The sequence below is a fragment of the Dryobates pubescens genome, chromosome 14, assembly GCF_014839835.1.
Source record: "Dryobates pubescens isolate bDryPub1 chromosome 14, bDryPub1.pri, whole genome shotgun sequence".
NCBI lineage: Eukaryota > Metazoa > Chordata > Aves > Piciformes > Picidae > Dryobates > Dryobates pubescens.
Genome location: NC_071625.1, coordinates 6,308,698 through 6,369,892, shown reverse-complemented (window position 1 = coordinate 6,369,892; position 61,195 = coordinate 6,308,698). Strand labels below are relative to the sequence as shown.

The 61,195-nt window shown below is 41.4% G+C and overlaps 2 protein-coding genes across 2 annotated transcripts; both read left to right on the top strand.

The window, feature by feature from the left end:
* Positions 1–629: 629 nt before the first annotated feature.
* LOC104309197 (carbonic anhydrase 3) lies at positions 630–12,619 on the top strand. Its single transcript, XM_009910487.2, has 7 exons — positions 630–666; positions 738–935; positions 4,229–4,347; positions 6,271–6,363; positions 8,083–8,148; positions 10,556–10,711; positions 12,347–12,619. Exons 1-7 carry the CDS (start codon positions 630–632, stop codon positions 12,464–12,466), a joined length of 789 nt encoding a protein of 262 aa, XP_009908789.2. The 3' UTR covers positions 12,467–12,619.
* Positions 12,620–25,963: 13,344 nt separating this feature from the next.
* Positions 25,964–38,009, top strand: LOC104309207 (carbonic anhydrase 3). Its single transcript, XM_054167313.1, has 7 exons — positions 25,964–26,162; positions 27,028–27,225; positions 33,057–33,175; positions 33,794–33,886; positions 34,800–34,865; positions 35,493–35,648; positions 37,819–38,009. Exons 1-7 carry the CDS (start codon positions 26,117–26,119, stop codon positions 37,936–37,938), a joined length of 798 nt encoding a protein of 265 aa, XP_054023288.1. The 5' UTR covers positions 25,964–26,116; the 3' UTR covers positions 37,939–38,009.
* Positions 38,010–61,195: the final 23,186 nt, after the last annotated feature.

Sequence of the window (61,195 nt, the reverse complement as noted above, 5' to 3'; positions counted from 1 at the left end):
TTGCAGTAGTGATAGCATGGGCCAACAAAGACAAGGGAGACTTGCGGTGAAGCTGGCATTTAAAAGCTTTCAGTATTCAATGCAGGTGTAGGGACAATGCCAACTAACACAATCATACTGATCACTCTCTCCAACATTTGAAAAACAGCTGTTTTCCTGACCAAAATAACCACTGCTAAGTTACCTAACATGAGAAATGCATTTAGTGTAAAGCTCCCTGCACACAGGAGAATTGACCAGAGAACAAGTTGACCAAATAGCCAGGAGTGGTCTCATCTGGGTCTGACAGAAGCTAGCTTTGCATTACAGCATGGGTTTGAAGCCTGTGAGATACCCTTTCAGGCAGATGCAGTGTCTTGTGGAGCTGTTAAGCAGGAATATTTATGAGAGCAGTGAAGTTGGAGCTCTGAAGCCTGTCTGCCCTGGCAACTTGCCCAAAATCACCCTCACAGCCTCCTGCTGCCACCCTCTGCCTGCCCACCTTTCAAGGGAGGACACAAAGCTGCAGCTGTCTATAAAAAGCCCCCCAGGGAAGGAGAGAAGGAGGAGAGGAAGGAGGGAGGGAGGGAGAGGCCACTGCATCAACAAAGCCGGTGTGGAGGGTGAGGGTTGGGGTGTGCAGTGGCACCATGGCTCAGTCCGTGTGGGGCTACGACAGTGACAATGGTGAGTTGGGGCATGGGGCCAGTGGGACAAGGCTGAGACAGGGAGACACTTCTGTGCCTTTTCCCTGACAGGACCTGAGCACTGGCATGAGAACTATCCCTTGGCCAAGGGAGACAAGCAGTCACCCATTGAGATCAACAGCAAAGATGTGCAGCACGACTCTTCTCTTTCCCCTTGGCATGCCAGTTATGATCCCGGAGCAGCAAAATCCATCCTGAACAATGGACGCACCTGCCGGGTCGTCTTCGATGACACCTTTGATCGCTCAGGTTGGTTTTGGCTTGGCTTTTGGGGTTTGTTTGGAACTGAGGTCTGCAAAGCACTGGGACTCCAAATGCATCCTGTTGTAGCTAGCCTATGGAGGCTGTCAGGGAAAAGTCACTTGAGTACATAAAAAACGTCCCTCTTGGAGTTTACTCTGGTGGATCTAACCGTGTTTTGGTCCAGCAGAAGTAGGACAGGGAGGTTGTAGTTGCAGGGACACCCCTGAAATACATATTCAAATGGAAGCTACCTCCTTCAGTATGGACACTGCATCCTCAGTTCTTGTGTCAGAGGAGAGATTGTCATCCAAGGGGGTCTTGGTGTGCACTCTGAGACATTTTATAAACACAAAACTTGTGTGTTTCATCACTTAGAGGGTGTCAGAGCACTGAACCAGGCTGCTCTGAAAGGTTGTGCAGTCTGCATCTCTGGGAGCATTCAAAACCCACTTGCACATGTTCCTGGATGATTTCCTCTCGGTGAACCTGCTCTAGTAGGGGCACTGGAGTATATGATCTTCAGAGATGCCTTCCAACCCCAACCATTCTGTGATTCTGTGTTTCCATAGGCTACCATCTTGATGTGTACATGAAGTCTTAAGAGCTTCCACAGCCTGAAAAAGCTAAGAAAATAGCACTTCATAGCTTCAGGAAATCTATGAAATGGCTTTGCTATTTAATTGAGAACAGTCTCTAAGCCCAAAATCAAATTGTTCACATTATGATTCCACAGCTATATCAGGGCATAGCTCTGAGTTCAGATAGGAAGCAAGAGTCCCAATGAATAATAAATTCACAATACCACATAATATGAATATATCTCAAGAGCATAGATACCTCAAGAGATCTCAAGATCAGTCCTTTATCAAGAAGGAAAGCAATCTAATTGATGGAAAAAAGAGTTAATGTCCATTGTATTTTTCTGCATTGGCTTTGATGGCAATCGTATTGGGATTTTTTTCTTAGTAAACTATACAATTAATGAAATGTATCTGCAGCACACTGAAAGATTACTATCTCCCTTGTTGATCTTGAACTCCTTGTTTCCTTGGACTCCTTTATTTACCATTGCAGTTCCCTGTTGTTGTTGCACATCTTGCAGACAGAATCTAAACTATTTACGACCAGGACTATCTCTTTGTTATGTAGTTGTATGGTGCTTTACTACTTATTACTGCAGGCAAAACATAAACTGCAGTTTTGATATAACAGGGAATTCTTTCCCACAAGCACTGCATAAAAATCAATGTCATGACTCAAAGCATGGGAACTAAATTCATTACGAATCTTTCCACTTAGTGGTTCTGCTTCCTAAAGTCTGAAATGCTTAGACAGAAGCTGCTCAAGAAAGTGTCTGCCCAGGGAACTGAATTGGAGAGAGATCTAGCCAAACAGTGCAACCCTTTGTGCAGCCCTGTTCTGAATCATCTTCCTTCTATTCCCTCTCTACGTCTCCCCTCTCCATCAGATGATGGACATCTGGACACCCAGCATATACATTCACTCCCTGCTGTTGTTACTAACTTTCTGCAGGCTGCTGGATGGTAGTTTAGGGCTCAAGCCTTTCATAGGGAAGTGTCTGATTGAAGTCAAATACAATGCCTAACAGCTCTGTAAAACCATGTGAAAAATGACTTCATAAACATGACCTTCATCTGTGGGCTTCTGTGGTGGCAGCAGCTGAGGATGAGTAGCAGTCACAGAATCCATTTTTACTGGAAAAAAAATATCATGAAGATAGCTTTTTTTATTTTTTTAATCTAATCACATGAAAAATTTTGAATGTTAAAAAGATTTATTTTTATGCTATAGAGATCTGCATATGGTTATGAAGTGCCGTTTCCAAGTGCTTCACAATATCTGAGCTCTGGAAAGGGCCACTTGTAAGAAATGACTCCTAAATGAGTTTCCAGCTCTGATATCAATTTAGCTTGCAGATGTAGGTAGATCACATAAGTTCAGCTTCTGAATGTTTCTGCCTCCAACTGATTCCAGTATGAAATGGCAAGCAAATACTTGTGGGGATTTGGGCCTTAGAACTGATGCCTTATTTTTCCTGCAATGAAAACTGAAACAACAATACTGTTACTACTTCTATTATGTGACAAATATTTTCTTCTACATAAGGCTTACTCAATACTCTGTTGATTTTATTATGATAATTTATTTATGTCTGAATAAACTCAAAAAATAAGAGGAACTGCATACCTAAAACTCAGAAGAGTGCTTTGTTTCTGCCCCCTCCCACCCCTAATGGCTGTGACACCTACCAAACCAAAAGGAGAAACTGCAAAGTTAAACCTCTTACTGTGTGTAGGTATTCCAACACATATGATATCAAGAATTAATCTTAGACCATTGGGCACAAGGGGATTTAAATATTACTTCAACGTTAACTTTGAACTTCAAAGCTATTGGTAGAAGTTCAAACTTGAATGCTATTTAAACAAGGCCTTCTGGCACTGCATTTGTGAACTGCATTATCAGCTTTCTGTGTAAGGAAACACGTCTCATTCCTGCCTTAGGTAATGAATGAAAAATGTATTTGAGAGCTTGCCCTCTAAGCAGTCCCTCTTTAAAGGAATCCCCAAAGTGAAAGAGCAGGTGTGATGTTTTGGAAGTCAGAAATTATATAAACTGTCAGATCAATGCATGGTCAGCATTAGTTGGCAAACATCAGAAATAACAGCTGCTTAATTTGTTTAATTGGTGGCAATGTTGAATGTGGACTATTTAGCTTTGCTTTCTCAAGAACACTTTTCTAACCCATTTGACCTAAACTTTTTCTCTTCCCTCCCTTTCAAGAAAGATTTATTTTTTTTTCCCCAGAAGCAGCAAACCATGCTGTAACCACTGTTCAGTTGTCTGAACTGCAAAAGGTCTGCCAGTCATGGACTAGAGACATGCCTCAAAGCACCTTTAGGTGAATTTCACAGTCCTTTCCTCAACCATTTCACTACAGACCATTTTCTTGACCAGAATTAGCTGGGAATACCTTCCTCCTCTCTCCACATCAGAAACTATAGTGCATCCACTTGACAAAAGAAAAGGGTCATACTCTGCTTCTGGGGTGTGACCCTCTGTTTGACTCACAGCAGCTTCCACAGTGTTCACATCTAACAGGACGTGTCCTGAATGGTAACAGAATTCAGCCCCAGTCTTGGAAATCAGTTGAGTGTTGTGAGCCCCACTGTAACCATCTGGATTTACAAAAGGTGCTCCAGGCTTTTCAAGTAGAGGTGCCCTTTCGGTGAACACGTGTTCTGTAGGCTGCTGGTGATGCAGATTATCCATTGCAGTGCTGAGAGGTGGGCCACTCACTGAAGCCTACCGGCTGCGCCAGCTTCACCTGCACTGGGGTTCTTCTGACGACCATGGCTCTGAGCATGTGATAGATGGGGTGAAATACGCAGCAGAGGTAGGAGCTATTTGAAATAGTAGTAGTCAGTACTAACTGGAATTTGACTTGCTGTGCATCTGAACCGATTAACCATTCCCTGTTTTGCAAGTATTTATGCTTTTGGTTTGTTTGTTTGTTTTTTCCAAAGATCTGACCACAAAACTTGTGACTGTTTGTCAGCATGCTGTAGCAGAAGTTGCATCTGCCAGCAAATGTATCTTTGCATGTATATGCTAACACGGGATTTGTTTCTTCAAACAAGAGATTTTGCTGATATTTTAGAATGGTTTACAAAATATTTGAGAGCAAGCAAGCTGTTATTGCCAAATAGGGAGATCTGCTTTCTGATGAGGTGGTGGGGTTGGGTTTTTTTTTGGCTTTGAGCTAATTCTGGTATAGCTTGAATTGTTTAGTTCCAGAAAGCATTAATAATGAAAAGAAAAATGCACCAAAAGCACACTTGATAAAGTGAAAATCAAAATTAAAACCACCTTAAAACTGATTCAGAGTGGTAAAGAGTGTCTTCCAGCTTCTAAACATATACTTTAAATCTCTACTTATTTTCAGGAATTGTGGTAAACAGACATTTGGAGGTTTTTTTAACCTAAAGTAGTATGTTATTGTTGTCCAAATTTGCTAAAATTAATGTCTGCTTTAGGCCCTGAAGTCTTCTTTGGGTAATAAATGTAAGCGAGTTCACTACCAATCCTAGTGAATTGCTAGCAAATATTTCCTCCTTCCTCTTATCTGAGAATAGGCTCAAAATCTATGCCTATGCCCACAGTGTTTTCCTGCCTCTTACTTGTTCCCCTAAGGTACAGAGCTTACAGAGGCTGTGCCCACCTAGCAGAGGAGAGAATTCAGGCAGATATTGTGTACAAACATTGCAGAGAAAACTGTGGGTGGTGGTTTTGGTCAGGGTTTTTTTTTGCCTCATTCCTTAGCCACAGCCAAACTGGGGTGGTGTTCTACTTTCTGTGGTTACCTAAACAGCTTCCTCAAGCTATTTCTTGGTTAATTCATGCACAGACCTTTTACTTTGCTTTTGCTTGCAGTAGTCAGATATTTACTGACAGAAGAGGAAAGCCTGTCAATCATATGCTGGAATGCAACCAAAGATATATGGCTGCTCCAGCTTTATGCTTGGCAGTGATATCCTTATTCTGAAGAGAAAAGAAACAGAGACAAATGAATTCATTTATAAGCAGGACAAACTATTTCATTGTTATTTTAAATAATGGTCACTGTGCTTATGAGAAAAAGATGTTTAGGATTTGCACTCAAAAATATGCACCAGAATTTTTTGTATGGCATGATGTTCTGGACACTACTTATTTTTGGGTTTCCACACTGTTGGCTGCAACATTTATAGCTATATGCAGGAGCCAAAGATTTTCTGGAAGGAGATGTGAAAACTTGAAATACATCTTGAAAATACAGCACTGCTGAAAGTAGAAATGAGAGAGAAATGTCAGGTTACTATCTCCACTCCTTTCCAGTACAACGTGCTGAGAGCAGGAAGAGGTACAAACCAATTACATAAGTACTACCTACAACCCAGAGTAGATCCTTGAGCTATTATCTGCATAACCTGACAATCTAAAAGTCTGCTTGAGATGAAGTGCATGTCAGGAGGCGCTTTATGCACTGCATGTGTGCACATCATGTGCTTGGGTTAAACTGTTTGTAGTTAAATTGGCTGATTAACTTTTAAACGTATCGTGTGGTAAACTCAATTTTCTTTCTTTCATGCTCCAATTAAATGCAAAGAGATGCATTAGAGAAAGTGTGAGTGTATGGAAGCATGGGAACAGGAATAGGAAACATCTATGCCCCTTCCTTTCTGTGTATTGGAAACTTTCCTTAACATAATGTAAGTCTTGTAAGATTGTGCTCCTGGCAATTTCTTGACTTTTTAACTGAGGTTTCATTGACTTCCAGTTACACATGGTGCACTGGAATCCAAAACATGGCAATTTTGCAGGAGCTTTGAAACAACCTGATGGTGTGGCTGTTGTGGGCATTTTCCTGAAGGTAAGTGGCAAATACCCAGTCTTTATAATTTTCTGTATGTTTCACCTTTCTCTAAGGGCAGGGGGGAAAGCTCTGTTGTTTCTTGCTGCACTGTATTATTTTACAGGAAAACATTCAAAGTGGTGCCCAGACTGATGACACATATGTTGCTGGGCCTTTCAGATATGCGCTAACCTGTTCAGAGCTGACTTCTGACACCGTTTGTGACACTAGTGGCATATATATCATGGGTAGTATTGAAAAAGAGACACACAACTTCAAGCCTGGGACACTAGCTGATTTTTTCCCCCTAGTAGATAGCCAGCTCTTTTTCAGATGACCAGGTCACAGAATCATAGAATGGCTTAGGTCATAAGGGACCTTAGGGATGCATCTTCTCCAGCCTCCCTGATATGGGATGCCTCTCAATTAGACTTGGTGGCTCAAGGTCCTTTGTTTGATAACAGGTATTGTATCTGCCTGTCAGCAAGGTTATGTTGACTGATTACCTTCCTTGAACATTTTCACCTTGAAATAAAGGAGCCTTATAACCCCGTAATACTGTACTGGTATTTTTCAATTGATTTTGAAATGCATTTAACAGAAAGAATGCAATCCCAGTATCAAATCTGCATCTGATCTAGGACACTGTGAAACACTAACAGGCAGACAATCTAAAAGTGATAAATTATGCAGACTTCAGCTATATGGCTGCCATTTCATGTGCAGGTCCTCACTTCAGCTTTAGCACAGCATCAGGAACATCTTTTATTGTTTTATCTAATGAACTGTGTTCATACAAGCAATAGCAAGTCGATGTGGTTAATTTTGCCACCGTGTCCCTGGACAGGCCAAATCCAATGTCATTCTTACTCTGTTATACTGTGAGGCAGCCTGACTTTTTTTGTGTGGTTAAACTGAAGGTCAGCACCTGTCCAGTTTCTCCCATATGACTATGTCTTTCAAATTTTCTTCCTTTGTCATTTCTTTTGGTCTAAAGCTTCATCTTGTAAGACAAGAATTACCAAGTATAGCATTATGTTCCCATTAATCATGCTAAGGTCAGCTAAAAGATCTAAAAAGTAAGCAGTGTCACTGTATCTTCTCTGTTTCCTTCATGCCCCATGGCACAGGAGCCATTGTTTTGCTCTGGGTTTGTCAAGTTCCATGACTGTTTTTTTAGGCTTTTTTATATTGCTAAAGCAGATTGAATTATCTCTTGAAGAACTCAATTTAAAGCATTTTGGAACAAGATATGGCAATAACAGCATGTCTTTACTTCTCTGGGATGCAAAGCCATCACAAAGCTTTTGGAATGGCTGAATATCATGACCAAAAGCAATAAAGTGACCTCATGGCTTGAAGAGGTCATGACATAAACCTCTTTGGCTGCATAAGTGCTGTAGAATGTTTGAAGTGTCTGCAGGAACTCCAGCTCTTCAGACCATCAACACTGCTGAGTGCGCATAGGTCTCACAGTGGTTATGGGTTCCTTCCAAACCAGGAGGAAAGGCTAGGCCCTGGGAGGCACTGATGACACTCCTCAGACAGTGGGAGATACCTTACAGAGTCTGTAAGCCTGTTACTTGAGCCTGCTGTTTCAGAGGTTCTTTCAACACAGAGTTTTGTGTCAGTCTACCTGATGTCCTGAGACAGATGAACCTGTTGAGATGTACTGACTGTCTTTCACATACTGTGGACCATGATGAAAAAACACAGCACTTGTGCTCTGCATTACAGGTTGGAAAAACTCCCAAAGCAGAGATGAAGAGAATTCTTGAAGAAATCGATAACATTAAGACCAAGGTATCAGAACATTTTTTTCTGTTATAAAGTAGTTGAATAGCAGCAGAAGCAGAAACCAAAAGTTCAGATTCACTCCTTTTGCCATCATTCTGATACCCAGTGCTAGCACAGGAGTGATACACTGGGCTGTGGAGCAGGACATTGTCTTTTACTTAAGCAAACATATAGCTATCACTACTACATTCTGATAATAACTGTTCTGTTGTAGAGGATATTGTATCAATCCTTGCAAGCACAATTGATAGTCTTTGTGATACTACTCTGTAAAAATAAGTTAATGGGCAAATATCAAGAAGAAATGAAAAGCCTTTTTAATTTGAGGACAGCAGTGGCCAAAACAAATGCAGAAAGCCAGTAATTTTGTTAGCCTGAAATGAGAAAAAACTAATGGGAATAATGGAGCAAGCTCTCAGTCAGAGTAAGGGAGGCTGAAAACATTGTTAGCTTTAAGATGGAACTGAATTCATTTATAGAGGTGATTACCAGATTCACCAGTTCCAGGTTCTTTCTAGGATACTAGGACAAATAGCACTGCAAACCTATACTAAAGTGCTCTCCAGCTTAATCAATGATCCAAGGACTGAAGTCCATACCTACTGCATAGATATCACTGCAGAAGGGAGTGCTTTGCAAAGAACTGTGATTCTGTGTCTATTGGTATTTAACAATATCATATAACGTAAGCCTAACCTCCAGGTACACTTTAGCAGTTCTTCCTCATGATAAACTTTATGATTCTAATGATGCTAATAGAAAAGTCACATTTTTATTTCACACTGAGCATACCACCAGATTACCAGGACTGAATTTGATGGTTTTAATAAGCATTTTCTCCCAAATTTAGCTGAATTTTTTGCATTTAATTTATGTCTGTATGTAGTGCCATTGGTGTGCAGGGTCTGAGCACAAAAGCTGGTTGCACATCACTCAGAGTCTTTGGCTTTTTTCCCTAACCTTTTCTTTTAGTTCTTTATGCCCAGGGAACTGCATATCTGTTACATTCTATCTGAGACTTCCTAACTGGAGATTTTATGACTTCTAACAGCATACAGATCTTATTCTCTGTAGTAGTTCTGGAAATAGCAACAGCTGAAGAAAAGCAGAGAAAGATAGATGCAAATGCAAACAACCACATTGTGCATTTGATCTTGTATGCCTATTTCCTTTTCTGTCATCACATACATTTTATCAAGATAACTTATTTCTCAGGGAAGATTAATGGGTGGTGACACCGGTACATTTATTGCACATGCAACTACAGTTGCTGTGAGGCATTGCAGGCAGAGGAGTTTCTTGGTCACTGTACTGGAAAAGCACAATTTTTGGGTGAAGTTAATTGCAAACTCATGACAAATTTACAGAACACTTTACTCAGGAAGACATATTTTTGAGTCTATTTCCTTAAGGAAATACTTAAGGTGAAACTTCTTTACTGTGAGGGTGCTGGAACACTGCTCAGAGAAGTTGTGGAGTCTCCTTCTCTGGAGGTTTTCAAAACTCACCTGAATGTGTTCCTGCGTGGCTTGCCCTAAGTGATCCTGCTGTGGCAATGGAGTTTGGACAACCCCTACTGTTCAGTAATGCTGTGATTCTGTGGAGTCTTGATGTTATTCTTTCCACCTATAATTTGTGCAAGGACGTGTGAAAAAAAAATTCATCTCCTCCCATTGCCCTTTGTAGGATAATACTCTGTTACCATCTAAAGAAGATTCTCCATAATAGAAGGAATTAAGAATCATAGATTTCACTTTCCAGAACTGCATTCTAAATACCAGTAGAGAACTGAACTCTCTTGCTTATTCTTGTTGCCCTGAGGGGACAAAGTATTTTGATCACAGCCCTTTGGAGATATTACTCTTGAGTATCCTATTCAGTGGAAAAGAAAAACTTAGCAGGAAATATTGCCTGGTGCCTGCTGTGCTCCCTTGCCTGGTGATAATCACCTTCAGTTCTAAGATATTCAGGATCCAGCAAAAAGATTGAGAGTGTCACCATGACAATACAACTTTGGGAGAGCAGAGATGAAGATTCAAATTCCTTCAGGTAAAAGAGAAGACTGTAATGAATCTGTGACAAATGCCTGGCCAGTGCTCTGTTGGATCAAAAGGATGCCAGGAGCTGCAGTGCCACAGCCTTCAGCTTTTGGCCCAAGTGACACAAAATAAACCAAGATTTTGATAATTCCTGAATAGAAAAATGTAACAATTAATTTTCTTTGGTCTTGAACATTTCCACTTCTAATTATTTTTTTTTAATGTATTAATAGAATCAAAATGTCAGTTGTTATTAACTGCAGGATAAATGCTTGACAGGAAGAAAATGAAGTTGATCTCTTGTGTGAATCTTGATATTTAATAATTTTCTTTACAATAACATAGATACTGATGTTTTCTTTTGTTTCTCTAAGGGCAAAGAGGCTCCATTTCATCACTTTGATCCTTCAATTCTTTTCCCCAAATCTCGAGACTACTGGACCTACCATGGTTCATTCACTACACCGCCCTGTGAGGAGTGCATCACTTGGATTCTCCTGAAGGAGCCAATTGAAGTCAGCTCAGACCAGGTAAACTCCAGCAAGTTCTGCCATCCCTTTACCAGTCTTCAAAAGTGTTTCAGTATGTCAGTGACTTGCAAGCCCTCTGTTGCCTTGAACCTTTTATAAGGGAAATTTTAGTTAAGGATTGTGATAAATTGCCTGCAGAATGGACTGTTGAAATGGACTTTAAAACTTCCCTTGAGAATCAGACTCTTTTCCTAGACACCTCCTGGAAAAGCTTCAGCAGGAAAGAGGATCCTAAAAACCTGTGTAGGCAGAAGTGCCCCCAAGCGACAAAATTCAGCCATCACACCAGCCTCAGTTCCTCTGTGCTTCAGCATTAAGTGGCAAGTGAGACTAACATTTAGCTGATTTCCCAGTTTAAGAAATTGCTGGTCCAGATCTCGACATCCTAAAAACTGTCAGTGAGAAGGATCAAAGCAGCTGAAACCTGCAAACCTGAATGTTGATGCAAATTTATGTACTATCTGTATTCATACAGCTCAAATGTGCATTTACACAGGAAAAAGGTCACAGAGTCAGTCTGGATAAGGAGACCTTCTTTTTAGTTCTTGTATTAAAACTTTTGGATGTTGATACTATTTTCTGCTTCAGTAGTACAAGTCAGTGTGCAGCATTTTTACTGATTTGGCTGTTTTCAGAAGAGATTTGTTTTGTATTTTGACAAAAGGATAACAATTTTAGTTAATTTGGAGAATGAGGGCTAAGTGCTGAATTCATGACTAAAGGTAATAATCCAGCTGGCATACATTCCCCTGCCTTATAGAACAAAATATAAACTTCTGCAGACCAGCAGATAGAAAAATCTATCAGACTACCTTGCACAGGTTGTATTTTCACAAGTGATTGACTACAGTCCAGCCCCAGCAGGGTCATGGCAGGCCTCTGCTCTTTCTTCACATTGTGAGAGTAGGTCAGGAAAAAAATCCCAAAGAAGCTCAGGCAAGGGTCAGATGATGCATTGTTCTGTCGATAAAGAGTGCAAAGATCCACAGAAACATTGATAACTGTTGGGCTCCAGTGATCTCTGCTAATAATGTATCCAAATAGAGTATTGTGTCCAGCTCAGGAGCCCCCAAGGCAAGAAGAACATGGAACTGTTAGAGTGGGTCCAGAGAAGGGCCAGGAAGATGATCAGAGGACTGGAGCACCTCTCCGACAAAGACAGGCTGAGAGTTGGGGCTGTTAAGCCTGAAGAAGAGAAGGCTCTGGGTTACAACAGCTTTCCATTATTTGAAGGGGTCTACAGGAGAGATGGACTTTTCACTGGAGTGACAGGATGGAGGGCTAATAGCTTTGAATTGGAAGAATCTAGATTTAGATTGAATATGAGGAAGAGATTGGTGAGGCAACCCAGAGAAGGCTGCCCAGAGAAGCAGTGCAGGTTCCAAGCTTGGAAGTGTTCAAAGGATGGGGCCCTGAGCAACCCAGTCTAGTAGTTGTCCCTGCCCATGGCAGCGGGGCTGGAACTAGGTGATCTTTAAAGTCCCTTCCAACTCAAACCATTCTGTGATTCCATGAGTCATTTCTACCAGTATGCTTCTCATTGTATAAGAAAACTTCTCTGCTTCAGAGTTTGTTCAGGGTCCACACTGCTTCTGGGAGAATTCACATGGACACTTTAATTTTCCCTCCTTGCAGATGGCGAAGCTCCGCAGCCTTTCCAAGAACGCCGAGAATGAACCTGTGCACCCACTGGTTGATAACTGGCGCCCACCTCAGCCTGTGAAGGGCAGGATAGTGAGAGCCTCATTCAAGTGAAGTTTCAGGACTCACTCTAATGAACCTGAGTGAGAACATCCCTGCATTGCAAATTGTAATTAGTTTTTGCTGTCTGCTGCTTTTCATCTGGATATGTGTTTCTCAGCTTGAAATTCTGAGTGGTGAAACTGAATATGATTTTGAAAGCAGGCAAAGTGTATGCCAATGCTAACCTTAATCAGGAAATGTGAGGTAAAGGTGATTCCTGACCACAAATGCCTTGGCTTTGGCTTCTCTGCCATGTGTTCTTGGGGGGAAAAAAGAGAACAAAGAAAAAAAACCAAGGCTCAGTTGCAATATTTAAAATTAGTTTCAAAGGAAATGTAGAAAAGGCAGAAAAAAATGAATCAGTAGTCCAGGAAAGCAGAAATAACAGTAGATCAATGGTACATGAACAGGAGGTAAAATGCCTGCTCCTAGAGCATCTCTAGTAGTGATCTTCCACAGACTTCCCACCTCCAGTGCCAACTTCCAAAGGATAAGTTCCTCTTTAACATACTAGTTTTTTTCCTTCCCTCCCTTGCTCATAGTTTGCTATCCAAGGTTAGATTCACATTCTGGGGACACAATGAGGCATATTCAGCTTCTGTAGCTGAAGAAGAAAAGACACCTTGCTGTCATTTCAGCATTTGCTGTCTTTGCTGTGTCCTCCTGCTGCCCATTCATTTTTTCCTCTTTCACTGCTGCTGTCACTTCATCTATCCAGCTGTAGAGTGCTGCTGGTATCATGTTGCCTCATATTCAGTATAGCACCTTTAGTACTGATGAGAGGGAAGTGCCTTTCTTCTGCTGCTCTATCTTACCTATGCCTGGCTGGCTTTTAACTTCTGACATTTTTGTCTGCATGATTTCACCTATTAGAGATGGTGTTGCTTATGGACAGGGTCCTTGTGGATGACTTGTGTGTCATTTGTTTTATCCACTACTGAAAAATCCAGGTTAACTCACCTAATTGTTTGCTTATTGTGACTCTGTGTAGGTGGAGACTCATAAGTGGAGCCTGTTTAGCTCTTACTTTCTGTGTAGACACATCAGCTGCACACATGATCTGAGTGAGGAATCACTGGCAGACAGGAACTTATAATCAGCGTAACACAAGCACTACCTAAACAGAACCCACGTGCAGATTATGTGAGTAAAGCAGGGAAGGGATGAATGTGCAACATTGCACAAATTCTACTGCTGTTGCCAGCACAATTCATTGAGAATTCAGGAATTAAACTAAGAGCAGAGTTTGATCTTTTGTTTTCACTGAGAAATGTTCAAAGAATTGCTGAATTCCCATGGAGAATTAATATCTCAGTTTATTAGAAGTGTCTTTTGCTTAGTACAAAGCAGTTTCATCTAAAAAAAACCACAAGATCATGTCATCATAAACTAAAGTTTTGATCAAATGCTGTTTACAAATATTTTGGCAGTGGCTTAACCTTATCAGAAGATCAGCTTTTCATATTACAAGTGCAGCACTTGCAGCAGTAGTGATTTCAAGAGTCCCTTAGAGCTCCTCTAAACTTCTGAATCTGTACATCTTCTCAATACAAAAATGTTTCTACTGGAAGCTCACAAGCAACATTTTTTCTGCTGTACTGTGTCTTACAATTTCTTCTCAGTTGATGATGTTGCTGTTAAGAACATTTCAGAACAAGTAACTGATGCAAGAGTTTGAACCTTTCTACTTTAAAAGCCATTGACTGTGATGTTTTATTCTCTTGTTAATGGGGCAATGATACAAGATGAGTTGCCTGCACTTAACAGCTTTTGTGTCTTCAGAGAACCAATAAATCAACTTCCATAAAAGAAAAGATTTGTGGTTTTATTTCTAATGCTGAGTGGTGATTGCAAGTAACAAGAACCGAGGAGAAAACCTTGCTACTCTTTTCTCCAATGCATATGCTTGTAATAGAAAGGTGGAATCATCTTTTGAGCTGTTGGAGTTTAGTTTATTATGTCATCCTAGTTCCAGGTATTTGATCAAACAGATCCTCAAAAATAGGAGACGTCAGAACAGTGTCACTTGTTCTCTGTTTTCAGGTACAAAAAGAAGTGTTTCTTGCCTGGACACAAACATTCCCTTACATCTCCTCAAAACTCATGCATTCAGGTCTGATCTTGAGTATCACTAAGAGAGATGAATTTTGGATTCTTACAGGAAGCACATAGATCCCTTAGCTGCAGTGTTAGATCATTCCAAAATGTCCTCATTCGTTTATATTTTTTAAATACACAGGCTAAACTTGTTAAAGTGAAATAGTGTCTTAATTACTCACAGAATCAGACACTGAGTAGACTTTATTTGCGTATTTCCCCTGCTGCTTTTGAAAGGCAGAATAGGTGGAAGTTTTAACAGCTACTCATAGAGCAGTTTTGTTTCCAACAGCAAATGTGTGCTTTGTATGTGGGCACAAAAGAAAATAAAGTCCAAAATTTATATTCTTCCATCATGCACTTCATAGAAGCACAGAATGCACTGGGTTGGGGAGGGACTTCTAGAGATCATCTAGTCCAAACCCCCTGCAGTAAGCAGGGACATCCTCAACTACATCAGGTTGCTCAGAGTCCCATCAAGCTACTTGCTGCAATTCCATTCTGTCTTCAAACACAAAAGCACCAACCTCACTGCAAACATGCTTTACACTTTCATTCTTCTCTAGAAGAATAAAGCACACACAGTTCTGTTCCACTTATTTTTTTCTCTTTGATGGAGAGTACCGCTAAGTATTGACCACTGTGGTAACAAACCAAGAATATGTTGTGTGGACTCTAACCACACTGCCTCATCTACAAGAGAGAAAAAGAATATCAATGTGAATGAAGAGCAATTGACAGAAATATTCAGATGAGAATGAATACTATCATTATGTGAGACAGTAAATTAAGGAGAAGAGTAGAGCAAACTTCACCCAGTTCGAAGTTGTGTCTACTTCAGAAAACTTTTGACACAGTAGATTGCAACACTTCTGTGAAGAACTCTGTTTAATAAGCTCTCCCTGGATATGGAATCCTGCCTTTCTAGGGGAAAATCCAACAGGAAGATTGGAAGTTATGATGGCATCAGCTATGCAAAAGTGGTTGCACTACTGAACCATACCTAGATTCCACACAAGCACACACAGAGAATACTGTCTGTTCTGAAAGTCTCACTGACTGTGCCACCAATTCTTTGAGGCATAGTTTCATGCTAATGCATGCTTTTGCAGTTCTGTCATGCCATTGGTAAGCAGAACATGTTGTAGGTCTCAGGAAAAAAATATCCTTTTGGAGAATTTCAGTGGCACACTCTCACTCTTCTACTGTTGCTAGTATCTTGCAAAAGATCTGTCAGAAAGCTTGCTGAAGGACTCAAAAATGCTTCCTGGGGTTAGATCAGCTTGCTGGGCTAGACCAGCAAGACCATGGGTCAGTTCTCTCAGACCTGTATGATGGTGAACACAAAGCTTTACTAGATTTACTTTTTTAATTCTTCCAATTCATCCCAGTATTTTCTTTTTTACTGACAATGCATGCTGCCTTTGTCCCACAGACAATGAAAACATCCTTACTGACAACTGAAGACTGAGAGGGGATTTAATAAATGTTTATAAATATCTGAGGGCTGGGTGTCAAGAGGGAGGGGACAGGCTCTGTTGCACCCTGTGACAGGACAAGGGAGAATGGATATAAACTACAACACAAGAGGTTCCACCTTCCTCACTGTGAAGGTCACAGAACACTGGAACAGGTTCCCAAGAGGGGTTGTGAAGTCTTCTTCTCTGGATACTGTCAAGACCCATCTGGATGCATTCCTGTGCAACCTGTGCTAGATTCTATGGTCCTTGTCTGGCAGGGGGGTTAGACTTGATGATCTCTGGAGGTTCCCTTCCAACCCCTAACATCCTGTGAAGAAGGTCCTTTCTGGGTTTGTAATGTTCATGTTTGTCATGGGTTGAATCTGCAGCTGTTATTGATACCATACTGCAGTCATTGATACCATGCTGCAGTCATGCCAACTTCAAAAAGTACTGTCTGAAGTATTATGGGGCTTGAAGTTCAGACTGTAACATGGGAGGCTTCCTGCTCTGGCTGCCGCTTCTGGGTTCTTGAGTGTTGGCTCTTCTGCAGGGAGTGGCAGTGGGGTAATATGCTGGTTTTCTTTTATGCTGTTTTCCCCGTTTATTTCACTGTGCTGCTTCTGCAAATAGGCTAAGATAAGGTAATCATGCATTGTGCTACTAGATTAATTAGATTATTAGCTAAGGTAATGGTGCATATATGTTATCCTGTTTATGCAGTAAATTCTTTCCTCTTAATCTCAACCCCGAGTTCTTGTGTGTTAATTCTCCCTCGCTTCTGTGTTGGGGGAGCAGGCAGGTTAGCCTTTGCGTTAAACCATTACAATGTCCTAGTCCACGTGGTGGAGCCAGTTCCTCAACATGCACGTTTCTGACACCACTTGCAGCCAGCAGGAAGCCTGAGCTGCTACAGGGCCCAGATCCCTCTAGTACAGCAAGAGCAGTGACTACAATTGAAACAAATGCTGTCTATTCAAGATATTCTTGAGCTGTAGGATCCTGTGTAAAATAAATGTTGATATTAATGGACTGAGATCCATTTCTATCTAAAAGGCTTTTATATTTTGCCTGCATGTTTATTCATACAAAGTTTATGTATAGAAGTGCTTTTGCTTCTACACACTGAGAAAAGTCCAGGTAATTCCATTCCCAAAGAATCCTCCCACAAAGTAAGAGGACCTACAGATTAAAATCTTCCACATATGTGCACCCAATTTGCTGATTTCAGTAGTTCTGAGGCCAGGGCTGCAGGGCACACTGCCCTGCATGCCAGTAATAGCCTAACTAGCTCTTTCAGTCTGCACAGTCCTCTTCTTTCTGCACATGATGGCTCACCCATCCTCTATGATTACGCTAATTTCTCCACTGAATTAAAAGACAAAAAAAATACGCAAACAAACAAAACCAAAGGCATTTCCATGAGAGTTTGTTTCTTCCAGAAAAGACTGATTCTTAAAAACCATTATTTTAATTTAATTGTATTAATTTATCTTTATTTATTTATTTATTTTATTTTTATTTAATTTATTACTTACTTATTTGCATTCTTTATATATTTTTTTTTGTTTTGCTGCAAGCTGCCAGACACTAAGCCTTAATTTAGAGTTCCCCCAGTGTTATGCATTGCCTGTGTAATAAATCTCTGTTAGAGAAAATGGCTGATTAAGGAATAATTTTTCTGGTTGGACATCACTGATTACTGGATGGCATCAGTGTCTGCAGCATACCTAAATTTATAGCTAAGCAAATGCTACTGACCCTTGAATAAGCGGATGAAAGTTGATTTGCTGCCCAAGAGTGTGTAAGACCTATAAATGAAACTCTGATTTCATTGTCTCATCAGGAAAGGTAAGGGATGCAAGTTTAGAAACAATGTTTCCCATGCCTAACCTCTTAGAGCACTTTACTATAACTTCCACCACTGAAAAATTCTGAAAAAGGCATGGAGTTGATGTAATCTAAGTAAAGTTAAGGATATAGAACATGCCTTCTGCCTTTAAAGTAGCAATTGTGCTGGGACTTAGATTAAAGAGAATATGGTACAGTACTAATTAGCAGTGACAATAACTATGTTCTTACACTGGTGTCCAGCATCAGAATATTTAAATGCCACTGTGTGAGAAGTCCCATACAATATTTGACCATTTCCAACCACAGTTCCTATATGTGCTTCCCACACCTTTTAAACCCCCAAATCAGAAAATGTTGTTGTGTAGAGTGACATCTCCTCCTCTTAGGGGCAATGGGGAGTGAAGGTCTAACACAGTGTTATGTATCCAGCCTCAGGTCGTGCTGTGGACATGATTCTTCTTCACGTTTCTCTGTCTATACTTTCTTGGCAAGATCTCCAGAGTAGATCATGTCCCTGGGTAAAAAGTCACAATCAGGGTCCAGCAGGATGCTGATTTTATAACAAACTGTCAGGCAAGCAAGATTCACTGTGTTAATGTGTCTGACAAAGAGTTGCCAAATTTTGTTAGAGCTCTTGATGAGCTCCCTGCAGTAGGCAACAGCCTGGCTGATCTCATGAGTTCTAGATAGACTTTTCCAGATGATCTCTTTCTGCAGAAATGTATATTTCTGGTCTATCTTGCAGTACTGTAGTGATACAAACTACAATCTCACACATAATGCAGTCCTCCACCCACCTAGTAACATACTTCTGGAGTGTGTTTTGGTTGTTCAACCTAGCCTGCTGTGTATTCAGTGAAGCAAGCCTGCTGGCTTTGACCATTAATCATGGGTGATGTCTGTGTGTGTGTATACATGGAGAAGTAAATGTCTTCCAGAGCTTTGAAAGGAATGGAAATGTAGCAAGCAAAACAACGCAGTTGACAGCAATGGCTGGATGGCATTCAGAAAGCATTCAAATGAGCTCCCAATTATGTGTTGTAGATGGGTGGCGTTGCAAAGTGGGTAGACAGGAACACATGCTGAAGGGTTTTGCCCCGCATTCCAGCCCAGACGGCCAACACATTTTGAACATTCACCAAGTGTTTACTGGGGGGATTTTCTTTGAGGTCATCCATGTGTAAAAGCCTTTACCAAAGAACAGGACAAAACTGCCAACACTAATGAAATTTGCATTGTTTTTTGTTTCATGGAGTTTGTTCATGCAGACTTTTAAATGACATAAGCACTGGAGCAGATTATGCCACAGCAGCTCTAAGGTTTTGTAGGTGAGTAGTGATAAAAATATAATAAAGCCTGGCAGAAAGAGATTTTGTAGAGTCCTTTACCTCTTACCCTGTATCAAATTCTGGTCTTTGACAATAGAAACTGTGGAAAAAAATGGGGGTTGTGACATAATAGCAACACAACTCAATATGCTGTCCTTTTTATTTTGGCAGGCGAAGATCTGGCTGTTGATAGGTTTCCATTCATGCCTACCATGTTTTCCATAGCCTGGCACAAATCTCACTGAAGTGGAAGGCATATGACAAACTGGCTTCTTGGCTGCAACATGTCACGCCAAGTATGGCATGCTCAATGAAATGCACTGTGTGAATGTCTTTTGCAAACTGCCAGGCATGCTCTGTGCCATTGCAAAGCAATATGGTGCTTTCTGCAGCTTCTTTTCTGCTGTATTGTTTTCCACAAATTCCTAATCAAAATAGAAGATGCCTTATCGTAATATTTGTATCAGGCACAAAACAAACATTCCAAAGCTGTTCTGTGATGGGTTGCAATGGTTCTTCAGTCAAGCACTGAGGTGAAGCAGAATTGAAGGAGACACATCTCAGCCTGATCTACTGACTGCACAAATCCAGCGTGCTCAGCATCTCCTTGCCTGCCATGTGCTTCAGCCCACCAACTATCTTGCCAGCCCTCCACTGCACTTGCAATACTTATTTAGTGTCTTTCTAGCAGGCTCGAAATTGGACTCCAGAACCAGTGGCACCAGGGAAATTATCACCTCCATCAACCTGCTGGCTACGCTCTTGCTAATCCAGCTCAGTGCATCCCACAGCAAGGGCATGCTGCTGATTCATGCTCCATTTGTTGTCCACCAGGACCTCCATGTCCTTTTATGAAAAGTTGCCTGCTGACCAATCAGCCCCAGCAGGTCCTGGTGCAGGAAGGTTGTTTCTCCCAAGGTGCAGGACTCGGCACTGCCTTTGTTCAATTGCCTAAAGCTCCTGTCATCTCATTTCTCCACCATTCCAGGGTTCCTCTGGATTGCAGACCATGATTTCATCCTTGAACAGGCTGAGGGTATATTTTGTGTCACTGTTCAGGTCATTAAAGTTTTGCCAGTAAACAAGACAAATGAAATTTTATTCCAGGACACTAATAAATACTCTGCTGGAGCAAATCCTGTTCATAGTATCTGAGTAAGTAACTACCGTAATTTAATTTGAATTAACATAATCTCTTAAATTTGACTCTCTCTTTTTGATCCTATACATACAGAATTTCAAAGATAGGGACTCTGTGTACACTGGAGGACTGTGTCAATCCATTACAGCCTTTACTGGATGTATTTAATCACCTCACATTGACACTTTTTCTTCTCCGCTGTCAGACATTGTAAACTGCCTTCCTTTTCTTCTGTTTTGTGGACTCCTGGCAACCAGCCTATCTTATATCATGCCAATAATTCTTGTGCCACAAATCTTTTTCCATCTTTTTCTTCACTGCTGTCCCTTCCTGCTCACTTCCCTTTCTATTTTCTGTCTGCCCCAGGAATTTATGTTAGTCCCCGTTATGCCATACTCAGCTCCCATTCTCCTTATAGCATGGGCTCCATACGTTCCTTGCCCAGGCCATTCTCTCTGTCACACAACGGAGGTTTCATATCACTCTTCTTTCCTTTATTTCCCTTTTTTCTCCTGCTCAATAAATCACTCAGTGGTTTATCAGTAAATGTGCTTAATTGTGAAGATGAATAGGGAAAACATTCCGTTTATAGCTAGGCAGTAAGGTATTAACTGGTGTGACCAGCTGGCTGTTTATTTGATCTGCAGAAAAGTGCAGAAGTATTTAAGCTGCTGGAGTGCTGAGGTGCTACCCGTTCCATACTGATCGCATTACGTCCAGGCAGATAGACAGAGAAATGTCATCAAGATGATGCCATAATGCTCAGCCAACTGGCTTTATGTGATGCTGATCCCAACGCATTTTTGAAATATGCTGCAGTTCTGAGGTTCTGGGCTAGTTTTAGGAAAGCCTGTACTATAAAGTAGCCTCCCTTTTGTCAGCATGACATTTCCATCAGGTTTTTGTTCAGTTGCAGGTTTACTGTGAAACACGCTGCTCTACAAATACCTGAAGCACTGTGGCTGACCAACAGCTCAATAAAAGGCTTTCCTAGTAGCTAATAATACTGGGACTTTATTCCCTTTGGATGCTTTTCATGTATAGATATGGGACTAAGATGACACATTCTAACTATATCCTTTTAAAAGATCATGTCATTGCCAACAGGAATATTTTCCCTCTTATTTTCCCTGAAGATAACATATTAAATCCTTATGGGATCATTATACTTACATTTGATCATCAATACACCACTATGTTGAATTGCAAGAATGAAATGACAAATGGGAGAATATTGTCTACTTAGTATTTATTCAGCCAATTACTTTTCTGGGTGTGACCCAGGTTTTCAAGGTTTTTTCAAGTTTGTTTTTTTTTGGGGGGGGGGAGGGGGTTATATTCAATAAAGGTCAAACAACTGAAGAATTGGTGTCTCTTCCTTTCTTCATGTAAAATTATAGATAACTTTGACAGGTCTCTCTGGAAGCAACTAACAGACATTCTAATGAGTGTGAGTTCATTGCTCTCTAAGTCTCTTTTCTTAAGAAGTCATGTAGACTTACTACTAAACTTACCATATTTAAAGGCTCTGTCTGGATGTGATCCCTGAAGCTGGTGTGAAACACCTGCCACAGTCTCATTGTTTACCATTTGGGAACCATAGGTAGGCTGGATAACTTTCACAGAACCTTAGGGGTTAGAAAGGACCTCAAAAGATCATCTAGTCCAACCCCACTGCCAGAGCAGTATCACCTACAGTTGGTCACACAGGAATGTGTCTAGGTGGGTTTTGAATGTCTCCAGAGGAGACTCCACAACCTCTCTGAGCAGCCTGTTCCAGTGTTTTGCCACCCTCACAGGGAAGATGTATTTTGTTATGTTCACATGGAATCTCCTATGCTCCAGCTTGCACCCATTTCCCACAGATCTTTCGTCTGTTCCTTCTGCTTTATATACCATTTTGTAAATGCTACATTGAAAGTGAACCATGTACCTGGGTGAGTTAGCATTCACAGTCTCTTGCGGGATCAATCCAGTATCACAAATATAGATATAACTCCAGGGAATTAAACATGGCCTTAGTCTTGTTCTGCCTTTCAGGGATGGGAAGGAAGAGGCAAAGACCAAAGGAAAGAACTACTGTCTGGGGAAAATGCTTGAATTAAAGATACAATATGTATCTATATATCGATAGACACATGAATAAGCCAAAACTGGAGTTGGCATATGCTATGTAAGTGGCAGCATGTGATGGAAGATAAATCTGATCTTGTAATTGCTATTGATCTACCTTGTAATCAAAGAAGGATTTCTCTATTTTACTTGTGGACTTTGTCAATCATTCTTTATGTTTCTTTTTTTTCACTTAGTTCTGAAAAGAAGAAACATGCAAGGAACAAGATTGTTTGGATAAGAACCGTGTAATAACCTAATGCAGCAGGAGCTGATTCTTCCAAGACCTCAAAATAGGGATTACAGAAGTACCACAGGAATTTCCCAAGCTTTGCTCTTGTACTACGAAAGGAGCAGTCTGGCAACTAGAGGAATTCATATGGTTATACATTACAATTCTTTTCACTGCCCTCTGTGTGGCTAGCTAGTGCCATAGCTTCATAGCTTCTTTCTCATGTTCTCAGGAAAATGTCACTGTGAGCAACTTCTGTAGTTAAAGATCCATGCATCTTAGTTGCTGATGTTTCTGTGAAATATGTGAATAACTTGGAAGAATAGCTTCACCATTAAATTTATGTCAGCAAAATTTATACACTTTGATATGGTAAGTTTTGGATTTGCATATGTCTAAATCCAGGAATGAAGTCACAATTATGCTACTGAGAAACACAGCAGTTCTTAGACCGATACTTTGAATGTACAGAGGCTTTTATTTTTGTGCATGCCCTGTACCTAAATTCAGAATAAGCTTCAAACAATTTCTTCATCCCTCCTAGCAAAGCCTTAGTTTTAATGGTGATTAGTATTAAGTCCAGACAAAAGTACAGGCAGCAAATACAACTGCCCCAGCTTAAATCTCTTGGCCAGCTATGTGCTTTTGCCTCTCTGAATGGGAATTACTCTTGTACTTGTTCAAAATGAGACTACATGCTCTTGGGTTAATGATCTTTTGTCTTACACATCTGTAAGGAGAAGTGAATAACTGTGAGGAATGGAAACAATATACAGAGGTTATAGTTTGCTAATTAGTCAAGAATCTTGCACTAATTCCCAGTCCCTTGAGCAAAGCCTACTTAAAGTCGTTTGGGTGGAACTGCTAGGTCAGGATTGTTAGAAATAGCAACCTCCTCCACTCTCTGGAAGTGAGTTATGAAACATGAGCAAACACAACCTCTTATCTATTTCTGGAAGTCATTTTTGTGTCTTTGTCCTGACTACCATCAATAGCATCAAGGCTTTGGCCGATGGATCCTGACAATTGCACATCTACCCTCCCACTGTGTTCTTCAGTTTTTAGTTTATTGACACAGAAGATGCTTTTGTTAAGCACTTCTCCATGACATGCAAGGAATGTGGATCCATGCTGAACTTTCTGTTCTAGGACTTTGCTTCTCACTAGCTATACTACACAACTATTTAAGGAGGATTGCAAGGATCCAAAGGAATTATCTTTTGTTGTTGAATTAAAAAGCATCTTCTTTAAGCTTACTAAGTAATGTTAGTCTTAGTAATGCACATAGAGGAAATATGTGGTATAGGAATAAAACACCTGAATAACTAATGAGACTTTAACAGGGAAGACACATACCTGAGCATTTTTCTCACTGAAACATTTGAGGAAAAAAACTTTTGTTCAAGTGCCTTAGAGATCACAGAAAGCATGCTAATGTATACAATATATTTGTTTTCCTTCTGTAACTTCTCTGTACTTTAAAAGCCTGAAAATGTATTGCTTTGAATCTAGTAATCTCCAAATTGAAAACATAGCTGAGTATATCATGAGGTGGTTTGTGGGTATGTTTTTGCCCAATAGTAAATATCACTTTGCTCTGTGAAAGCTTTTTTATTTCAACCTCCACTTATGACCAAATTTAAGTTTGACTCTTACCTTCTATGCTATCTATGTATTTGCTTAAAACACTTTGATTGTCTGTGACATGTAGGGAATCTAGGCCATGTTTAATAATGACATACCCAGCAAACACTTTTACAGGCTTTCTTGCACTGTAAGAGGAGATGTCCCAGTGGTAAGGCCAGTATTTTTAAGGGATTTTACAAGGGGCTTTCTGAGGGCTTTTCTCATTATGGTTTTCCTTCCTTAAAAGTCATTTCAGGCTCAAATTAAAGCTGTTTTTATAAACTAAGATACTGGGGGGAGACGTTCCCTCGTCTCTCCTGCACCTGTTCCAATTCATCCTAATTCAGCTTTATGAGGATGACAGACCTGTTTCAGGGGAGGTCATACCAACACCAGTGACATGCCTCTGGTTTGTGCTTGTGGGTTTTTTTTACCAGCAGTTCCTGCCTGGAAATGAGTACTGACATTTTATCACTGGTGAATTTCACTCTTCCACTTTCTTTCACTTTCATTTCAGATCATAAACATATCAGTCAAGACCGTGATTCAAGACCACTGTGCTGCACTTTCTGCTACTAAACAACTTAACATGCTGTAGTTTACACAATGTACAGGGATATTGCCCTTTTCCACATGACAAGCCCATGCTTTGTCCCCACTTCATTACGACAAAATAAAACTTCACTTATTATTCGGAGAGTCTACTGAAATTTAAATTGCAATAATTCACATTTCAGCCCAGTGTCTTGTCTTCTGCCTAGTCTGTCCCTCATCCATTTTACACCACTGGTGCTAACCTCTGTCTTCTCTAACTTGCCTGATAATTCCCTGAGAGCCAGAGTAACAACTATTTTTTAGAAGCCATTTGATTTTTGTGTCACATGCAAGTCACTTAAAGAATGCATGTAATTTTAAGCACACTTTGATGAGTGATACCCTGCTAAATGAAAGGAGAATCAGAGCTGAAGCAAAACAAACATCCTATGCTTAATTTGATAATAAAGGATTTATCTTGGTTTGGCAGGATCAGCTAGTGATTTCCAGATTCCGGGTGTTTATGTGGGAATCTCATAGGGAAGGGTGTGCAACCTGTGATAACCGTTCGCACACAGAAGCTGTTGGCCTCGTCTCCTCATCCCCAGGTGACTCCAGATCAGAGTTATGGGGCATGTCCAGAGGGAGACACATCAGTGATGGGTGTCCTCTATAGGGACCCAACCTCTCCTAACCTGATGATGTCTTACAGCCAACAGGCTTTCTACAACCAACCATAAAAAAAGCTCAGGCAGCCTGCTTGTAACCTGCACACTTAATTTCAGAAACCAGCCAGGCTATGCTTCCTGTTTTATGTGTCTGTCTGTGAGTGTGTGCATAGATATTTGATCTGAAATTGAAAGAATAGATATATATACCGCATTGCCTGTCCATGGTCCTGGACGTTCATGCTTCCCTCTACACTGGTATGTACTGGGCGTCAGGTGCCGGCGGCAATAGCCGCTTTCCGCCTCACCAGCTCCATCCCTTGAGGGCTCTGCTCCCCGCAGCCGCCGGCCTCAGCGGCACCTCCGACGCAAACCGCCCGCGGTGCGGAGCTCGGAGCGGGCTGGCGGCGGCAGCGGGCGCCCAGCCCGAGGGAGCGCGGCTCCCCCCGCCCCCGGCGGTCGGTCGCTGTCCTGCTGTTCCTCCCAGCCCGCTGCCGGCGGGGACGGGCATGGAGTTGGCGGGACTCTATAAAAAGCCGCCGTGAGACGAGGCCACCGTCCTGCCGCCGGGAGAGGCTGAGGCGCGGTGCTGGGGCGCGGCATCGACACCATGATCAACCCCAACTACTACCCATGGGGCTACGACAGCGACAACGGTGAGTGGGGCCGCGACCCGGGCCGGCTCCTCTGCGGCCGCTGCCCCCGCAGGCAGCGGAGCTGGGAGCAAGACCCCGGCAAAACGGGAAGCGCGCTCCTGAACGTGCATGAATAGGGTCTGGCCCTCACTCGGCGGTGTGGAAGAGGTGAAGCTGGCTGAAGGAGAGGCCGTGGCAGAGGTCTCTAAGTTAAATAAAGTCAGTTTTCCTACTGTTGGTATAAAGTAAAAATTGATGTAGCTTTAAAATTAAGCTTTAGGCAAGCCTTAATGCAAGCAGAGCAGCACCCACCTGCAGGGCAGCCACCATCCATCCCTCCTGCCTGCAGAGGTTGGAAACCTGGGTGTCCTGATGTGCCCGATCTCTCTTTGGCTGTAGGAAGAACAGCATGGGCTCTGTCAGGTTTTTTTCCACGTGAAACTCTTGATAAAACCATGATAATAAATTTATGTTTCAAATTTTTGTCTTCTAACAGAAGGTAGTGGCTTTTTCCCTCTCCAGATGGATATCACATTTTAATTGCTTGGGTATATCCCATCATATTTCTGGCCACAGCTGGACTTGTAGTATACGCCTCTAGTTCCCTTCCGCAGTGTATTGTCAGCCTTCTAATAAGTAAAGTTTGGAGGTTGCTATAAGAGTTTAGGTTTGGTTGAATGGCATGCAGTATCCAGCAGTCCAGATAGAATAATAGCTTTTCTACACAGTCAGTGACAGGGCATGATTAACAACCTGATTAATAACCTACTTATACATTTAATTGATGCTCTGTAACTAAGCAAAGCCAAGCTTGCATTTATTGTAACACAAGTATAATGCATGCCTACCTGGAAAAGATTTTCATGATACTACTGTTTTTTTCTAGGACCAGATCAGTGGCACAAAAATTACCCAATTGCCAAAGGACGCCATCAGTCACCTATTGAAATCAATAACAAAGAAGTGCATTACGATCGCTCCCTACTGCCATGGTTTGCTAGTTATGATCCTGGTTCAGCTAAGACCATCCTCAATAATGGGAAAACCTGCAGAGTTGTATTTGACGATTCATTTGACAGATCAGGTTAGTTTTGTTTTCATCTCAAGTTGTCATTATATATCAGTGGCAATTTCTCAAGCTGCTTGGAATGTAGAGTGTGGTCTGAATGCCCATGGCTGTCAGGTCTCTGTGTACTGCCTGCATGTGATGCACAGGTTTCTCTGATTCCAGTGCACTGCACAACTTGTGGGAAGGGCCTGGATGTCCTTTTAAAGCCCATAGGTAAAATCCTAGGGAATGGACACAGCTGCAAAGAAGCTAGTGCAGGGTGAATTAAGGTGGAAGGTAAATTTCTGAGCCTGCAAAAGCCATTGCAGTTCTATGGCTCTCCAGGAGCAAGGAGTCTAGGACTCTGTCTATGAGGACTGACTTCCATTCAAGCTCTTTGAGATGCCCAGCAGAACATCGTAGTGTGTCGCTGTATTTCAAAACCATACCCATGTAATTGCTTATAAATGAAGTAATGAACCAGATGTTGCCACAGAGTCATGGTTTTTAATCAGTTAAAACTCCCTTTGGCATTCATGAAATTCTGTCCTAATGAGGATTATTGAGCCAAGGAATTCCAGTGTGTCAGTTTTAATGCACAGAATCTTTTATCTGTTTGTAGTTATGACAACATACAATGTGCTGCATATATAATGGATAGCTTTTAAGAGTCGGTGGGTTATATATTTTGAAGAGCTATGTTTATTCTGTTTAACAGGTGCTAGAAATATTTAGTTTATGTTGGCAGAACCACTAACTTTTCATGTTAATACTGTTGGCTGTATTTCAAAGGAAATAACATTACTGAAGGCAGTGTGAAATTACATTAGTACTGTGATAAAAGGAAAAATCAAATGCATCCCTCTTTATTCATATGTCAAGGTCAACTGCATTGTGTTATTATTTATAGTGCATGAGATTGTAAGGAAGGAAAAAGAAATGTCAATTTCAGTAAAATATTGAAAAGTCTGTTGTCCACAGTGTTTCTTAACTGCATTAGAAGTTCCAGTTTCTGTTCTAATATAACTAGGACTGACAGCTATAATTGCTGGGAGGAATTTTGCTAATAGGTTGATTGGTCTAATGGATTTTTAATGAATGACTTGGGTTTCATGAAGACAGGATCAAAATGTATGTAATGTGGACTGGCTATTACACTATCAAAACTTAGAAATGACTATGAAGTTGAGAGTTTGATTGCTTTTCTAGCAAAGTGTGACTCTTTAATGTTACTTGGATCAAAATATTTCTACTATTAGATAGCACAGTACATCAGTAAAGAGATCTAGCTGTGGCACATGAGAAGACCTCCGTGGCCATTACTTACCGTTTTTACTAACTCTTGTATTTGTTGGAACAGTTTGAAATGTATCAGTGGTTGCATTTTCTGTGTAAATGTCAAAATAATAATAGTTATAATTACTCAGATTTTTGCACAGAAGGGAGTCTCCAGGCACAGCAATCTAAAGCTTGGCTGCAGCACTCTGGCCACAAAGAGCAGGAAGTTTTGGGATGTTCTGAATTGTTTTTTCAGATGAGCTGCTCTGTAACTATTGTGTTCTGATCTCAGAAATGAAAAGTGACTCACTGGAAAAGAAGTAGGTGTATTTCTCAACTCTTTGAAGGCGAGAAACATTCAGTGTTTATTGTTACGTCTCCTTTGTTATACCATTGCCTGCAGAGTCTGTGGGTGGTGTTCCTTCTCCAACGTAATGCTAATTGTAGAGTGAATTCCACTGTGCATGTTTTATGGTTTTTAGGATATGTACAGTGACTTATTTTTTGTGCAAAGGAACCACCAGCTGCATAATACATATGTAATTGCAGTCATATAGGAAAGAAGCTTTTATTCCTTTGGAACAAGGACAATATGTCTATCTAGCTATCTGAATTGTTTCTGAGTTAACTAGAAAACAAGGGCTTTCTTTATTTCCCTAACTTTAGGAAGGACGCTTTTACTCCTTTGGAACAAGGACAATATGTCTATCTAGCTATCTGAATTGTTTCTGAGTTAACTAGAAAACAAGGGCTTTCTTTATTTCCCTAACTTTAGGAAGGACGCTTTTATTCCTTTGGAACAAGGACAATATATCTATCTATCTATCTGAATTGTTTCTGAGTTAACTAGAAAACCAAGGGCTTTCTTTATTTCCCTAACTTTGTCAGTTAGAGTGGTGATACATCTCTAGTTCTATCTAGATTGTCATTACGTTTTCATTAATGGTAGGTGAAATAATTTGCTGAATGTATTGAAGAGGTAAGTGATAAAAGAAATTACTTTGGATGGCTCCCAAGTTTTACTTCCATTGTGTTTTTCCTGCCAGGAATACTGTGAGTATTCACCATTTGGATAGTTTCTTCAACACAAATGATTTTTTCTGGGGAAAGTGCCATCCAGTGTAACCCATGTATTATGCTGAAAAAGGCCTTATTACAGTTATCTTTGTAATTAGTGTAGAGAAAGAAATTGGAGAATTTATCTCCAGCAATTTCTAAAGTCTGGTTGACTTCAAGAATTTGTTAGAGAATGACAGATACTTACCTGTGTCATGCCTCTGCTTCCTGTCAGTACGAGTTAAAGGATTGTTGTGCACTCAGTTGTGTCAGCACACCTATGTGGAAGAAGGACATTAAGCACTGTAGAATCATTGCAGGTGAAGGTTGTAGTCTCAAAATGCAGGAAAGAACTGGGAGCTGAAATCAAAACCTCCTAGGCTGGCTGTGCCAAATAAATCCCATACCAGAACATGAGTACTTTGGCAGCCCCTACAAAAACAGTCAGTAACTGGTCAGTGTGATGAAGGTTTGCAATGGTAAGGCACCAATAAGGAGTGAATGCTTTTCTCCCTGGTGGTCTGTATATTCCTTCAGCTGGGCCATGTTGCTTTAATGTCAGGAAGTTTGAGGGAGTTAGATTTTGTTTGGATATTGCTGTGACCATCCTTTTGCTTCCAGTAGAGCAGAAAAAGGAACAGAAAAACCATGACTCCAGTATTGAGAAGTCCAGCCACTCAGCTAGCCATGTGAGAAGGATTGTGCAGTATTTCAGAGCACTAAGAGGGGATCAGAGTGCTCCTGTATCAGGGAGTGAGCCTGCAGGCTCCTTTTTGAAGGCTCTTGCTTTTGGTTTCATGCAGTGTCACAGGTTGGAGCTCAGAGTGAGTCATGGGGCTTTCTAGAAAACTATCATTTGGTAAGTATTTTGTGATAAGGAAGCAACCCTAAAACTGGGAGTCTCAGATATTTAAGGTGAACATTTCCTGTATGATAATTGTCAGAATGATTCCTTGTTACATATAGGTATGTAAAAAAAGATATATAAAAATAAAGCTGTATTTTAACAGTACTGAAAAGCAACTTAAAGATACCATCATTTCTTTTATAAACTTCTATTCTTTTTCTAACTGCTATGTGGTTATGGATTTATTTGTGTTAGTATTTTCTGAAAACAAAAATCCCAAGAGGATCAAAACACCTTTAGATTTCAGGTTCCAAGCCACATGTTTGACAGAAATAAAGGTTTCTTTTACTAACTTTGAGCTATGCAGACATAGTTTGGGATTTTTTTATGCTTTAGGTACTGGAGAACTTAATTCTTGTACCTGTGTTTTACCTTACCTTTTCTAAGGCAAAGGAAAAGATTCATTTACTGAGAGGGACATTTCATTTACTTACATTGTCATTTCATGTATTTCTATATTTTATACTGCACCCTTGCAATTCAAAGAAAGAAAACACCTTTTTGTCCTTCAGGAGATGCTGCTTCATAGGCATCTTCATCTTTACATCATTCTGCCTGTTTAAAGAGTGCCAACTAAAAGCTACTGTCCATTTGTGGATGAGTGCAGCAGGAATGTGTTGGCACGGGCTGATGCACAGGTTCACCTATCACCCAGTTGAAAATGTCTGCTGGTGGCCCACCAGTGGAACTAATGACACATTTTTACCTTAAACTGGATTATTTGGTTTTACATATGTATTTTAATGGAGAATTGATGGCCTTGTCAGCTATTACTGTTACTCTGTATCAGCCACAGTACTGCATGTCAATGGGAACAAGTGAAAGCAAGTTGTGGAGAACAACAGCTTGCTCTTAATGTTCAGCAGTGAATACTCTTACTGCTTCATTTCTTGAGATGATCGTGGATTTCATTCCTTTCAGATTTAAGGATATTTTTCTCTAGCATATTGAGCTCAGAGAATGGCTTTGGTTGGAAGGGACCTCAGAGATCATCTACTCCAGCTGCCCTGCCATGGGGAGGGATGCCTCTCACCTAGACTTCGTTGCCCAAGGTTTCATCCAATTTGGCCTTAAACATATCCAGAGAGGGGGCATCCTCAACCATCCTGGGCATCTTACTCCAGAGTCTCTCCACCCTCATACTAAAGAACTTCCTCCTCAGATTTAGTCCAAACCTACTCTCCCTCATCTTAAAACCATTCCCCCTAGTCCTGTTGCTAGACACCCTTATGAAAAGTCCCTCTCCAGCTTTCCTGTAGGATCCCTGCAGGTATTGGAAGGCAGCTATAAAATCCCCCTGAAGTCTTTGCTTCTCTAGGCTAAACAATATTCCCTCAGCCTATCCTCATAGGAGTGGTACTCCAGCCATTCAGTCATCTTTGTTCTTGATCTGTTCTTGAGAAGTGCTGCATGTTTTATAGTAATGCTATAACTTCTATCTCCAAATACAGTGGATGAGAATTGAATATTAATTAGTATTTTGTGAATGCAGAGAAGCTTTTCCATTTTTACTGTGAGATCCTTTCAAATACACCACGTTCATTTGGTATATAATAGCAAATGTCTCCAAGAAAATTTAGAATGCAGGGTATTGTTCATCACAGTCTGAACTTTTGTTTAGTGAAGTAGCTTCTCAGATTGCTTTTCTGGCTCATTTGCTGTTTTTTTTTTTTACCTCCTCTTCCACAGCCAGAGGGAGCAGCAATTACAGCAGGAGCAGCATCAGTGATTTCATAGCTTTTTAAACAAACAAGTCATAGCCTGCAGTAAGAGACACAATTTGTACAGTTTTGTGGGAATTTGTTTATCATCTAGCACTTCAGTAGTTGGCCTTAAGCATGGTTATTATTGTGTGCTTTGATACAGGTAGCTATTAGATGGAATCTGGGAGGAGATTAAGACATCTAAATTAAGGTGTTTTACGTGGGCTTTTAAAAGCAGATGGGTTATGTCTCTCAATCCCCATTCTACTCAGCAGAGATGGTGTCACACTTACACAATAGAATCCACAGAGCAATTCAGATCACCATCTGTTGAGTGTCTACCTTAGGGCAAGCAGAATTATTCCATGTTCTGATTAGGGGCTTGTTTCAGTTACCCAGACATGGGCATCTCATGCCAATTTTCATAACTTGATGTCACCTTGCTTTACAGAATACAGAATTAACCAGGTTGGAAAAGACCTTTGAGATCAAGTCCAGCCTACGACCCAACACCATCTAATCAACTAAAATCACTAAGTGCCTCATCCAGTCTCTTTTTAAACACTGCCAGTGATGGTGACTCCACCACCTCCCTGGGCAGCCCATTCCAATGGCCAGTCACTCTTTCTGGTCTTGTATCACATCTTCCAGTCCTGTCCAGGTGTCTTTGGTATATCTCAGAAGGTACTAGATGCACATTTGTGCAGCTGAATAAAATGGTCTCTGTTGAATATAATGCCTGTAAGTGCATATAGCTTGAGGTGATTGCCTGAAGTGCTTCTGAAATCAGTATAGATTTCCAGGAGGGACTGAGTGGTCTCAGAACATAGAACATCTGTACAGTAAATATGTTGAATATATCTTTCTTTTTAAAGAATTGGCAGATACTTGAGTCTAATGCTGTTGCAGATTATCAATTGCAGTGCTGAGAGGTGGGCCACTTCCAGGAGTCTACAGGCTGCGTCAGCTTCACTTTCATTGGGGTTCATCTGATGACCATGGCTCTGAGCATGTTGTGAATGGAGTGAGATATGCAGGAGAGGTGAGACTCAAAATACTTCAAAATAAAATGTAAAATATCATTTGGCATTACCATTCAGGTGGGACACAATGTGCCATGTGCCTGCTCCTCAAGGAGTCCGTTCTAATTATTTACTTGTGGCATTTTATTCTCATTCACATCAGTTCCCATAAACATGAGTGAGGTTGAAGTAATTCTCACAGGGAAGGTGATAACTGTAGACTAATAATACACAGAGCTTGCATTCCTATCAATTTTTTTGCTAGAATTGCTGTAATTTGAAAGCCAAATGGAAACAAGTCACGTATCAGTAGATGACTTCTGAACTGCATGCTGTACCTGCTTACTTAAGCACCTTCTCTGTGTTCTTCAGTTTTTAAGACAAAAATTCTGTTATTTTGTAATTTCTGTATTAAGGTGTTTATAGTTTAATTTAAAGCAAATAGTAGTCAAAAATGCAACACATATACGAATTGCTGTCCTGCTTTTTGTTTGGTTTTGGTTTTGTGTGTGGAAGGCTTAATCCTCATTCTTTTTTGCCCTGAACTCTCTTGTGGCTTGAAGAGCACTAAATTCAGCCTCTGATGGCTTTCTATTCAACAATTAATTATTTTTTAACATGTTTTTCTTTGTTTCCAGATGCATTTGTTACACTGGAATCCCAAATACAGTAATTACCTTGATGCTGTGAGAAGAACTGATGGAATAGCTGTTTTGGCCATATTTCTGCAAGTAAATGGAAGCATGCAATCCTTCTTCATATTGCAGCTATAGAGTTTTCTACTCTTTGGGGGTTAAACAAGCAAAACCCTCTGAGTGTAGTTTGGAGAGATGGTACCACACTGAAAGGCCTGACTCTCAGCAATGCATGCTTTGCAATTTACAGAGCATGAGTCATCTTGTTTCGAATGGTAGGCAACATTGCACACACTTGTCCCAGCAAGTAGTGTGTTGCTGTGTGGCTGGTGGAAGCTGTAAATCCAGATGTATCTGCCCCAGCTTTGGGGACACAGTCAGTAGTGGCCTTCTGACCAACAGCAGTCAGTTTTCTTCTATGCTAATCATGGGCTGATGTCAAGGACAGAGGCTTTTCATGGATTTTCTCCTGGGCAAAACCAACTTCCATAGAATATGTCTCACTCATCATTTTCCAGAATCTTTTGGGGGGCTTGCAGTCTTAGCCTGAAATAGTGACCTCTGCTCTCTCTAATTAATATTCACTCCCTCTTTAATTAATATTCATTAGGGATTGGAAGATGATTGTGTGTGTTGAGATCAACAAACACAGGCATGAAATCAGTTTTTTTAACTAGAATAAAACTTCTCACAAATGCTGTACTGGAGTCTGCAGAGTTGTTAATCTGTTAGGTTAAGATTCAGTGTCAGCAGAAACGGAGGTATTGTGAAATTACCTCTGGTGCCGTTTCTGTACTGATGTAATTTCTTCATTTGGATCATAATATCTGTTGGGAGTACAGGCAAAGGGTAGAGACAGAAGGCAGTGGCAAGGGTGATATGTTGGGTTAATGCACTGTAATTTTATAGTTGAGCTATGCTTAGATGCACATATTAAAAAAAAAATAGAAGAAAGAAGAAAACTGATGGAGCAGAACTCTTTGGTTAGTTTATGCTTTCTTCTTTACAGGTAGGGAAAACTCCCAAACCAGAGATGAAGAGAATTCTCGAAGAAATAAATGCTATCAAAACAAAGGTAACCATGTTGGGCTTTTCGGTATAAGAAGATTGCTGCAAATTCTCAAGGCAAAAAACAAAAAAAGAACCCAAGAGGCATGACACTCTAGTTCCCAAATTCTGCTCTGCAGCATTGCCAGACTATACTCATGAATGAAACCATGGATGGCTTTTCCTCAGCAAGGAAAAGTGGGCCTTCTAATGTTGTGAAAATGAAAATCAGCTTGCCAAACTGTACTCACCTCAAAGCTAGGCATGCAGTCTTATTCCCTCAGTGGTCAGTAATGAAAGAAAAAGGCACCTTTTGAAATGGATCTGTTTTGTCTTGAAACAGGCTGCTTAATGGACCTCTGGAAATACCAGTGACTAGGCATCTGTCTCAGATAACATGTGATAAGAATCTCACATTCATAGGCTGTCTTGTTTATTAGAACAAGTGTTACAAATGTGGAGTACCTCTGTCACACTTCATTGTATGGTGCCTTGATCCAATATGCAGTAGCTAGGCAGACTGTCCCTAAGAAAGGAGAATGTTTCTGCACAGAAATGAGTAATGCACATTTGTACCTTTGAAGTATCTTTACCTAATCTTGACTAGAGCTGTTGAAGAGTTTTCTGTTTGCTTTTGTTGTATTTGTTTTTAAAGGGCAAAAAAGCTCCTTTTCCAAACTTTGACCCTTCAATTCTTTTCCCTAAATCTCATGACTACTGGACATACCATGGGTCTTTCACTACTCCACCCTGTGAAGAGTGCATCACCTGGATTATCCTCAGAGAGCCTATCATAGTCAGTTCAGACCAGGTAAACTTCAAATAAATAACATATATCCACTTCTTTTTAGTTACATGCCATAACCTGACCTTAACCTTATGACAAGTAAAATGCCCATTTGGTTCTGTGAGAAATTGTCTGGCTGGTTTCCACAAAGTAAATCTGCTTAGAGGTTTATATTACAGATCAGATGCAGATTTCATGGGGAAAAGTGTAGTCAGTGAGCATTTATGATCTAAAATGTGTTTTTAATGGAGTACTTAATCACATCATTGATCCAGCTTCATGAAAAGATTTCTGGATCACTGCTATATTTGGGTCATGGCTTCTTTTTCTTTTTTTATTTATTTTCAGTTTATCTAAAGTTGGTGATGTTTGAGAAACACAGGGACTGTTCTCTAATTTGCCCTACTGTAGAAAAGATGGAACATTTACTGTTGAAAGGGAATAGCTACACAGAGATGAGACATTGGCTCTTACCCTGAGATAGCCACTTTCCAGGCAGAACTGGCAGTGTATGAGGGACTCGGTACAAACACAGCAGAAGGACATTCCTCACTCCACAGTGCCTCCAGTCTCCAAAGAATGTGTTCATAAAAGAGGATTGTGTTACCAATTATTTCTAATCCTAGAAAGTGTACTACCATGGCAGTCTCATTAATAGTAATTATTTGGAGTGTGAGTGCATTTACAGTGGAACACTTGGATGCTTTTGCAGCCAGATGGTAACAATAAATTAGCCCCAAGGGTAAGCGCAGTCACTGCGAATCAGGGCTCTGCAGGAAAAATCAATCCAGCAGAAATCCCTGGGAGATGCAGAGTGGGTGGCCAGGATGCTCAGATTACTTTTAATGAAAGGGTAGGAATTTAACAGTGAAATATCTCTATGCAGTCACAGACTAATTTGTTCACCTTTATATAGCAATAGCATGAATATATGCTGCATTTTGAAATGTGTTTTTACTAAGTAGGATGGATCTTCTGCATATAATAAACCCCAGCAATCTCTTCTCCAACAGTACTTTATCAGTATACAGACTATTTTCATCTCCTACTGTTCTATACAAATTGCGCTTCATCTGAAATTTAATTTCAGATGAAGAATCCAGCAGATGGCTGAAGAAGGCCCCAGAGAGACCATATAGAAGTTTTCCAGTATTCAAAGGGAACCTGCTGGAAAGGGACATTTTACAAAGGCATGTTGTGATAGGACAAGGGCTAATGCCTTCAGACTGGAAGATTTAGATCATTTAGGTTACATTTAGCTACATTTAGATTAGACATTAGGAAGAAATTCTTCAGATTGAGAGTGGTGAGGCACAGGAACAGGCTGCCTAGAGAAGTTGTGGAGGCGCCAGGCCAGAAAGTGTTGAAAGCCACGTTGAATGGGGCCTTAAGCAACCAGGTCTAGTAGGAGATGTCCCTGCCCATAGCAGGGGTTTAGAACTAGGCACCTTTAAGGTCTGTTCCAAACCATTCTGTGATTCTGTATTGTACTGGTTGTAAATGTGGTGTCATTATCGTTCAGGCAAACTGAGGTAGCTGTCTTTTCTGAGCTGTGAAGTGAAGACTAATGTGGAGATACCTGGACTAGCTCAGTTCATGAATTGGGATTAATATAGTCTCAGTAAACCCAGCTTTTAGAGCCCAGTCAGAAGTTCTGATTCTATCAGACTTGAAGTCTGTACCATAAAAGCTAAATGCATCAATGTATTGAAGTCAGTTGTGAACACATTGAAGTGTGCACCTGGGAAATGTTTGCATCCTTCTCCTGATGAGCCTGCAGCAGAATAGATCCTCTGTTGCAGACCTACTATGGAAATGAACAGGTAGTCTGTAACTGACCCTTAAAACCTTGCAATTGGACACTAAGGCAGGATAGCATAGGAGAGGTTTATTGGAGCATAGGCTGTTCTATTTGTGTTTCTCTGGCTGTACACAGTTATGCAGACAGTAAGCAAGTGACATTTCACAATCCTGTTTGGGTAGAACCTATTTTTTCTGTCCTGTCTGTTTCTAGGATTATTATTGTCAGGGAACTATTCTTGTGGTGATGGAGTGAAGGACAACTTCATAACTTAGAAGGAGACTTTCTGCCCAGCTTCTGGGGCTATGTCAGGCTCCTTGGTTTAACTGTTGAGCTCTAGATTTGATCTGAAGGGATCTCCATCAGGACACTTTGATTTTTGCTTTCCTACAGATGGCAAAACTTCGCAGCCTATCCAAGAATGCTGAGAATGAACCTGATCTGCCTCTGGTTGATAACTGGCGCCCAACTCAGCCTCGGTATTTCAGGATGGTGAGCGCATCTTTCCTCTAGGACCTGGCTCAAGTTGGGTGTCCCTGAGGGAGGTGACCTCTAGAACCGAGAGATGGTTTGGGTTTGTGTTCCCTGATGCATTTAGACAAAGCTCCAGCTGTAGGTTCAGGGGCTGAAACTTTGAGTAGTGAAATGTGAATTTTCACATCCAGACAATATCATTTACTTAGGCAAAAAATGGAAGTAGAGAATCTGTTTGGCTCCTCCTAACTGCTTTAACATTAGGTTTGGTTAATGGTACAAAGGAAGAAAGAAGATGCTACTAATAACTACAAAACTATTTCTTACTGCCCACATGTCCCTTGGTGCTTAGCTTATTCCTTGCTAAAGAGGTGGCAGTTAAGTAATTGTCTTCAGCATAAAACCACATTGTACAGTAGGTGTTTTCAGCATTGTCCATGCCCTGCTCCGAGCTGCACCATTGGATGCACAAGGCCTTGGAAATTAATGACAGTACTCTTTTCATATCTGATGGAAGGATAGAAACTTGCTTCATAACCATTGGTAAAGAACTGAGCTTTTAACTTCTTAAAACAATGGCCAGGTGAAACAGGTGTGCTTTGGAAAACTGCATTCACCAGGCTGTGCATAGTTAAAACTAAGGAATGGTGGAAGAGTTGTTCCTGTTTCTGTCACAACTGGTTGTCCATATTAATAGACTTAAGTTACATTTTAATGCTGTAGCTGTCAGTGACATAGCTTTTTGGTCTTCATATCTTGAATACATATTTTCTCCCTGTATGCAAGTGACTTCTGTGTGAAAAGGGTGTTAAGTGAGCAAAACCCCCTTTTAGTGGGTTTTGAAGCAGATTCTCACTTCACATGCAAATATAGTTGATTCTGCTGTCAGTGAGATTTGTCCATAACCATCTGAAAGCACAGTTTGACTTTTCTGATCAAGATGTTCTTATCTCTTGTTTTGGCATAAAGAACAATGAAACTGGATTGTAAACCTATACTGAAAATATCATTATTACTGCATTAAAAAAATCCAACAATAATAAATACACATAAGAATTTTTGTTCTGCATGTTTTATTCCAGTCTTAGAAAGTTGTAAAACTAACAGAATTTTAAGGAAAGTATTGCCAGTGTCCCCCATAATCCACATTGATGGAAAATGATGATGGATGGTGTCTTTTTCAGATGTTTGAACTGCAAGAGTGCTCATATTTCATGTGTCTGCCAGCAAGGAAACAGCATTTATCACTGAGACATGCACATCTGTTGTTTCACTGAGATCACCCTTTTCTGACCATAGCTTTCTTGTAACTTTGTATCAGTCAACTCCTTCACCAGTTGTTTGTACAGCAAAAAACCTCGGTCTGCATCTAAACCCATTGATATGAATGATAATTTACATTGAGCTCTGGACATGTAAAGCAGCTGCTGCTCTGGCCACAGTCTTTGCTGCTGTGGACTAGGACAGGAGGATGTTGCTGAGACTGATGATGAGACAGGGGTTATGCACCCTGTCTCTAGGTTTCCCACTGTGGAAGTTTCTGGACCATGTTCTTACTTTGCTTTCTTCCTTCAAATTGGTAGTGTTTTGGCCAGGAAATTTAGCCATTTTTAGTATTTCCCACCTAATTTCCCAGCTGGATTGTGCTGTGCTGTTCAGGTTTGCACTCTTCATGTGTAGCCACTTTGTGAAATGGTTCAGAAGAGTTAACATCTGTTTGTGTTGCGTGCACATATGATTATGACACATTGTCTTACATGTACATACTTTTGTGTACTTAGAGGGATAGCTTACATCAATAAAGCCTATGCAGGTCTCTATGTCTGCAATTTTAGCTACTTTAAAAATATCTGATTAAATGTAATTTTTTCCCAGCTGGGTCATCCCAGGAGAGTCAAAACATAGCTTTGTGTTTGACCACCAGTACCTGACTCAGTATTAACTGTAGGAATAGGAACATTATGCTGGATTGTGCTTTATACTTAGAGGAATGTTTAATCCATGAAGATTTCTTTTCCTTATAAACATCTAAGTAAATGACAAATAACATCAGGAAGTTTCCTGTGTATGCTAACTGATGTGATCCTGAGCAGGAGTGCAAGTCACAGAAGATCACTGACCATGTAGGACAATCTCTGATAGAATACCCAGTGCTTCCTGCACTGGGGAGTCCACACCTGGAATACTGTGTCCAGTTTATGGCTCTGCAATTCAAGAGAGACAGGGATCTGCTGCAGAGAATGAAAGAGAGACCTACAAGGATGACTGTGGGACTTGAACATCTCTCCTATGAAAAACGACTGAGAGAACTGGAGCTGTTTAGTCTCAAGAAAGCTGAGAGGGGATCTTATCAATGTCTATAAATATCTGAGGGGTGGTTGTCCAGATGAAGGTGCCAGGCTCTTTACAGCAGTGCCCAGAGATAGGACAAGGAACAACAGGTACAAACTAGAACACAGGAGGCTCCACCTCAACATGAAGAGAAACTTCTTTACAGTGAGGGTGACCAAGCACTGGAACAGGCTGCCCAGAGGGGTTGTGGAGTCTCCTTCTCTGGAGAGTTTCAAAACCCACCTAGATGCATTCCTGGGCAGCCTGCCTTAGATGAACCTGCTTTGGCAGTGGGGTTGGACTGGATGATCTCTAGAGGTCCCTCCCAACTTCTGCCTTCTGTGATTCCTGCCTTCAGGTGAAAATGGTAATTTTCTGATGCCTAAAAATGGGAGAAGGCAATGCTATAAACAGCATTCTGCTTCCTGCTTCCTTTTCTCCAGTACATTCTGCACTGTATAGCTACCTAGAGAGATCTGTTTGCTTATTTGTTGCTTCATTAGAAAATGGAAGTTTGAAGCAGAAATGATTTTCCTATAATCTGTGATTTGCTGTGAATTGAAAGTGATTTTATAATCTGCTTTATTAAACTAAGCTGCATATCTTACAGCTTAGAGGAGGCTTTCTTTTCCTTGCAGTTTATGATACTGCAGATCTGGAACATGCCACCTTAGGTGAGTTTTAGTGATATGGTGGTTTCCCAAGCACTCTGGCAAGGAGCTGTCTGGGTTGTGTAAGTGAAGCTGAGGTAAGCCTCCTCTACTTCAAGTAGAGTTAATCTCAAGAAAGTGTCATTTGACTTTTTTATGCAGTTGGTTTCATAATATCTGGCTTTTTTTATGTGTAGAAGGCTAAATTAGGCTCAGGGCTGTTGGTTTAACTGCAGGTAAGAGGAATGGCATTAATAGAGGTTTTGGCAGTTGTTTTACAGACCCCCTTCCAGTGCCGGAGGGACTTTCTAAAGTCATGATGACAGATCAAGAAAACAATGGTTCAAGAGGCATCAGAAAGAAGTGGTAAGTGTAGGAGTAGAAGGAAACCAAAAAGCCAAAGAAAGGAGGGGAACTTCATGGGCACTGCAGATTGAGCTGTACATTGGAAGTATGGGGAGATGTGGAAGAATTTTGAAGGCAGCAAGTGGATGAATGGGTGCTGTGAGTCAGCATTTAGACTGTGTTTATGTCTGATGCAATTTTTTTCTCTCTGGCTGTGCTCATTGTTATTTTACAGAGATTTCTCCTTGCTTTTAGCTTGCAGCTTTCTGCAAGTAGAAGAAAAATCAATTACTGGTATGACTGAACTTGGGTCACCACAGGTCACTGTAGCAGTAACATGCCCACATCTCACTTTCACCTGCACGTTTCCACCATGCACAATGAGACCAGGGAGCCCTCGGTTCCGAAGTAGCTGGTGAAAAGGGAAGACACCAGATTTTCATGTGTGGGCTAGAAAACAAAGAGATATATTTAGGTCTCTTCTTCCATATTAAGTAAAGTATTATTTTGCAAACTCTGTGCATAGCTGTTAAGACCATAAGAAGAATTCTGAGTTATTTTGCCCAAGTTTCAGATTTAATTAGAATTTTTTAAAGTTCAAATTTCATCTTAGCTTGAAAATTGAAACAACTCCATCTGCAGTAATATCTGAAGCAATGCTGCAAAATATGACTTGCCAACTTCACTCCTGAAATTCTGGGATTTGGGTTGTTTTGTTGAAAGGAAAAAAAAAAAAAAAAAGAAAGGTTTTCTATTGCATTGTTTCATCAAAAACAGTCCTTATGCCTAATGGCCACATATTTTTCTGCTCTGTAATAAAGCATCCAGTGGGGAAGATCGGGGATCACAAGACTTGTTTGGCATTCTGTCTTGTCCTGTCCACTGACTGTGTGGCAGCAGTGACAGCTCACTGGGGGTGAGTTCTGGTCTGTCAGCTGCGAAAGCCACCCCTCCAGAAGGGCATGCAGCTAATCCCTTGCCATGGTCATTAGAGGATGTGTTATGCCTCTAATAGAACATGCAGAAGTCTGGCTTGTTCTGGATAATGTTTCACACCCTTGTCTCAACGCCTTTTTCCCCTTGAATAGACCTGAGCCTCTGTGGTTTCATAGCTTTCTGTCTGTCTGTGTATCAGTACATATGAAAAACACATACCAGGATCTTTTTTGCCATACCTGACTGTATTTCAGAGTAAAGTAGCTGAGGAAACAGCTTCCCTTCCCTCCTTTTCCAGGAACAAATGAAACTCATCAGCTTGGAGCAACTTAGCTTCTTTCTGAGCTCACCATTAATTACCTTTTCCACTCTCCAGCCTACAAACTGCACTATTAACTCTGAATGGGCTTTGATCAGGCTAAAGAGGGAGGAGTGGATCCCGCTGCTTATGCAAGAAGGAGGGCAATGAAGAATTGCATATGTGGAAGGTCTCAGGGAAGAGCTGGCAAAGAGTGGGCAGATAGATGATCACAGTGAGATGTGCAGAACTGACCTACAGGAAGAATTCTCTGCTCATTGGTGAAAGTGGTGAGAATTCCTGAACCCTGAAAAGGTCAAATTCTGTCTCTTGAAAACTAGAAGTGTACCTTATGCTGTTGCTGAAATGTGTTTTCCTGTTTGCTGCCTTTCAGAAACACCCTACTTCCCCTCCCCCAATTTTGGCTTCTCTTCTAGCAGTTCCAACCTGTTCTTTGATTAGCTTTTATTATTCTTTCAAACTAAATCTTAGCACCCCTTCAAAGCACATTTCTTAGGGTGTTACCACTTAGCATTATTGTATGGGATCATGTTCTTAGGCATCATCTGTTCAAGGCAGAAATCCTTACTCTTCTTTTCCAGTTCCACTGCCATCCTCTGTATCCTGAAGGAATCCACATCTAGGAGGGATACTCAAAAATCACCATTTCATTTAGCCAGTCTTGAAAACTTCACCTCTAAATTATTCCTGCCTTCCTTCCCATTCAGATGCTGAGAATGACACAGAAATATTGTCAGTCAAGAAGGGGCTGCTTTCTTTAATGAGTGTGATGTGTCCAGACGTGAAAAGCCAGTTGCTTAGCTGAACATTCATAAACCTTTCATCGGTGGTCCTGTTCATGCTTGAAATGCCCTGACCTTTGCTATCAAGTTTCTTCTGGAAGCTGCTTTGTTAGATAACTTGCTGCTTTAAATCCTTGATGGATTTAAAGGATCCTTAATGGATTTAAAGCAAAGGGCTGAAAGTAACTGTGGACTTTTGACCTATCCATTTTCCACTTAAATTGGGTAGTTTGGTCATTCAGCTAATGATAGCTCCTGCATTAAGTTGGCATGGATGTTAGCATTCCTAATAGTCTTCACTGAAAATGGGTAAAGTAGGTCTTAGTTCAAAACTTATTAATAATAAGCTTCAGAAAGAGTATCTGAAGAGATACTTGCAGAGGTACTCCAGAAAACATAAAGGTAGTTGTATGTACACTTAAAGGTGGTGTGTCTTCATTATGCCCAATTAACGATAAAGGCAAAATCCAGAGAGATAGACAAACCTGTCAGTACTGCTCCATGGTGCCCAACCAAGCCTTAAACTCTTCCTCACTGCTTTGGTATTATTAGGCTTTTTGTACATCTCAGGTGAAATATAACACTGTTGGGCCATTCATGAATAAATTGCAGTGAATCAGGGTAAAATCCACTACACAGAGATTTCAGAGGCCGCCATGAGAATTTTCTGTGTAATTAATTGCTCTGGCCTGTCTTTGAAACAAATGACTGAACAGCAAAACCTCTGAAGCATTGCGCCCTCCACAGCTGCACCTGGAGATGCAGGCCCTAGGTGGATTCCCTGACCTTCAAGAATGGTTGTAGCTCTTCTCCAGAGGGACCATGCATGGGCCTCCTCTCTTCTTCTTGACTGCTCCTGCAGTAAATAAAAACTTTGAGGCAATTTCTTCCTCTTTCAAATAAGGCCAATAGCTTCAAACATGCCTAGGAGGGACCAACTGCCAGATACATGCACACATGGATACACACAAGAACATTTGGCCATTAAAAGAACAGAAAAGCACAAGGCGGGCCACAGGACATTTAATGATCACAGAAATGTCTCTGTCCCATATAAAGTGATAAAGAGGCTGTTTCTGTGGGCTTAGTGTTTTCCCAAAATGTATGAATTCAAATTGTAATATAATTGTAGATATGAGCCAAAGACTGAGCATGAGATTAATGCATTTAATGGAGGGCACATAATAAAGAATGAGCTCATTTTAGTTACTGATTCTTGTTTGAAACTGGTACGTTCCCGTTCTTTGCCACTGAGATTTTTTAATCACTCATTTTCCCCTTGCCTAGTTCTCTTGCAAGGAAATACAAATAATGAGGTTCTTTAGAAGAGACTGCTAATAGGCAGATCTTTCTCCATCAGTGTTTCAGGAGCTGACACTTTCCAATACATTTCTTTTTTCATAACAAAAAATAATAAAACCAAGGCAGATTCTTAGCTGAGGCACATCATCCTTCAGCAGTATGAAAGAGGAAGTGTGATGGAAATGACTCACTTCTTGTAAAGGTTACCTATTTTTTATTTTCTTATACATTTTTTTTCTCCTACTTGCTTCTGTGTAAGGCCAATTAGAAAGAGGAATGAATATCAGTAGTCATACTCTCCCCAACTGCAAGCACTTGGAGGCCGCCATTTAACCCTCCAACCTGGCCGACCAGCTCTTTTATAGCTTTTTACTCATGACATTGGTGTGGGAGGTTTCTGAGGCCAGAGCTGAATGTGTCTGAGCAGCTGTTCTGTGAGGGATCACTGATGATCTTTGTGTGAAAAAGGTGATTCACTAGCAGATTAAGTGTATATTTGCTCTAGATACAAGCCACATAACTGACATATATTCCTTTGTTTATTCTGGCTGACCTGCAAAGAGATACAGATGGGTTTCACCCCAAATACTTCAGTGTGTCCCAGAGCCAGCCAGTGTGTCCCTGTCCAGCCAGGCCAGGATGCATATCCTACAATCTTTATGGACTGTAACAGCTCTCAAACTAACACAATACTAGTTTGGCATTGCAAAATTGTTCAGCCTATGAGTGGAGCCCAGTGGCTCAAGGCACTAAGGTACTTCATGGCCTTTGCCAGGTGGTTCTCAAATGGTAGCCGAACAGAGAAACTTGTCTTAGGAGAAGGCATGTAGAGTCATGACAATGCTTGGCTCAAGAAATGATTTAAGGTAAGCAGTCACTGAGCATAATGTACACAGCATCTCTAGAAACTGGGACATAGGTCTCTTTGTATCTATGTGAAATGCCCAGCTGTCCTGTTAAGGGAGCTGAGCTTCCTTTTATTTTTTTGCTCTCTCTAGAACTCCGACTACTTCAAACTTTTCTTCAGGAGCTCAGCAGCTTCAGTTCTTGGAGATTCTTCCAGGGCTGAGCTATTAGCATATTAACTTTGGCTGGCAAAAATTTAAAGTCTGAATACCTTTTGGCTGGAAAACTTCAAGGTCTCACATGTACAGTCTCCCAGCAGTCCTTTTAAACACCAGGGGCAAAACTTACATTTGAAGAAGTTTTTTCCCCTGCAGTTTGTATCAGGTCTGCTGAAAAAAAAAAATGCCTGCTCTGTGGCTTCTTCTTGGGTCTAGCAAGAAACATAGCAAAATTCTGAGCCTAGGACATGAATATTCATTTACACAGTGTTGAAATCTTAGGTGCTGGGGTAACTGTCAGTCCAGATATTAAAGCTCTCTATTTTCTCTGCAGAATTCATTTAAAAACAATAACAAAAAAAAAATCTATGTAGAAAAGATTTTATGTGATCACCAGATGGAAAGAATGAGCTAAAATAAATATTTAACTATAATTTAGTCTTTTTTTTTTTTTCAACCTGGTACTGACAGGTACAGAGATTTATGTAATACATGGCATAACAAACCCGAGACATAAATTTGCTTCTCACTCACTTATCAACATAGCAGTGAGAGATCATGTTGCTGCCAGCAGAATTACCACACTGGTATGGCCACATTCATTATCTCACTTCATGTGGATCACATGCATTGCAATTTAAAAAGCTAATACACAAATACCAATATATATACATAAAGACAGGCATGTGTATTAAAGCACAGAGATATCCTCATTGAAAATCCTGCATTGTTTTAAGGCAAGTCTCCAGTAACTTATGTAATAATTGTATTTCCTTATTTAAAGTCACAGATATACAACTAACTATGGAGCAACAACTACACCTGCCTTCCTTTCTGATTTATAGATCCTGTAAACTGAGACGGAGGATGAGCTGGAAGAAGTCAGGCAGAATCAGACTCAGATAATTAGAACAATATGTACATTCCAGGACAGAGTTCCCTTGAATAGTCATCAGGGATTTGGTGTAGCTGGATCAGATAATGGGATAGGAGAAAGACTGCATAACAGTTCTCATTTGCCTACTACATTCAAGGAAAAGCCAGCAGTGAAGCAGGGCAAGCTCAGCTCTGTAAGCCAGCTGGAAGGACAGTTGTGCAGATGGGATCACAGAATCATAACTCAGAAAGGTTTGGGTTAGAAGAGACCTCCAAAGAATATCTAGTCCAACCCCCTTGCAGTCAGCAGGGACATCTTCCATTATGTCAGGTTGTCCAGAGGAGGCCTCAACCACCTCCCTGGGCAACCTGTTCCAGTATTCCACTAGCCTCAGGGTAAAGAACTTCCTCCTATTGTCTATCCTAAATCTATTCCCTTATCCTATCACTGCAGGCCTTTGTAAACAGTCCCTATTCAACCTTCTTGTAGGCCTCCTTCAGGTACTGGAAGGTTGCTATTAAGTCTCCCTGGAGTCTCCTCCAGGCTGAACAACCCCAGCTCCCTTATCCTGTCTCCATAGGAGAGGTGTTCCAGCCCCCTGATCAGTTTTGTGTCCCTCCTCTGGACCTGCAGTGTAGTACAAAAAAATAGTGGTTTACATTTGCAAGCACCTGTGGTGATGTTAATCACCCCTTGACTCTGAAGAGAAAGCAACTATCAGAAACCCTTGGCAGTTATGCAGTACAGGGTGGTGCTACTTCACCATCACAGGCTTTGGATAATATTAAAAACAGTTACACAGCAGTACAGCAGTGGGATGCCTAAAGTGTGCTCTCTGCTGTCTTTGCATCCCCTAAACCCTTCCTGCTGCTGTGTGAGAGAAAGGGAAGTGCACACATAGCCCCAGTGCCAGCGCTCTCCCAGAGTGTTGACCCAAATCTAGGTTCTTCACCTGGTGTGAAAAACCAATTGTTTTGTTACAGTTCTGTGCAGGAAAGTGTGCTAGGTGATAATTCCCAAAGCTAGCACACCTTTGAGAAATAAGCCAAGCCTTACATATAAAATAAGATAAGAACTGCAGTAAAGTAAGGGATGGGTTAGTAATTCCTCACTCCTAACTTCATACCTCAAATAGCCAGTTCCCAGTGGAGAACAAATCCCACTCTGTGATAGCGTACATACTTTGGTGACTCACTTGGAGCAATTGCTCATTAATAAGTCTAAATATTTTCCTTTTTCTGCTCTTCCAGCCTCCTTGACTTTGTGCAGTTGCATACCTCTACACAGATCCATTCCCACAGAAGCAGGCATGAGGCTGCTGTCAGCTGGGGAGGCTGATGGTGAGGAGAAGGTGGCCATGGTCACACAGTGGTGTGGGACAGCCTCTCTCTTGCCCCAGATGGGCAGTGGTGTATGGCATAGAATTCTTGCATTGGCAACATAACACTCTGACTTCCCAGTCCACACTGTCTGCTTTTTTTCTGTTCCAGAGCCACAAGTTTGGGACCTTCAGGGCCTCCTTTCACTACTGTCACACAAATACTCATTTTCTGCCTCACTTTCTATGACATCAGCCACAAGAGACATGACCTTCTTCTGGAAAGGGCCTCACTTCAGAAATATGATCAGAACTTGAAAAAGGGTCAAAAAAGCCCAGCTCAGTCTGTCCACATGGGTGAGAAGGTGGCCAGCATCCCGGCCTTTTTCAGGGAAAGTGTTACAAGCAGGGGGAAGGGATTGTCCCCCTGTACTCAGCACTTAAGTGGCTGCACATCAAATACTTGGTTCAGTTTTGGACCCCTCACTACAAGAAGAACATTGAGGTGCTGGAGCAGGCCCAGAGAAAGGCAAAAAAGCTGGTGAGGGCTCTGGAAAACAAGTCGTCTGAGGAGTGGCTGAAGGATCTTGGGATGTTTGGTACGGAGAAAAGGAGAATGAGGGGAGACTCCCTGAAAGGAGGGTGGGGTGAGGAGGGTGTCAGCCTCTTCTCCCTAGTAACAAGTGATGGGATGAGAGAAAATGGCCTCAAGCTGCACCAGGGGAGGTTTAGATAGGACATTAGAAGAAGCTCCATCACCGACTGTGTTCTCAAACACTGCAACAGGCTCCCCAGGGAGGCGGTCGAATCCCCATCCCTGAAGGTGTTTCAAAGAGGCAGAGATGTGGCTTAGCACCAGACTTGGTAGAGTTAGATAACGGCTGGAATCTATGCTCTTAAAGGACTTTTCCCACTGAAAAGATTCTGTGAGTCAACGTCCATGACTGCCCAGCCCTTGCGCCCTGGCGCTTTGCCCCTGAATTCCTGTGGACTCTTCTGCCCTCCAGTGACGGCCATGTGGCTTAGCGCTGTCTCTCGCTGAACGGACACTGACTGTGGTGCTGAGCCGAAAAGAGATGTTGGAAACCTCACAACTGAGGTGCTCAGTTGAAGCCAGTGGAAGAGGGAGGCTTCAGCTCAAAACTCGGCATCTTTTAAAACCTTAACCCTAGACTTTTGCCACAACTGAGCTTTGACCCTGACTGCTAAAGATGGCCCTCCTGAAAAAAGTAATCTATTCGTAGCATATCCTCCCTGTTCATTGTACAGCACTTTGCAGCCCCACTCCAAAGTCAGTTCCATGCTTTTTGCTCTCTCTCCTAGCCGAAACACTAACCCTAACTCCAAACTGAGGAGAAGAGACAAGGCTATATCAGGTGGAAGGAACCTACAACATTTATCTAGTCCAATTGCCTGACCAATTCAGGGCTAACCAAAACTTAAAGCATGTGGTTAAGGGCATTTCTCAAATGTTTCTCAAGCACTGATGGGTTTGGGGCATTGACTACCTCTCTAAGAAACCTCTTCCAGTATTTGACCACTCTATTGGCAAAAAAATGCTTCTTAACACCCAATATAAACTTCCTCTGGCACAGGGTACTTGATTTCCCTTTTGTCTGTTCAGGATGCTGCTACTGCTGACTTGAGTCAGCCAGTGGTCTATATCTCTAGTGGTGGCTCTGGCTGGCTGGTAAGTCAAAGCAGTTTATAGTCCTCTGACTGGATGGCCAGTCAAAATCATGTATGGCTGTGGCTGATCGGCTATCCAAATTTATGTAGGGCTCTGAATAGCCAACCAGGCAACATGGTGTAGACCTCTGACCTCTGGCCTGGGCCAAAGTGGATGAGGACTGTCAGTGATGGGCTAGCTAAAGTGCAGGGATACCAACATTTTGGACATTCTGTAAAATTCAACTTTTGGCAGCTGTTTCTCTTCAGATAATTCTTGTTAACTGAAATTTGCACTACATAAGTGCTCAAAACCTAAATACTCTGACACAGTGGGAACATGAATTTCCATTTCTTTCAGTTAAAACTTACGTTTTACAATGACTAATAGGCGATGTACAGATAAGTGAGGGGCAGCATTTTTGCCACTGCCTAAAAATCTTGGTTCATATTAGTACCACCATACAAATATGAAAAATTGATGACAATGATATCACTCAAGTGCAAAAATTATGTGACCTGCAATCTTTAGGGAAAAGTTAACACACGTTATTGCACAGCTGGATTTCAATACCGGCATTCACCCAGCACTTCTCCATTTCTTATCCATGGTACTGAAAGGATTTGATATTTGGAATCTTGTCTTTGCATGCCAGTATGATCTCATCAGCTTCTGGCTGCAACATGCAGATCTGTTTAGAGGCATATTTCTGCTTCAGCTATCTACGTTACACAGCTTTAGCTACAGATTTATCTGTGGCTCAGACGAAAGCAGAACCATTACTGAGTCACTGTCGCCTCAGGGACAAGAATGTCAACATCCTGTCATCTTGCCCACCTTAGTATATTCATTTCAGTATGAAAATAGCTTAGAATACAGCAGATAAATGCTGGTCCATTGGTCCAACTTTCTGCAGCATATTCTTGATCTCAGCTGGAATTCAGGTAGTGCTATTTGTATCAGTACTGTCATTGGTAGGTTTTGAAAGCTATCATTCATCTGGTAGCTGGCCAGAGATGTTCATAGTGCTCAGAAGAACACTTGGCCTCTACAGACAGAAAAATTACAACTTTTCTGGATATTTAATAAATGTAGCTGGCACCACCACATTTATTTGAGGTTTCATTATTGCAGATATTGCCATCTGTCACTCATATACTTAGCTACATGTATGGTGGCAACACCTTCAATTGGAAGGCATAACCCAGTTGCAGCAGGTACTTAAGTACTGTACACACAGCAAATAAGTACATGCTCCTTGACCTCAAAGTCAAGGGATTGCTATCTAACACCAGGCCCTGTTTGATTTTTAATATCAATTATTGATTTTTAGTATTACTTATTGATTTTTAATATTAATAATTTTTCTGGCAGGATTCCCAAGCACTCAGGACTTTGCCTTGGGAATAATGCCATTCTTCTTGTGGAGCTGAGACACTGGGGCAGATTTTCAGGGCTGGACAACAGTTGCTCCATGATCAGTGTCTTCACACCAGCTGGTCCCTCAGCACCACATACCAACCCAGTCTGGAGGCCAGCTGTTGCAATTCCACCTCTGCATGTGGCACTGGTGGCAATGGCAGATGTACACCCCTGAATACAGAGAAATGTGGCTGTGAGTGGGTACAGCAAGCATGGACTGCACTGAAAATGAGGTTTGAGAAAAATGTCCTTAGCAAGAGTCCTCAGAAAGAGATGCAAAGTGCTGACTTTGGCTTCCATCACACCAGTCAGGGAACTTTAAACATTCTCATAACAATGAAATAAACTGGCAGGTCTGGTTGTAGCTGCTCAAAAGGTTGATCAAATCACCATTTTGCTTTAATGCCATAGTCAATAATAATGGATATATGTGCTATGCTGTAGTAGTAGAATAATTCTGCCTCTGCTCACCACTGAAGTGAAGGACTTGCTAGGTAATCCTGCCTTAACCCTTCCAGTATGGGATTTTTTTCTATTTCCTTAACTTATGTCTTGTATTTGGGTGGAGAGTGTATAGATATGACAGTCCTATGCACTTTGGGTTCTGAGATGTGAGCTCATGATTTAAGACATCCATTTTCCAAAGACATTCTCTAAGAAATTCATGTTCTCTAGAACCTCAGCAAGCCTGATCTCACATTGTAGGTTTTTCCCCCCTTGTCTCTGGGATCAATATTTATGCCACTACAAATGATACATTTTTAGATATATGTGATTGGAATTGGTCCATTGGGTCAGATATTTAGCTAGTGCTAAATGGTGAATGATAGATGAGAAGCACCACAGGAGACAGTTGAAATGTGTAAGGGTAGGTAGATAAAAGTAGTGGTGTCTTAGAGGTGGTTAAACTGAAAAAGTAAAATCTTTGCAGCAGTTTTCAGCATACAAACAAGTGTGGAGAAACATTTCTTGCTCCCAGTCAGCAAATTTCCAGCCCACTGATATCACACCCTTAGTGTGAAGCGTCACATTTTAAAGAAACTTTGCTCTCTGTTTTTTTTGTTTCATTGTTTGTTTGTTTGTTTTATTTCCAGAAGAAAACATTTAATGAAGTGTGTTGAAGATTATGCATTGAATATTGATGTCCATATAGGGTGCACAACTTTGCCTTACACAGGCCAGTAAAAGATTAAATCCCCTCTATAGTGTCCTGGAGCTGAGTGCTGCATGTCCCATGGCAGCTCAAAACCAGTGTCTCCGGAAGCTCTGGGGTGCTTTTAATCTCATCACCAGCTTTGTAAATGCCATTAGTCTTAGCCAGCCATTAATAAGGAGCCTGAAATAGATGGAAAACAATTGCTCTTTGTTTTTAGTTATATGTCGTTGGAGTTTTTTGGAGTTTTTTAAAGTTTTGACCAATAACTGAGGGTAACTGAGGCTCATAAACTGCCATTCATGGACGCAGGTATTTCCGGGAAGCGGCCGCCAGGCGGCAGCAGCGGGCAACGGCCGCGGGCGGCTCTGTCCTCGGCTCATTTCTCCTTGGCTCGGCGCTCCTGTGGCTGGGCTCGGCTCAGCTCACTGTTCGAGCGCCTCGCAGGCTCTTGGAGCCGGTGTGGCCTACCCACGTGGTGCACAGGCAGCCCTGAGGAGTTACAGTAACCCTTTACGTTAGTCTGTCTTGCCTGTGTCTGCAGCCTGTGGTAGTAAGTCCACTTTGAATAAAGAGAGACATGAATGCCGAACTGGCAGCCTCAAGCACAAGCATGCCTGCCGTCCGCACCTTTCTCTGCCCCCCTTAGGCGTGGGGGGGTTACCTGACGCCCACCGGTGCCATTTCAACGCAGCAGTGGCAGCGAACGAGCAGGAGTCTTGGCCCCTGCTGTGGTGGGGTCTTCTGCTGTCTGCTGGTGGCCCAGGCTGGGGCGCCGGGTTCTGCTCGCAGCAGATGGTGTGACAAGCACAGGGCTAAGAACCACGGGGCATGGGGCGGCGTAACTGTGTTGTGAGCTGAAAGCAGGGAGTTTAATGGGGATTGAACTCACTAGGTGGTAATTTCAGGACCTGTGTACAGGCTTTTGCTATGTGTTCATTTTTGATGTGATCTTTCCTTCTCTCACTATCCACACATTGGATGTAATTTCACAAATGAAGTCCTCAGCCTTCACCTTTCAGAGAAACTTCCCATCAGTACAGAGGTGTTGTCATTGATACAGCTGGGTGCAGTCACAAGATCCACTGCAGTAGAGAGGGGACGTAAATGATGCCTATATGTGCACATCTGAACAGCAGTGGTAACAGAGGCAGCAGACAGGCAAATGCAGCTGAGCTTGTCTCTTCTCAATATGCCACAGTTTTCAGTTCCATTTGTTTTGGGGTCTTCTTGGGTCAGTCCTGCTGCGCATTTCCCTGTAGCCCTTCATATGCTCTCTCCTAATCTGTATGACCTGTTCTATGCACACTGTACCCAAGTAATTAAATTTCCATGATGAAAACAGAAACAAACCTTACAAACTCTGTTATCAGCAGGAGAAAGAGTCACTGCTCTTAGGTGGTATGGTTTAAAACATAAAGCCTTAGTCAGCAGAAGGGCTGTTGAGTCTTTGATATAGGTCAGAGGGCAAAAAAAACCATGGACTTGCAGTGGCTCTGAAACTCAGGCTACAGCAGGACCAGGCTTGTGCAGATGGGATTCAATATGGGACATTCTGTTGTGTTTCAGCAAGTACACAAGAGACAGTTTTACCTGGTTTGGGGTTGGTTTTGTTTGGTTGGTTGTTTTTAATATTTATCGAAATCCATTGATCTAAGGAAGGAAAAAGGAATCAAGATTAATTCCCAAATAGTGGAGGTATGATTTGTATTAGATATTTCTATATCATATTTCTATACTTTCATGACTAATTCTGAGTCAACATCTCCTTTGCATAATATAGATTGATTTGAACTTGATCTAAATTGAGGAGCACCCTTAGTAAAGCTGTAGGAAGTATCTTTCCAGTTGCTCCCTGGCAGACTGCAGCAGCAGCAGTAGGTGATTACAGAAGCTGTCCTCATGGGACCTTTGCACAGCCAAGGGAGAAATGTTCAAGCCTGCCTTCATTTGCAACGTCTCTCAGGGCAGGCAGGAGGAGAACCAGAAAGAGCCAGACTGCACCTGGGGCTAGCCAAGTCACTGCTTTTTTTTTTTCTGTCATTGGGAGCAAACTAACATGCCATAAAGTGTAAGAGTTGAAGCTCTTTTCTAGTGCTGCTGCCCAATTCCATATAGCATGATTTTCTTCTGTATGGCTTTTTTACCCTATATGACTTCCCTACCTTTCCTAAAGCTGTGACCTTGTGCTTCAGTGAGCTTATTATCACTCTTTCCCCTTTCATTGTTGATGAAAGAGAAACTATGCTACATTACTTTTGGCTTACCTGATTTGATGGGGTCTGTTCACCAAAAATTTTTGAGTGCACCCAAAATAGCTTATACAAGTGAGTATTTGTTAAAGGTCAAGCAATAGAGACATGGAATGTGAGAAGTGATGTCTGTGAATGACTGTGAGAAGTGATGTCTGTGAAGGTGATGTCTGTGAATGACTGAATGCAAATCCATTTATGTTTGTATTGACAATGGTCATCTGATACATGATTTTATCTGTGTTGCTTAGTTTTCACATTATGCAGGAGACAGAAAACAGAGCTGTAGGAACTGGGACTAGGTATGTCTTTGTGTTCTTTGCATTGTCTTTGCATTTTATGGAAAAAATACTTTCTTGCTTTTTCTATCTGCATATTGTGGTACTTTGTGGTTTTATTTTTGTTTGGCTGGGGTTTTGTGCTGAAACAACTTACAGACTGCATGTCATGGAGGCACTTCTAAATATATATTCCAAGGCACTGATGTTTCCTTAAATTTTCATTAGACTTTTATCCTCAAATATATTTTTCATTGTCAGCTTAAAACTACACAAGAGAACAAAAATATATTAAGCAAATAAATACAGCCAGAATAGCCAGTGAAAGTATACAAGCAGAACAGGACACACTAATTGTTTCAAAAGTGAAACTATTAACCCTAAGTTGATGAAGCTGAGGCTGTACAAAGGCTTGGAGCCAGCCTGCCTAACAGCAGTTATATAACAGCAATAATTAGCTGCCTGTGTACAGAGCCTTTCTTTTTCTTTCTTTGCCCCCTGATAAAATGTTTAGCACACCTGGTATAGCACAGCACGAGCTCATTGTTTCGTTGTTTGTACCTCCCTTCCCCAAGTGCTTGGAATTTCTGGTTACCCAGCAACCCCAAATCCTGTCCTTTGCAATATCCAATGATGTCTGTGTAGCCAGAAGTGGTTGTAGGCCTGAAAAGCCATGGTGCTTGGACCTGCAAAAAAGAACAAGGAGTGAAACCTGCTGACCATAGTACCATAGTGGGTCACAAGGAGCATTTCAGCCGTGGTGATTTATGAGTTTGGAACCATTTTATTATCTTGTTTCTATTCATCCTGTCTTCCTGGACATTTTCCATGCAACCCAGTGTGATGTCTGATAACTGTAGGACTGAAAAATGTGACACATTGAACAGACCAATGTGTCATGATGGTCTGAGTTCCTCTGCACCCACTGGCTCTCACCAGTTTTAGAAAATGATTGCCTCACAAGGAGCTTGTCCATGTACAGTTGCAGCAGTGGTGAAAACTTTTCCTATAGACAACTTTTGTGAAAACAGGAAGCTTGACTCCATTAAACCTACAGCTTATGGAGCTTTCCCTCCTGTGGTTCTTCCTCTCCAAGATCTCTAACTTCTATCCTTCCTCTCCCTCAAATTGTAAGATGTCCCTTTTGGAGCAGAATGTTGCAAAAACCTTAGTAAGCATATTGTTTCTGATTAGATGCACTCTGATCTCACGCGATTGTAGCCTGCTGTTCGGAAACATCCTCTTCTTGTGCATCAGACTTGCCAGAAAATGGTAGTGAGATGGTGAAAAGTTGTAGAAGGGCTCATGATGTGTGTAATGCAAGTCGACTCGCTAATGTCATTGACAGAGCAACATGTAGATATTCACCTGCACTTGGTGTTGCAAGATCATGACCCAGTGATGCCTGGAGATTCCAGCGCTGTTCTTTCCACCTACCTACTAGAAATCTAACATACTTCCACCATCAATGAGTTTCAGGCTGGGAGTCTTCCTTGATTTGAGAGGACAAGAATTAATATTAATGATTAAAGTCTTAGAGGAAGAATGAAGATAACTACCAGTCCAAGGTATGCCTATACAGCTCTCAGAAAACAGAGGACTGTTGAGGGGAAATGAATAGCCAGTTTGTACAGGGCCTGTAAGACAAAGATATGTGAACAGTCTGCCTGATCCTGCTTACTCCTCTCTCTGTTCCAGTTAACTTGAAAAGTTAGAGGGGGGGATAGGCTGGCTTTAGTTTTCTAACTCAGGTATATTCTCATAAGATTTTTTTGCTAATTCAGATCTTATTATCCCATCAGGCAAGTCTGCTAACTCAGGCTGCTATTCTTGTAGACATATAAAGGCTTTGAAATCTTAGTTGTGAGGCATACAGACGTCATTTAGCAGGAAAAGTGCTCACAGTGTAGACATGTCATTTATTTGAAGAGTTTAGATGTCCTCCCAGGAGAGGCAAAAACTGCACATACACTATGACAAATGTAAGGCAGAAATGAAGCTGAAATGCATATTTAGTTCTAGCAGACTTCTGTGGGATACAGCTGGGAAGATCAAAAGCCAAGCTAAAATGCTTGAAAAATAAGGCATGAACTGGTAGTATCAGAAATCCATCAAGTGACAGTGAAGAACACAACAAGAAGAACTGCTGAATGATTACAGAAAAAGACAGACCAGAGGGCTAGATGGTTTGGAGAAGACAGAAGGACAGACATTTTGACAGAAGGAGAGTCAAAATGGAAAGGGAAATAAAGGCACCCTTAAAGGAAAGAGATAGCCATGTAGTGAAGAATTTGGAGAAAGGAAAATGTCTGCCCTTAAACTAGCCATTCTAGATTGTACAGTAAGGAGAAACACATCAGTTCAGAAAGACTGAATCAAAAGTTGGACTAAGAGAGATTGAGGTGCTTCAGGGGAAAGGTGGATATTTGGGGTGGGGGGGTGGAAATAGTGTTTTCTGGAGGAACCTTAATTTGTAAATAGAAAAAACTGAAGGACAATACCCATAGAAAACATGAAATACTAATGCTAGCATTTATTAAGAGAAAGCTGGTAGCCCATGACTCCTGGAAATTCAAGTAGGAGCCAGTGAGGAGAAAAAGGTAATAAAAGTTCTATTGTGTGCCTATGCTGCTACCTTAATCATCCTGATTTTTATATTAAGGACACTTCATCTAAAACCCTGCTCATCCCCTGCACAAATATTACCATAAAATAGAGATGTCTCAGATCGATAGCAGACCCACAAGCTATTACATGCCTTGTAATCAGACAAAATATTTAGTTTGTTCCAGAGCCAAATCCCATGTGGTCAAGTTTATTTAGCATTACAGTAACACTAAAGGATACACTGTTGTCTCTTATCTGTCTTCTTAAGTAAAAATAATTCCTTTTTAATTAGGTCATTGCAGTCACATGCTGCTGCCATTATATAAACTCCTCCTGGTACGTAATGATGGATAAATACAGCACAGAACTTACATAGGCTTGATGTGGGCCTGGAAATATTAATATGCAGGCTGTAGAACAGGTAGAGCAGATAGGCTCAGTGATCTTAGAGGTCTTTTCCAATTGAAACAATTCTATGATTCATGATACTACAAACTCCTTTCCTGAGTTCTGTCTTAGATCTGGTCAAACCTAAGGCTAGCAAGGTAAGTGAGGGTCACTCTTCCTAACTCTTCCAAGCCAGAGGACAGGAGTTTATATGAAAAGCCTGCACTCAAGCCATTGATAAAATCAACTTTTCAAGTGCTAACAAAATTCAGTGCCTAGAATTTTAATGAAGACCAGGATACTATTATCCTGTGTACCTAACTACTTTATTTTTTATAATTTTTTTATATTGCATTGGGTTGAAAGAGACCCTCAAAGGTCATCTTGCTGCAGTCAGCAGGGACAACTAGATCAGGCTGCCCAGGGACACATCAAGTCCGATCTTGAATGTCTCCAGGGACGGAGCTTCAACCACATCCCTGGGCAACCTGCTCCAGTATTTTACCACTCTCATTGTGAAGAACTTCTTCCTTATTCCCAACCTAAATCTACCCTGCTCCAGTTTCAAACCATTGCCCCTTGTCCTATCATTACAAGCCCCTCTAAACAGTCCCTCCCTTCAGACATTGAAATGTAGCTATAAGTCTCCTTGGATCTTTCTCTTCTCCAGGCTGAACAACACTAATTCTAAGAGTAAAACATAAAAGTGGGAGGGATTTAGGGGTGATATGCTTGCTGTTCTTCTGGAAAGGAGATGGGTGATTCAGAGAAAATCCAGTCTGATTATCAGCTAAAGGTGTTTAGTGGCTAAAACCTATACAGATAATGCACAAAAATGTATTCAGACAGAAAGTTCAGAGAAAGCTCATTTAAACCTCATTTAAATTCAGGTTTATTACTTTAAAAGATAGCCTTCAAACACCTTATAAATAATATAATGTTTAGGCTTTGAAATGTCGCTGTATGCTTTTTCCCTTTGTGGAGTATAGACAGTGATTTCATTATATATAGACAAAAATCCATGGATTCTGAACTTGAGAGTATTGCAGATTTTTGGTAAGCACAATTACAGATTCTTCTACAAGTAATGATAAATGCAGTTCACTGTTTGCCATGAGCCTGACACTGCCACTGGAATATTATTGTAACTGGGCAAATTATACTGTTTCCCAAAACAGTGAATTTGTTAGTGAAGCACCATAATTACTGCCCAGAGTCTTTCAGTTTAGTAGTAGCTTCTTGGGTCTGGAATAGTTGTAACTACAGAATGAGTCCTGGGTAACCTTTTCCCCAGAATGCTTCTTGTGGGGAAATGCCAGACTGTTGTTGTTGCACATCACTTGTAATGAACAATCATGAAGCAGAGATGGTGAGTGAACAAAGTCTGCGAGTGTACAAATGTCTGTGCAGGCCTCTATGCAATAAATGTCCTGTACTGCACAACTTGCAACCAGTTTCAGAGCTCTTCTGTTTGCAGCTGTTGGTTCTGCTAGCACTATTGATGAGTCTTTTGCCTTGTGTGCTTTCCAGTCTAAAAGCAAACTGTTCCTGCTCAGAGGGACTTTTGCCTCATCCCAGCCTTTGTTACTCTATGCAGCATATAACTGATATGAATTGTTGGCAGCTGCAGCTACTCAAATATGTCTTTCAGGGTGGAGATGGCTATACTTTGTTATGTAAATTCCTTGTAACCTGTGAACAGTTCTAGGACAGCTTCCATGCTGGAGAGGTATGCCATGTGACTGTGAGTCTATGCTAGCACATCTCCTGAGTAGCACATAGCTGCGGGAAGAAGGGAGCTAGTACAAGTTGGTCAATGCAGCTAATCACATCAGCACTTACTGTCCATGCAGAAAACACAGCCTGTCCATGTTCACAGTGAGAAGCTGCTGTCACATGTGGACCATCCCCAGAATTCTTCCTTCCCTGAGCTTTTCACAGGATCTGTGACATATCTCATGACCAGTCAAATGAAGCTTTGAGTTGTGGCTCACAGACTCTTGGAGCTCTTTCCTATCAGATACAGGTCTTCTTTTTACATTCTCACTTTCCCTAACAGAAGCTGCTTAGTTCTTCATGCATTGAGATGTGTTACATGTTTTGCCTGTTGTGGTGGAACTCTTACCAATAATGTCTTCATGGCAATGCAGTCAGTATGCTACATCACACATCAACTTGTTAGATCACCTTATAAATTAGCCTATGTTGGTTGCAGAAGGAGTTATCTTCTGTTAAATAGCTAGGTTTCACACTTGTCTGGCAGAGAGGAAGGCACAATATCTTGTTACAGTTTTTGTCTAGTAGAGAGCCTGATGCTATACTGACCACATATTCGCTGCGAGAGTTCACCAGAAATGATGTCTTCCCTTTTGCAGGAGATCACCAGTATCTAATCTAATCTAATCTAACAGCAGGAAAGTTATGACGTAGTTGCCATCACGGAGACGTGGTGGGATAGCTCACATGACTGGAGTGCTGCAATTGATGGCTACAGGCTTTTCAGGAGAGATAGACAAGGAAGAAGGGGTGGAGGGGTGGCCATGTACATCAGGGAGGCACTAGATGCCATTGAGCTAGAGATTAGGGACAATCAGGTTGAATGCTTGTGGGCAAGAATTAGAGGGAAGACCGGTAGGGCAGACATCCTGGTTGGAGTCTGTTATAGACCACCCAACCAGGAGGATGATGTCGATGAAGCATTCTATAGACAGCTTAAGGCTGTCTCAAGATCTCCTGACCTTGTCCTTATGGGCGACTTCAACCTGCCTGACATCTGCTGGGATCTCAACACAGCAGAGAGGAGGCAGTCTAGGAGGTTCTTAGACTGCATGGAGGACAGCTTCTTATCCCAGGTGCTGCGTGAGCCTACCAGGGGCAAGGCTTTGCTTGACCTCCTCTTCACCAACAGGGAAGGGCTGGTGGGTGATGTGGTGGTCGGAGGCTGTTTAGGGGCCAGTGACCATGAAATAATAGAATTTTCAGTATTCAGTCAAGCTAAGAGGGCCAGCAAGAAGACCTCCACTCTGGACTTCCGGAGGGCGGACTTCAGGTTGCTCAAGGAAACAATTCAGAGGGTTCCTTGGGAGAAAGCCCTTAAAAATAAAGGGGTCCAGGAGGGCTGGACCTGCTTCAAGAAAGAGCTGATGAAGGCTCAGGAGCAGGCTGTGCCAATGTGCCGGAAGAGGAGCCGCCGGGGCAGACGGCCAGCCTGGCTGTGTAATGAACTTTTAATTGAACTAAGGGAAAAAAAGAGGGTGTATCATCTTTGGAAGAAAGGTGAGGCAACCCATGGAATGTTTAAAGAGGTTGCTAGGGCATGTAGGAGGAAAATTAGGGAGGCAAAAGCATATTTGGAACTTAAACTGGCCTCTGATGTGAAGGACAACAAAAAGTCCTTCTATAAATATATTAATAGCAAGAGGAAGGGCAGGGACAACCTCCACTCCTTGGTTGACATAGAAGGAAATGTTGTAACACAGGATGAGGAAAAGGCAGAGGTACTTAACACCTTCTTTACCTCAGTTTTTACTACCTGGAAAGAACGTCTACCAGACAGCTGGCCTGCAGAACTGGCAGAGGGAGCCAGGGAGCTGCATGGTTTCCC

Bases quoted from the DNA above. Each gene is read 5' to 3' on its own strand.
- LOC104309197 (XM_009910487.2), top strand. From the start codon at position 630: ATGGCTCAGTCCGTGTGGGGCTACGACAGTGACAATG. The intron at 4,348-6,270 runs GTAGGAGCTATT...ATTGACTTCCAG, and splicing joins GGGTGAAATACGCAGCAGAG to TTACACATGGTGCACTGGAA. The intron at 10,712-12,346 runs GTAAACTCCAGC...CCCTCCTTGCAG, and splicing joins TTGAAGTCAGCTCAGACCAG to ATGGCGAAGCTCCGCAGCCT.
- LOC104309207 (XM_054167313.1), top strand. From the start codon at position 26,117: ATGATCAACCCCAACTACTACCCATGGGGCTACGACAGCGACAACG. The intron at 26,163-27,027 runs GTGAGTGGGGCC...GTTTTTTTCTAG, and splicing joins GGGCTACGACAGCGACAACG to GACCAGATCAGTGGCACAAA. The intron at 35,649-37,818 runs GTAAACTTCAAA...GCTTTCCTACAG, and splicing joins TCATAGTCAGTTCAGACCAG to ATGGCAAAACTTCGCAGCCT.